General features: G+C 38.6%; 3 protein-coding genes across 4 annotated transcripts in view; all 3 read left to right on the top strand.

The window, feature by feature from the left end:
• Positions 1-7,060, top strand: part of KCNQ3 (potassium voltage-gated channel subfamily Q member 3) — a gene marked incomplete at both ends in the record, with an annotated part of 188,259 nt that extends 181,199 nt beyond the window's left edge. For both annotated transcript variants that reach the window (XM_079533740.1, XM_079533741.1), the window contains 4 exons: positions 2,006-2,137; positions 3,347-3,445; positions 5,330-5,414; positions 6,323-7,060. In XM_079533740.1, the coding sequence (XP_079389866.1) occupies positions 2,006-2,137; positions 3,347-3,445; positions 5,330-5,414; positions 6,323-7,060 (1,054 nt within the window). The remainder of the gene's footprint in view (positions 1-2,005; positions 2,138-3,346; positions 3,446-5,329; positions 5,415-6,322) is intronic.
• Positions 7,061-21,968: 14,908 nt separating this feature from the next.
• HHLA1 (HHLA1 neighbor of OC90) lies at positions 21,969-34,582 on the top strand (the record flags this gene model as incomplete). Its single annotated transcript, XM_079533769.1, has 15 exons — positions 21,969-22,047; positions 23,139-23,207; positions 24,247-24,327; positions 24,784-24,867; positions 24,948-25,031; positions 25,227-25,310; positions 25,888-25,944; positions 26,050-26,136; positions 26,926-27,018; positions 27,634-27,831; positions 28,365-28,436; positions 28,670-28,741; positions 33,579-33,735; positions 34,268-34,350; positions 34,539-34,582. 15 exons carry the CDS (start codon positions 21,969-21,971, stop codon positions 34,580-34,582), a joined length of 1,344 nt encoding a protein of 447 aa, XP_079389895.1.
• Positions 34,583-37,976: 3,394 nt separating this feature from the next.
• Positions 37,977-58,974, top strand: OC90 (otoconin 90; the record flags this gene model as incomplete). The annotated part of the gene is made up of 14 exons (XM_079533996.1): positions 37,977-38,022; positions 41,993-42,061; positions 42,266-42,325; positions 42,570-42,744; positions 46,693-46,805; positions 48,099-48,227; positions 49,942-49,983; positions 50,766-50,822; positions 53,126-53,227; positions 55,429-55,578; positions 55,970-56,068; positions 56,900-57,074; positions 58,094-58,200; positions 58,673-58,974. 14 exons carry the CDS (start codon positions 37,977-37,979, stop codon positions 58,972-58,974), a joined length of 1,626 nt encoding a protein of 541 aa, XP_079390122.1.
• Between the last annotated feature and the right edge of the window lie 4,292 nt (positions 58,975-63,266).

Below are 63,266 nucleotides of genomic sequence, written 5' to 3' on the forward strand. Positions count from 1 at the left end.
CTGGAGTGCCCCAATTACTATGTTCTTTAGAAATATTCAAAGAAGATGATTATATACTCTAAATCTAAAAGGGCTCATAAATCAATTTCAGGTGTATGGGATAGATGTCCCATTGTTACTGATTATGATTGCATGTATTCCCGGTTCATGCCAAAGCTCTCAGTGAGTCCACAATCGTTCCGTTACAGTGTGGTTTCCATGTAGAACAACTTCCAGTCAATTACTAAGTGATGAAAGATCTTACTTCACATTTTCAGTTGATGGTATCACAGAGTAAGACCTGCATTACTAGAGAACATTCATTTACAGTATCTTAATTAATGACTTCAGAAAAGGTTTTGTTTTTTTTTTTAACTTATGGATGCTATAACAACTTGTGTTGGTAGATTATAGCTAAAGACCTGCAGGATTAATCTTTTTCACCTCCACAATGAACTTTATTTTTAATAACCAGGCAATGGCTGAGAAAGGAAAATAGTGTACAGATGGTATTTCTTTCACAAAATGCAATTGTCTGTAAGTCCAATTTATTCTCATCAGAACTTCCATAACAAGTTAGTGCTCTGAATTCAATACTTTATTTTCTTCTGTATGAGCATGATGTCTGTTTTCGTTTTATCATTTTTATCAATAACCCAAAACTGATTTGTCTGAACTAATATATACAAATAAAATAAAAATTAATACTGCTTCCATCCTGCTGGAAGCTTCTCCATTCTTGCTCCCTCTATAATTTCCCCCTTTTTTTCCTCCTGATACCTGCTTGGTTTCAAATGCAGGCTTTACATCTGCCCTATTTTGTACACTTCCATAAGGAATGTCATTATTATTTTTGCAAAACTTCCTCTCCCATATCTCGTGCAAATCTAATTGATTTCATGTAATTTTCCTTTAAACTCAATCATAAGCCAAGATTTTTTTCCTCCCTTTTTTTTTTTTCCTCTTATACAGTTTATCCAGACCTTGAAGGATAATAGAAGGCAATTCATTCAGACAAGACCTCTTAATGGGTTTCCAGAGTCATAATCAGGAATTTAAACTGAAATCACTAGCAGTGCATTTCCTATTTTAAATGCAGTTTGGGTGTTATCATACATATTTTGGCTATAATAATCACGTTTCAAGTTTTGAAAACTCAAACACTGAAAGATTTACAAGTAACAGAGTTGAATAGTTAGATTTCAAGCCTAAGAAGATAATTAATTAAGAAATTAAATGATATTTCATTCTTACGTTTATTACCTGTTTGTTTAACCTTCCAAGATACAAGTGTGAACAGATAAATAAACAGGAAAGTATTTTAGAAAAGTATGTCAAGCAGTTTTCAAGGTGTCTTGTCAGCATGGATCCATATTACATCTATGATTCTATTGTTACTAGGATATTTAATACTACTACTACCAGTAGTAATGATAATAATAATGATGCCACATAATAATAACAATGCCACAGCGATAACAATAATGTTACACTGATAATTTTTCAAGGACACTTTAGATATTTCTAACACTTTCTCCTTTTATCTACAAATTCAGTTGCTGACTACTGAACTTCCACATTCCTAATGAATTAGCATTTCCTCTCCAGAACTCTCCCAGATGCAAAATGAAAACCAAGTTGATAATGATTCAGCACTGTATATTCCATAAACTAGTTTCATATTAAGTTGAACCATGCCTTCAGCTTCAATATCTCCTGTTATTTGTGATCTTTGATTTCCCCATCTGAACGTATTGCTTTGAACCATTTCTAGTTACTAAGATAATACTGAAAAAGACGTCTGTATGTAAATATTTTAAGGAAAATCTATTCTATTAGTTATGAAAAGCCAACTGTTTTCACACATGGTATGACATTAGGGATTCTCTGCTTATTATTGCCTTGTATGTAAATAACATGATCGATTTCCCAACATCCAGAGTCTTTACCAAATATTCAATGAAGATGCAAATGATCATTTTGGAATTTATACAGAAGTTTAGTAATGTTTTCCTTTATTATACAGAATACTACAGTTTCGTCTCTATAAAAAAAAATTCAAGGAGACTTTGAGGCCTTACGATGTAAAGGATGTGATAGAGCAATACTCAGCAGGGCATCTTGATATGCTTTCCAGAATAAAGTATCTTCAGGCAAGGTAAGAATCCTCTGGGAAGTGGAGAAAATGTAGATCTGTGCTGGAAAAAGTTTAGTTGGTCTGTATGTGTACAAGGCCACCCAGACATTCTCTGATCAGTGTAGCTGATCTATCAGAAAGCCTCTTCCCCAAAAAGTAAAGGTGAGTGAGCAGCTAGCTGGGGTAGCTGCAGCAGAAGTGAGCACTGGCTCATATGTAGAATGCAGTAATCAAAAATTTTCTTGACTGCTGGCTCACTTGATTATAGTGAAATTTTCCCCTTCTCCCCTTTTTGCAGATGATCAATAAAAGCTGTAGTTGCACTACACAGAGTTTTCCTTTGGGCTGGTTTACCTCTTGAACTGTGCAGTGAAATATCTAATACAAGCGCAAAAACACATTAGCACAAAAGGTTTTAAATCTCTTCAAGTGTAAATTAATGTACATGAAAATATTTTTTGAGCTCAGAAAGTTGAGGAGAGCTCATGACCTCAGAAATCTGTGTCTGCAGCATGGTCTGTAAGCCCTGTGCTGGAGGTCATTCCACTAACTTAGACTGAGCTGTTGCATGATTTTCAGCAGCAGGGGATCTCTCCCAGATGCTTAACTGCTGGAATTTGCAGAGGTGCTGATGTGATTATGCCTGTCTCGCATAGTATTTATGGCAGTGCTGTGTGGGGTGAAGACTCATCCTGGGTGAGCCCAGGCAAAAATCACAGCATAGCCTCAGCTCTGTGATGTTCAGCTCAGCACTGTAAAGAGACACCACTTGTGGAGTTCACGTCTTGTGAGATTCCTCTCTTAGTTAATGGAGAGCTAGTCAATGTAAACAACGGTGTTTGTGACACAGCTCATTCCTCCTTAAACCAGATTTGGTCAGATGAATATTCCTTACTCTCTCCAAAATTTTCACCTCTGAGTTGAGTCTCCATTCGCTATTTCCAGACAAAACTGGGTGAGTACAGCTTATTGTGTCTAAGAATAATTAGATGCCAAAGGAGTCTGTTGGGGTATTAACGGATAGTCCAGCAGTACTTTAGTGCCTAGGAAACATCTAGTTTGCTTTTTCAAGATTTGTCTTGACTTTTTTAAGTTCTATTTTCAAAACCCCTTTTTGAGTCTTTGCTACTGTGTCTGGCAGAGATGCATAGTAGTTTCTTTCATGTTCTAACATGCTATGTTAGCGTTTAGAGGTGTTCTTATGCAGTTGCACTTCTCTTTTTTTTTCAGAGTAGATATGATTTTTACACCTGGACCTCCATCTACTCCCAAGCATAAGAAATCCCAAAAGGGAGGAGCTTTTTCTTACCCTTCACAACAGTCTCCCAGGTGAAATTATTCTTAGTATTTTGCACAGACCTAAACAAGAATATAATGTTCACTCATACCAAAAAGCATGCATTTCATTCATACAGCTAGAACAATGTTATATTAACAATATTATATTAAAGATATGTTGCTACAAGATACTTTAGTGTGAATGTTGAACAAGACTAGCTTCCCTTAGGACAATGTATAATGGAAATCTAATCTTATTGGCTTCTTAATTACGTTGGTCAGCTTCTCTGTGTTTTGTAAATATGATTTTATATGAAATATGAACATGCAATTGCTGAATTTACTGAATTGCTGAAAATACTGAATTTTTAGCATTCAATGAATACAATGAATTCTTAAAAACTTTTAAGAAATTGCCAACAGCTTTAAGTAAGCCAGTTATCAACTTGAAGTGAAAAAAAAGTTTTATCACAATCCCCACCAAAAGGCAAGCACAGAATTTCAACAATTCTGCTTTAAAATCAATGATTAGAAGGAGTTACTGAAAATGAATTGCAAGAACAGGTTTCTGGGTGTGAAAATTACACATTGTATTGTATTGCAGCAATCCTGGTAGCAATAATTCTATAATAAATGACACTTTTCTGTTACTTGCATCTATCAATCTGTCACTAAATACCCATGAAGAACCACACAAAAGTATCAACAATCTGTCCCCAAAGCTGTTACAGTTTCTCAGGACAAAAGTAATCTTACAGAAAATAAATTAACTTGGCTTTATCTGGTTAATCCCACACAGAAAAAATCTGAAAATATGTAAATACAAAGACAGAGCCCTACACATATGGAAGAAACAATAATCATTTGGGAAACTAAGCAGATTGTAAAATTTGCATAAGCCCTGTCCATAGTAACCCAACCTACAAAATTTGGCATGTTTTGGTTATTGCTTCTGCTTTAAGATATTATTCACAGCTGTGAATTTCATCAGAAAGGGAGGACAAGGGCTGAATCTGTTAAAACAAAAGTTTCAGGGAATATCTTTTCCAAGTTCTTTAGATTTTGCCATAGATTATAGAAAGACATAGGTTTCTTTGAAGTTTATTTGGAACTCTTTAGGTAAAGATTTATCTTAACAATGACTGTTTCAGATCTTACAGTGTTGTAAATCAGGGTTCCTTATTTGAGCAGTGATCATCTTCTTACCACCTTATTCTATGTGATGTGTGAGCAATAGGAAATTACATGGAATCACAAATTGTAAGATTGGAAGGGACCTCTGGAGATCAAGTCCAACCTCCCTGCTAAAGCAGGTTCGCTACAGTAGGTTGCAAAGGTCTCACTCTTAATACACTCTGAATAAAGCCTAGGGACTTATTGCATAGCAGAAAATTTATTCAGAAATCTATTTTAAATCTCCAGGCCATGTTGTCTCTGCTTTTCCACTCTCTGCCATTTTCTATTTGTGTTAATGGAATGGAGAAAAAAAAACACTCAACCATGAAATTTGTATTCAAAGTCTTTAAACACAATAATTGGAAAGAATTAGACTTCAAAATAGTGCTGTATGACATCTGTAGCCTTGTTATATATTACTTCAACATTTTTCACAAATCTAAAATTGTTCCACCAAGTTTGAAACTAATTTCATTTCCATTTTGAGGTTTTTTCGTTTACATTTGTTTTGCCTTGATCTCTATCTTGATATTGAAAACAATATAATTTTAATCTCAAGATCAGAAGTTCATTCTTTAGAAATGTATTGAACTTGTATACAGTGATCTTTTTATCCTGTTTGTCCAATCGTTTCTTCAGTGGGGCTCCAAGAAGCTATATTGATATACCAGCAAGATGACATTTAAGTTTTCTTATATAAAATACTTACTGTGATGCAAAGAAAAATTAAATGCTAACAAAGATATTAATTCTTTATAGAAATGATCCATATGTAGCCAAAGCATCTACGGTAGATACTGAAGACCAAAGTATGATGGGCAAATTTGTTAAAGTTGAACGACAGGTATGTAATTTCACAACCACGATGGAGAATAAGTTGATATGAATTCCATGTGATTCTTTGTCTGACCTATGTAGATTTGTACTGTTGAAGATCAAGACTCATACAGGTCTTGCACTAATGATCACAGAATTATGTGATCAGTTTTCTGTTAAATAATTTAATTACTTGGGAAGTATGCATTTTGAGACCTGTTTAATGAATATAATTATGTATGGTTGCAGACCGTAACCATATGGTTTAGGCGAGACTTTTTCATACCTTTAAACTCCAATCTATACATGGTATTTTACCATGAGTACACCGTTCTTTTGAAGGGTTTGACACTGAAAAGGATTGCTCACTCAGGTATTTTGAGCCCTCTTTATGAATACTAGCCTCTTGCTTAATGACACTCTTATTTTTAAAATAACTAAGACGGAGCCGAGTGGCACTGACTCATTTCAATTCCTATCATGGAATGCAAACAGTCAGGCACAACATACTTTCAAAGACAAAGGAAAGTAGTACTGGTATATAACCCTGATGCTGTGGGACTGTTAAGAGTTAGTAGATTTGTATGCAAAGGTAACTTCATCTGTCACATTTTGGTAATGTCTTTTTACTATATGCTATCAAGACTTTGGTCATAATGCTGTAAGCTGTCATTGAATAGTGGATTGCCAAATATGCAGCAATGCTAAAAATGATATTTGACACAGGTCATAGTGATTGATCTTAATTTGAGGCAATTAGTGGATGACCTGGCATCCACTGCAGTCCAGCTTCCAAGGCAAAGTCATGATTATTGTATAGTTGCCTTCATGACCAATAAAGGTGACAACACAAAGGGGGCAGTGCACCTATGGAAGCATTGGCTGTTTCATCGAAGAGCTGACTTGAAATGATATAATAAAACTGGTATTTTTCAGGTAAATGACATGGGGAAGAAATTGGATTTTCTTGTTGATATGCATATGCATCATATGGAACAGTTGCAAATACAAGTTGCTGAGATAAGTCCACTGAAAGAAATTGCTTCTCCTGCAAAAGAAAAGAGAGAAGAAAACAAGTATTCCGAATTAAAAACAGTAATCTACAAATACACTGATCAGTGTACTCATGAAACTCCTTACAACTTCCAGCAAGTTCCAGTCAACAAAGTCAGTCCGTATGGTTTCTCAGCACATGGTCACATGACTCATTCACAGCCTCTTTCAACAGGTGGACAAAACTCTGGCAAACTGCAAGCCACACCTTCCTCAACATCATATGCAGAAAGGCCAACAGTTCTGCCAATATTTACATTAATGGACTCCCAGGTTAGCTACCATTCCCAAGGAGACATGCAAAGCCCTTACTCAGATAAAGTGTCTCCAAGGCAGAGAAGGAGCTTGACAAGAGACAGCGATACCCCATTGTCCCTTCTCTCCGTCAACCATGAGGAACTTGAGCGCTCCCCAAGTGGCTTCAGTATCTCCCAAGACAGAGATGATTTCCCATTTGGCCCCAATGGGGGATCTGCGTGGATGAGAGAGAAACGCTACCTAGCAGAGGGGGAAACAGACACAGACACCGACCCTTTTACACCAAGTGGCTCCATGCCTTTGTCTTCAACAGGGGATGGAATTTCAGATTCAATATGGACCCCTTCAAATAAGCCAGTTTAGAAGTGCGTGGGGGGGGTAGTCACTGGCTGACTTCTCCGTGTAATGTAAGCATACTTTGTATATCTCACTTACTCTGCACCCAAAGCTTACTAGTTCAAAACACCAATGGCTGCATAAGATGCATGTGATATTAGTGGTAGTCATTCTGCACCATTTCATACAATTTACTAATGCAGTTTTTTTCATGCTACCAAAACTAAGGAGCTTAGTTTTGAGCATGGTTTGCATGACTTTACCCTATATAAATGGTACAGCTGATTTCTTCTGTGATACATATCTATCTGATATTCTTCAATACAACCAACAATGGTGGATTGGTAACAGCCAAGATATGGTCCTTGCTACACTTTGTAAACAGAGCAGCAAAGTCAAATCAGTTTCAGGAGCACTGTCCTTTTGTGGAAATAAAAAATCTGAATCCATTATCCAATATAAGTAACACAATTTCTCTCCTATCTAGCCAAAAGCATGTAATATTCAAGCAGGGAAAAAGCTGTCAAAGCAAATGACCTTACTGAAATAGTGTAGTAAACTAAATGTTTCTCATGTGATCTATTATATAACTACCTATGAAATACAATGCTAAATTGAAATTGGGGGTAGAATTAAAAATGATGAAAGCCACCAACTGACATCAGTTTTGGATATGTAATTACTGCATAAATTCCACAAGCTACTTTGAAAATTACCACTAGTGATTATAAAATTGCTGGAAACATGATTACAATCCTATTTTGTAGAAAAAATTTTGCTAAGTCTATTTCTTTCTTATGGGGCCAAGGTTTCTCTCTGTTCCAAAAAGAAAAAAAGAAAAAAAAAGTTGTTCATTGCAGAGAAGCTCAGGTTTCCACTCTTTTACTGAGTTATATAGTGTATGTAGTGTTAAGTTCCATAATACAAATGTTCTTCGGTTTGCCCGTGTGTTTATTTGGAGTTGTAGTTACATAAATACAAGTTGTGAGGCTCAATTCACTATTGTTTGTGAAGTGCTTTAAGCTTCTCAGATCTGCAGAGCAACACTTTTCTGTTCCCTGGGAGCTCCACAGTGCAGGAAGATGTGTGTCTAGCTTACAATTTCTTTTCGAAATGGACAGCTGCAAATCCATGTATGACAGTCATATTTAACTTCAATGTATGAATAAATAAATACCATTATTTTGTCCTGTCCCTGAGCAGCAGAGGTAAAAGATTACACCTTATGCCTCAGCTAAACAATTCCTGTGCAAATTGGAAACTTTGTAGAGAAAGCAGGAAACCAATACAATCCACTGGGCACAAGGCAGAAATAAATCTGAGATCTCACCACCACAGTGCGAATGCAGTTTCTATACAGCTAGTGAAACACAGCCTATCCAAATATCCTATGCAGAATCTCGATCCAAGTGTCCATGAAATAGCATCCATTTGATGTCAATTTCAATTGCTATGCACTCTTTACAGCAGGTGAAAAACTAATCTGCACAGTCAGTGAGCACAGGGTACAAGAAACATGTCACAGACACCCACCGTCAGTGGATGAAGATCTCACCTCCACTGCATCATCCAAGGTGCAGCTTCTGCCATAGCTCCTGTTCCACCTCCTGCTAAGAATGACTTCTGCCTCTCCAGACGTCATGTCTCTACTACCAAAGAAGGCATAAGGATATGGCTAGGGAGGATGTTAGAAAGTGAATTTTCTGTACAGCTAAGCATTGTTGGCACATGCAATTAGAGGACAAGAAGAGATACCCTACAGGTATTCCTGTGTATCTCTGTAACTGGGAATTGCACAGGCCTGGTGGAAGGATACCTTGTTGGGTTTTGCCCACTTTGTCAGCAGCTCTATGTTTGTTGATTCTTCAGAGTTGTTGACATCTCATGATAATCATTCCATCTGGGGAACTTCTATTCTGTTCCAGATATTGTCAGGCATTGTCTTCATCTTCATTGTTTACTTAAGAGCTATCTAAAAAGAAATAGGATCTTCTTACTCTAATATTTCATCTGCTTCATCAGCTAAAATCATGATACAGCCTTCTTGGCCAGATCTTCAGGGAGAAGAAATTCTTGTAATTAGTTGTGTAAATAAATCACACCAATTACAGCCTTCGAAGACTGAGCTGAGTCCATGAAGCTGATCTGAGGCCAATAATGAGATACAATTTTAATAGTTACTTATTTGACAAAGTAGCTGTTCATCTGAAAGACAGCCTCTGTTGCAGTTTCATGGCTAAAATCAATGAGAATAAAACTAGCTGCAAAATTGTAATTCATTGTAATTTGGCATGTTGAGAAAAATTATTTGACTATCAATGATTCTTGGAAGAACCTATATGTAGCTACTGCAGCTTTTTCGGTACAGGAGTATTTATCAGTGACCTCCTGAGATGAATGAAAAGGAATGAAAACTTATCTTAATATTGCTAGACTTCTTCCGATGTTGCTTCATTTTTCTAGTGCATCAAGTGCTGGGCATTCCTACTGATTTCAGTGAAGATTGGAACTTGTTAAAATGTTTTATAGATCTGAGCAATCAAAAATCAAGGCAGTCCACAAGCAAGGGCAATCTGAGATTTTTTTTTTTTTTTTTTTGTGAATGTCTTTGTTATGCAGTTGTGCATAAATATGCTGTTACATACTTCTCTGCCCAATTTGCCTCCAATTCTTCAGTTCAGGTTTCTAATCTCTCTCATGCCAAGTCATACAAAGGTAATCTTTTCTCAGTATTAAGTCTGGCTGAAAATCCATAAATCAACTCATTGTAAAGGTATATTAATTCCAAGAGAAAATCCAAGGAGTGGCAGATGCTTGGATCAATCTTATCTGCATACTAAAGTGCAGCCAAGGAAAGGAGGATTTGGGCTATGCTACATTCTGTGTGCATAGCAGCTGAACACTTGTAAGTTAGCATTTTCTGTGGGTTGTAAGCACCAGTTTATCATATGTAGATTAAAAACACAGGGTCAGGTGTCTGTAGTTACATCATGAAATATTTAATGGCATATTAAGTTGCAGTTAAGGCCTTTTAGAAGGTAATGGCAAGTTCAGCAATGCCCTATGCAGCAGACATCTCTGAATTCTCTAGAAGAAATATGGGGTGAGTGCCAAGGAGGGTCTGAAAAACTTATTATTTTTTACCCAGTGAATTAATTTCCATTGAGATCAGCCACTGGTCACTTCAGAAGGGTGTTCTGCTCAGCAGCTCTGTCCTCCTGCATCATCTGGATTAAAAATAGGGTGAGCATTCATTCTGCTCTCAGTGTTGACAATGTAAATGTATCCAGATGTCACCAACAAGGTGAAACCTGGTGATCATCTCAGATTTGGAATGTGCAGAAGATCTTCATCAGAACTGCACTTCAGTTTGAGTCCAGAAAGTGCATCAACCAAGGCACGCCATTTGTGTGTCTGCCAGAGACAGTGGGCACTGTATAATAAAGTATCTGTGATGTGATCTAAAAGGTCAGGGCCTCTATTTTGAAGTAGGTTTACCACAAAAAAAGGAAACATTCACAATTTCAGATGAGAGTGGCCTCTGAGTTTATGCTGCTTTTCGTATTAAAATGAATGTGAACAAATAACAGATTTATTCTATCATAAAATCATAGAATCACAAGATTGGAAAGGACCTACAAGATCATCTAGTCCAACCATCCTCCCGTTACCATTGCTACCATTATCTTTCATTAATATGTGGCATTTCAGTTTAACAGCTATTAGTCTTCTTAGACTCATATCTTTCCATTGTCTTTCCATATAGTTAGGATTAAAGACTATTTATTGGAATTTGCTCTTTGCTGACTCTTATTTCCTGCAAGTAATCAAGAATCCATTTCAGGGCTTGAAATGTTTTTATTAATTAGGAAGTGTGGGCCTTTCCTCTGCTCTCCTTGAAGTCACTAAGAAACCTGCTCACACTGATGCACTAGGTCAGCATAAGGTCCTAATCTGCCTTTATTTATGAATTTCCTTGGAAAAACACTGATTGGAAAATAGTTTTTTTACCTGTTTTTTTTTACACTGATTTTTCTGTCACTATAAAGTGACTATATTCACACTATAAAGTGACTATATATATAAATCTGTAAGTTTTTGAAGAAGTACATATGTTTATATTGAGTATCTCTCTTTGTTGCATTATCATCCATCAATCTTCCTCAGTTTAAATTCAAACCAAGAACTTTAATTATTGCAGAAATGAATGCCTAGTCTAAGTACACAGTTGTATAAGTATTTTATGCTCCATTTAGGAAATAAATACTTTCAGAAAAAATCTGGTCAGGTAATGGTTGCTGTCCTTGCTTTTCCCTGCACTGGATTAATTGATTTGGCTCTGTCAGAACATATAGGAATTAAGCACATGGAGAGATCGATAGGATCTGTTCCTAAACTGACTTTGGATATATTTGTTCTATTCTTATCTCTAACTTTGCTGCATTGTTACAGTTCAGAGTGGAAACAGTTTTATATTTTTCTGCTTCAAATTGTGGCCCAGGAAGGCTGCAAAATAATCACTGATCCACACATCGTGGGGCTGCTGACTCATGGCCTTCAGGCAAGCATCACAACCCAATCAGTTTGCAGAATCAGATTAGGGAGCAAATTCAGCCCTGCTGGAAGTCCAGGCATTTCAGGAGCTGGGTTTGTCCCACTCAGAACAAAACATGTAAGAAAAGCTGGATTATAATTCCTTGCACCCCACAGCCTCCTCCATTAAGCTTGAGGTGCCAAGAGCAAACCTAAATTTTCTGCAGTGTCTCACGAATTTGGAATAGTACCACTTTCTGAGATACTCAACTGAATGTGGGTGTTGCCTTTTGAAGACCGTTTTCAGGGGTGCAGGAAGAGAAAGGGGCCGTTCTCAAGTGTCTGCAGTTGGGCACTATGGGAATTGAGACCCTGGATATCACTATTGCTTATGATTATTTAGGCTGTAAGATTTGATCCTTCCCAATTCAGCTTTTAGCAGCTTCTTTCTGAAGTGAAGTGAAGCAAAATCCTGGAAGCGGGATCCTATCTCCATCCTAAGATTATGCTGAGACTGAAGGTTACAGAGCCAACTGCATTTTGTTTTCTAGTTATGGCATCTTATTATTACTAGTATTTGTGCCTTGCTCACTGAATTTTTCTCCATGCTACAAAGATGCTTTTCAGATTCTGGCTGACAAGGGAACACAACTTTTATACAAGTGGCCTTTAGTGCTCTTTATAATATTATTTATTGTAATTTTTAAACTGTATGTGTAATTTATATTCTGGCACTGTCCAATATTTGAACAACTTTAATATGTTTATTTCAATATATTATGCAAACAATACTTCTTAACTGATTTTTTATGTTCTGTCTTTAAAACTGCACCACTTATTAATAAATAGAAATTTCAATTATGATGCAGAGTATTTTTTTTTCCTTTTATTTAAAATACCCATTCAGTGAACACTGTGTCAAATGTTCACTCAGATAAGACACTGGCATAAGACCTTCCATGCACAACTGCATGGAAAAGCAAAAAAAATACACTTTATTTTTTTTCCACACTTAGTCCTGTTGTAATACACAGCACAGTAGATCACATGAAGTGTGACTTCTTTGGTTTAGTGGCTGTGCAACTTGTATGCACATGTTCATAGATATGTGGGAAAATGAAAACTTAGTCCATCCTGTTACAAGTGATCCTGACTTCCTCTCTCAGATGTGATATCTTTCTTAGCTACAGAGTTCAAAATGACCAACTAGACAAACACATGACTTTCAGATTGCTAAGAAAGGTGAGATTAATCACATCCTATCAGGCTAGAGAGAGGCTGAAGTCCCAAATGTCTTAAACAAGACAGAGCACATGAAACAACATGAAACAACATGAAACAACAAAGAGGCTGGGGCTGTTCAGGCTGAAGAAAAGGCTCTGGGGAGACCAGCTAGCAACCTTTCAGTATCTAAAGGAGGGGACAGACATTTAAGCAAGATTTGTTGTAATGGGAAAAGAGGAAATGGTTTCAAACCGAATGAGGGGAGATTGAGGTTGGCTATAAGAAAACAGTTTTTTTTTTTAATGATAAGTGGTGAAGCACTGAAGTTTCTTCAGCATCATGGTTTTCTGCTTAAATTTGAAGTGCAACCTAAAAATATTTCTTTAATTTTTTGTGGTATGTAAAAATACATTCAGCATTTAATTCCATTTCTTGTCTAACTTCTATATCCTTGAAAACTGGGTAAAACTCATAAAATCCTGAAATACCACAGCATCCAATTGTTTCTGTTTTATTTTGTTCAGCTTTTTTGGTTTGTTTCCTTTTAAAAAAGATTAATTTAAATAGTATCAGTGCCAGTCTCTCACGGACAAATTCTATCAAATTTTCTGAAGATTGAAAGAATTTTTTTTTTTTTAAATGAACCTACTAGAGGTGTTGTGAAACTCTTCAGCTATCCACAGTGAAAAAGTACAAGACTAGCTTTTTCTTTATTCTATGCATTTCTCTCAAGGAAAATAAAGAGGTATTTCAAGTGTATTCACATCCCTTTATAGCCTGTACTGCCATGCATTAACATTACTTAGCAATGAAAGATTCAGTTTGAACTGAATGCAGGAGAACAAAGCAGCAACAACAATTACATGTAAATGGGTATTTAATAGACTTAAAAGGAGCACCACTCATCTTTTATTCACCTGAACAAACACACTGCAATAAAATTTCGCGTTGGCAGTCACCCAAATGCACAAGCTTGCCAAATCACTGGATTTTGCTTACACCTTAGTACTGATTTTATAAAAAATGAGAGCAAAATATGATATCCATCTTCTGACAGAGCCCTGTTTATATCCAGAGAGCTTTCTACTTCTGCAGGCTCTGATTATATATACATTGGAATACTGTGATTATGTATAATTGTCCTATGGCTGGGCATAGTGAGGCCAAGACTCCTTAATGATTTAGAAAGGGTAAGTACTGATGAATCCAGCACAGTCCAAGTAGTGGTGTCAGGAAAGGTGGTTTCTCCACTTCTCCAAGTGCATCCTGCTCTGAGAGCATCCTTCCCTTTCTTCTCAGGACACTTACCAGGGAGCTTATATTTCAGCACTCTTTCCACATACTTGAAAACTAGCTCATTAAAAAATATCTCTTGGGTGACCCTGAGCATCCTATTGGACCACAGAGAAGGGAAGGAGAAATGGCAATCAAGTCTCATGGCACTGGCCAACAAGAGAGATAGACTGCCATTGATGAAGTTGCTCTCCAATAAAATTTTCAGACAGGGGGCCCTGGGAGCTGGTAGTCCGCTGGAATCAGGACAGCTCCACAGCTTCTCTTCCTTGTGTCAAACATCATTAGCAGAACACAGACCAAGGCTTACGAAAAATAAGGCAAGGTAAGATGTGCAGTGAATGTTTTGGCAGGCTTGCAGGGACCAGCTGTGTGTCTGACACATATCAGAAATAACACAGGGTAAATGAGACTATTCTAAGTCCTGGACTGCTGTAAAATCTCAACGCCTTAGGAGTCTAGATGTTTACAAATATAAAGTGTTCATTGTGTTCCTTGGAAGCCCCAGAGGAGCTGTGCAAGGCAGTGTGTGGGTCATTAACAATCTCATGGGATATATGTACCATGCAAAGAAAGAAGCAAAACCATCAGTGCCCACCAGAAATGAACTGTTTTGAGATTCAGCATATTCCCTGTAGCTCCCATTTTTCTTTACGAGCTGGAGCTGTGAATTTTGTGCAGCAGTGATTGTGCTCACTGCTTTTCTGGAGAAACATTTATGCTGGAACATTTGCTTTGCAGAAAAATGACTGCAATATCTTTGTTCTTTTCATGACTATGCAATGAGTGTATCACAGTAAATAAGTTTTGCTGTATTCACTCAGGCAGCTCATCTGCCTCTGCTTTGTTCTTTTCTTGTCACAACAGGTCAGTGACTTTGCTGAAGAATGGAGTATTGCCCAGCTCCTAGGTTCCTATTAATTCTTCTTCTGTGGGACAAGTGATAGCTGTCTGCAGCGGATGCAATTCTGGATGTCCCTGGTGTAGGCAAACCTTAACTTTCTCAACCAAGTGAATGTCAGACACTTAAAATAAAATAAAAATAATTAAAATTTATTAAATTTTAAAATTTATTTTAAAGTTTATTAAATTTTATTAAAATAAAATAAAAAAGTGTTAGCTACTTTGAACATAAATATATAAAACATTTTTACTGGAATAATTTAAGTTGAATGATTGCAGAGTTTGATTATCATTCTTTTCAGGTGTTTTTGAGGTGCTGGTACCAACTTTAGCAAAACCTCAATGAAAAACATTAAAGAAATGCTGTCACAAAGAAAAGAATTCACTTGCAATTCTAAGTAAATTAAACGGGAAAGGTGTTTTAGTGACAGGAATAAATAAGTGGTAGCTTCAGATGAAAAGAAATGCTGTAGAGCTTTGTTCAAAAAAAAAAAAAATTGCAAGAAAGTAGTGGTGCATTGCCTTCACACTGCATTCTCGACCCATGGGGAGATAAAGCACCAACACAGCTTTTTCCCTCCTTCCCAGTCTTCTCTCTTACAGGTAAATCACAGGCTTTATTCACAGCATATATTTAACTTGTGTTAACTCCTGCATAGCCTTCAGTAAACTAATGCATTTACATGGCAACTGCCATGAATGATGTATCTTCACTGTGTTGCTGAGAACGCACTAAAAATGACTTATTTTCTCATTCTGGATTTTGAGATACTTGTTATGGACACAGTTCTGTCACACAAAGAGACACAGGAGAAAGAAGACATGTAAAGACTATACTCCTGAGAAAGCTGCTTGCTCCAAGTGATGCTCTGAGTGAGAACACGGCATTGTCCCGAAGAGTCCAGGCTGGGGCTGAACAATGTCCCTGCCCAGACACCTGAGTATTGCTCTGCAGCTGAGCAAAGTTAAAATTACAGGGTCCCAGGGTAAAACACAGCATGAGGTACAACCTGTTGAAAGTCAAATTATCCTCATAGCCAAACATCAAACAGTTGGAACAGATCCCAGTGCACACATTTTCTTGGCTATACCTGTTTTTGTCAGCTGTTACAGAGAGGACTTTCATTCCAGTTTTGCTAATGAGATATTGAGCAACTGGTAATTAAGTCAGTAAAAACAAGGTGAGTCTAGTCAATGAAAAAAGGTTTCCAAATTCCTCAGTTAGTCATGATTCACACAAAAAAGAATCAGATAATTCTAGACACAATAACATCCCACTGGTTACAGTACAGTACACGTTTTCTTGTATTATAGAATCATAGATTCATTAAGGTTGGAAAAGACTTCTAAGATCATCTAAGTCCAACCATCAACCCATCACCATCAGCCAATTAAACCATGTCCCTCAGTGCCACATTTACCCTTTTCTTGAATGCCTCCAGAGATGGTGACTCCACCATCAATCTGAGCAGCCTATTCCAATACTTCACTCTTCTTTCTCAGAAGAAATTTTTCTTGAACTCTCCCCTGCACAAAATAAGGTAAAAGTGAAAGGCAAAGTGCAAGAAGATAAAGGTAAGACTGAGCATGTGTGTGTGTGCACCGTCAGCTTCATACTTACCAGCTACAATTCTGTTAAACATTGCCTTCCAGGTTCCGAAGTTCTTGATGAAGTGCAGGTGAAAGCAACACTCTACTACACACGTAACGTGACCTATAATTTAATATTCTATGGGAAGACAGGAACCCCTCAAAATAAGATTGAAATCTGAAAGTCATATCTAACATACCAGGAAATTACAGTGATTTTGTTGGACAATAGCATTCTTGCTTCAGCTGGTAGAAGTGCAAGGCTGAGGCAATACAATTTAATGAAGAAAGCTAACAAAAGGAAAACAAAATAAGGAACATACACAATAATCAATTAAGTACTGCTGGGGAGCATAGTCCATCCCTTCAACCCAATTGTCAGTACTATTTGTAGGGCCATGACACTGAGAGTACAGTCCCAGTGCACTTCTGAACTGGGCCAACCAGCAGCCCCAACATTCCCCAAGGTGTGTTTGGGAACTGAGGAAAGTCCAGGGACCATTCCTAACATCCTCTTTACACGAATCATGTCTGCCAAGTCTTCTTTATCCTGTTACCTTTATAACAGGGATCAGGAATATTTTGCTTTTGAGGTTTTAAGCTGGTCCTTAGGGCGCCTTTTATTCCATAGACTAGCTAGTTGTCAATTCATTTTGTTTTTCCCTCTTTCCTCTGATTGCTGTAAGGGTTTGAATGACAGCAGTACTCACATGTTTTAGTTGATTGTAGCTTACAGAAAAGCTATTGAATGGATGATTATCTACTTTTAATCAAGTTGGGTTTAAATCCACTGATTTCAGAGAAATTATTTCCAGAGTAAATGGGAGCAAAATTTCAGTAATAGCTTCCAATGATGATAATCTCTTAGCTTACATAATTATCATTCAGCACCACTGAAATTGCCTTATATCACTGTAACCAGCTCTTTCTTCCTTCCCCATCACTTCACCCCAATGCCAGGCAGTTTTCTGCTTAATTGCTTGTTTTCTTCCTTTTTATTTTCTACAGTTAATACACACGTCAGGTGTCTTCACAATTTGCTGAGCATCACCTCTTGTTAAATTGCTAACCCAAGCATGATAAAGCTTTTTGAAAGTGTCTTCACCTGGCCAATCTCTCTCTTTCTCAGGTGGCCTATTTCAGTAACACAAGCTGTCCCTTTAAAAGGGGGAAAAAAAATCAACCATTCTTCTACTTTGCAGTTCAAGTTATCACTGCCAAAAGAATCTTCCAGCCCTGACCTGGCTTGCTATAGAGTCATTCCATCAGGGATTCAACGGGCACTTTGTTTGCTTATGATTGTGTTACCTTCAGTTGGTCCTTCTGGGATTAGGATGACAATTTTTACAAGATTTTAAAGCAAGATTATCAAGTCTGTCTACTCCAAGTCTTTCATTAAGTGATTATTAAGACCTGGCAATAGCCTCTTGTTTTATATAGGCTCTGGAGATAATCACCTTTGTCAAGAGAAGTTGGGTAAGTTGATATCAGCTATTCCAAATCTCAGTAGTTTCAAATGTATTTGGAAGGAATCATGTTGCCTGTGCTACTATTGTTGAGTGAGAATGTAAAAAATGAAATGTATTTTGATTACAATCATCTAACTCTCATACAAATAAACCTAAGCTTAAAAAGTGGTTATAGCAATTTAACGAAGTGTGTAATTCTAACAGAGGCATATTTTCATATTAGTGGATTGTGGAGCATTTCTTTAAACTTGGTGTATCGTGGTTGTGCTTAAAATGAGAGGTGACCTTTAGATGGTGAGACTGAACATAGGTAAGGAAATTAATAATCAAGAAATTTCCTTTAAAAAAAAAATATCAAAAAACAAACAAACAAACAAAAAAAACAACCCAATTCTTTGGTCTCTTAAATTCCATTTTGCTCTGTTTAATGTGAAGGTATGGGAAAACTACTTTATATCTGTTTGCACTCTATTTGTACAGAAAAAAAGGAAATCATGATTGCCTACTGCATTAAAATGAGTTCAAATGAAGCATAGCTCATAACCATGTTGTTTTAAAATTACTGCTAATCTAGAATAGCACAGAGGTATTTAATAAAAGGTCTTCATGAGCATATAAGTGGAATCTGAAGTGGATTAAGCTTTATGGTTCAGCCATCCAAAGAGCTATGGATCAAAATCCTGAGTAAAATGTATTCTAGTATTGTTCAGCTTAAAATCAACACAAAAAGTGGTTTACTGCATTCAGTACGGGTTAAGGAGAATTACAGCCTGTATCAGATAAATGTTTGAAAGGCAAACATTAACTGAAAGTTAGTTTATGGAATTTTTCTGCTTGCTCATGGTTGTGTGACACCTCCTTCAATGCCTGTGGATTTTGCCATCGTTTTTGTGGAACTTGTGAGTGATTTTGAACTGGAGTACGGGAAAGTTTTCCTGTTTATAATCCAGAACATATTTCAGTCATCACAGTAGTGTTGCTTGTATTGGCAAACAAAAAAAGATGCAGCTTCAAAGTAGTTAAGTCCTGTCCTGATAGATTAAAATTTTTAAATGAGATAAGCACAGTAACACAAACATGGCATCTGTCCAAGAGCTAATATTACTATTAAACACAGTGCTGGGAGGTAAGATGGCTCATGCAGAAGTTCCAGGAGTATTTCTCACAGATGTCTTTAAATTTTAATTGAACAGCACAAATGTGTTAATGCTTGAAAAGACCTTGGAAAGCAGTGAAAACCTAATGCTTCAAATTTAAACTGGTCTTTTATCTGTTGAGAAGTAGTGGCAGTCTTCCCAATGCACTGTTCTTAGTAATAAAGTTTCTCTACAATTTCTTCTTAAGCACTTATGATGATCAGGGGATACCACAGAGATAAACCTGGAAATCAGTCAGAACATTCTCCTATGAAAGGAGAATTTTCCATTGATTCCATAGCAATTTTACTTAATGTTTCTATTCTAGAACAGAATTCGGTTTATGATCCATCCTTCCAGGTTTGAATGATATTCGAATCACTAGATATTTTTTCTTGGTGGAGTCTGTAGCATGTAATGACATTCCAGTTAAATTTGCATGAAATGGTCACGCTAATGCCTGGTCTGAATTTGTGCTGCAAAGCAGTGCTGTGCGTGGAGAAGATTCTGTGTGCTGCTAATGTGGAGGAGCATCTCAGTGGGGTGGGCAGCAGAGAGCTGCAAACTCAGATGAGTTTGATGAGCAGATGAGCAAAAAAGCATTTCTCAGTGTCTGTCAGATGCTTCTGAGCACAACTCTATGCTGCTTCTCTTTTTTTTTTTTTTTCTTCTTTTTTTCTCTTTTTCAATAGTCCCTTTTTTCCTCTCTCCCAGTGTGTTTTGTTAAGACAGTTCTTTCATTTGTCAGACTGCTCCTCCCTGCTCTGCCCGTTGGAAACATGCTCTCTCTAGCTCTGCGTTAGCACACTGCACCAAATCCATTGCTAAACAATTTTCCTACCACCACAGACAGCAATGGGGCATAAATAAAGCACTAGTGAAATCTGATCCACTTCATCAAAAACACTGATCGATGTCTCCAGGGGGAGGTAAGTGGGGCAGGGGCTGTTCTCCTCTCCCACCTCCTGTACTTGAGATTCTCTCTTGCCGCACAGCCAAAATCTCCACGAAAGGCAGAAGTTTGGGCTCTTCTGCCAGTCTGAGCAGCAAAGACCCTCCAGCCAAGGCCAGCCTTATGTTGCAGGGGCGATACAGTGGCATCAGTGGTGTTAGCTGTGTTTTTGTCCCTTGAGTCAGCACTCACAGAGATAGCATGGGCAGTGCTGCCTGGTCATACTCTGTGTGCAGGAAGAGGTCACAAGAAACATGTAGGCTGAGGTCCATGGTCCTCAAACACAAAATTGTCATTGCAAAATAGATCTCACAGAGCTAAAGTGACCTCAGTCACACAGTCCAATAATCCTCTCAACCCACTTCCTCTGACTGAGTGTATCAGCCACTATAGCCCTTCTGCTCCAAAATGGATGTAGTTACAAACCTCCCCTGAGGTTGACTGCCTTGCTCTCCATTCCATTCTTGGCTGTGAAATCTTGGGAATGAGATTTGGACAAGGCTTTCTCTCATCCTCAGCCCATAGCCTGCACATGCTATGAGGAAAACTGTGGATCAATAGGATTAGACAAATGAACTTAATAGCTAAGTGGTACCTAGAAACTATGCAGAGCTTTCAAATTTACAATGCTAGTGTTTGAACACTTCTGATACACAAGCAAGCAAACACAGATGTTTCAAATACAGAATAGTTTGGTATCGTTTCATCATTCCATGGAAGGATTTCTTTTTAGAAATGCTAAGTATAAGTTAACTATTTTAACTGTGTTAATTCTCTAGTGAATTAAATATGGGTAAGATGTTAAACATGATGGTTACTGTTAATCAAACAGTGTTACCTTCAAGATAATGGTTCACTGTATACATGTAGGATTAACTACTAAGAGAAGAGCTAGCTGATATGAAAAAAGAATTGGACCTCTTTCTGCTAACTCTCATACTCTTATTTTCTGATAGATGCATAGTTGTTTGGCGTTTTTCATTATCGAAAAAAAAAAAGTGGGAGGGGTGAAGGGCCACACTGGGCACATTCCTCCTTATTTTCTAGCCCCCACTAAGGCAGCACAGGATGTATCTTGGTTGGACTAATTAAATGTAGAAATAGAAAATTGGAACAGGTTGCCCAAGGAGGTTGTGGATGCTCCATCCCTGAATGCATTCAAGGCCAGGCTTGATGTGGTTCTGGGCAACCTGATGTAGTGGCTGGCAACCCTGCCCATGGCAGGGGGTCTGAAGCCAGATGAACTTTGAGGTTCTTTTCTACCCAGGCCATTTTGTGATTCTGTGATAAGATTAAGGATGACTGGGCAAGCAACAGTTCTGCAAAAAAGAGCTCATCTTACAACTGGTCTGAAGTTGAATCTAAGTAAATTTTATCTTGATTCACCAAAGAAGACTTGGGAACCTAATGTCTCAGTGTGCTGTGGGTACAGTTTATCCAGGAAGAGAACTGTGTAGGCAACCTCACTGAGTATTGGCCTTACGTTGCTCCAGGGGCAGTTCAAGTTAGATATTAGAAAAACTTTATTCTCTAAAAGAGTGGTGAGGCATTGAAGCAGGCTGCCCAAGGAGGTGGTGAAGTCACCATCCCTAGAGCTGTTAAGAAACATGGAGATGTGGTACTGAGGGATGTGGTTTAATGGGCATGGCGGTGATGGGCTGATGGTTGGACCAGATGATCTTTGTGGTCTTTTCCAACCCGAGTGATTCTATGATTCTTTGAGTCCCAGTAAAGCGCAGCAAGGATTGGAGCAAATCACATACTACAAGCAGTAACAATACCAAAACAGTATTTCTTTCTCCTAGAGCAGCCAAAACCACTGGAAATTGGAATCCATGATGCGGTGGCTCTATTGGCATGTGCCTGCAAAGTTGAGCCTGGGAATTCTGTGTCTCTTTCTGGTTTGGAACATAGGTAAGGATGATGATTTGGTGCTCCCTGGGGAACAAAAACGGTATCTTTTTTTTTTTTTTTTTTTTTTTTTTCAACTTCTCCCATGGCCTGAGAGATTTCTCCATTCTTGCATCTAGGGCAGGCCCGGTACTCTGTTCTCTTACATTGCACAGGCAAATGTGATGGGCTGGACCGATCAGCTAGATTGTCAGTCTGAATTTAGCACATACTAAGTGAGATGTTAATGCACCTGATTAGAACTGCATGGGGAGCCATGACTTAAGGACCTTGTACCATGGATTATGCACAGGTTATTTTTCACTTCTGCTTTTTCTGGTCCTCCAGCCTTCCTGTTGCTGAAGAGGAAACTGGACCCAGGCTTCCTACTGTCTGGTGGGAGCTCTGAGTTGTAGGGCTGATAGGAGTACCACCACTGAAGCAAACCCTGCTCAGCACCAGCTCCATGGGAGTTTAACATAGCAAGTGTTGGCTCTCTTGGGTAGCCTTCCCTCTGGAGGCTCTCAGCTCTCCACTGATGGGGTAGGGAGCTTAAGCTAAGTCCTGCACTACAACCTGTCTGTAATGTCTGTATCACTACTTTGCATCTTGCCCTTGTTCATTATCAAGCGAATTCCAGAAAGGAGCCTTAACTGCTGAGCCCCACTCCAGACTGTTCCCCCCAAAACATCCCTGAACATCTGCTCTTCATAACAAACTTACATGTAGATCTCTTTTGAGTTAGCCTCATTTCACTTCATCCCTGTCAGTCAGTGTTGAGTACAAGCCCAGATCAATCTGTGAAAACAATTTTCTACTAATTTTTAATCTTGATTCTTGATTTAAGGGGGTGACCTCTCATAATTAATTCATTTTCCCCATTTAGCTGGCATTTAATGGGCCAGGAAGGTCTTTTGGGAAATGCTTATTGCTAGGCACTTAATCTCCTGCTGTTATGGATACTTAGTGTGCTGCTTTGCAGTGCTTGTGTCCATTGGTTTCTGTGCCATAATGAATAAGAGCAGCAAAGTAACCCCAGCAGAGAGCTGCACTGAGAAACACTTGGTAGTTCAACAGGGATTTTTTTTTTCTCAGACTCTTTCTTTGCTTCGCAGCTTCATGCATAAGAAGAGAAAACTTCATGCATAAGAGAGAGAAGCAAGCAGCAGTGCTGGCTACTGCAGGTAACATCAGCACATCAGGAACCTTTGACCCTGTTCGTGGGCACTGGTGAAAGAGGGCTGCATGAAAATGAGTTTGCATTTACCCTGTGGAGTCCATATACCAAAGCCACCTCTGCTACAAGGACTCTTTGTCCCAGCATGTGCAGATCCTTGGCCAACATAACCTCTCTCTTTCTGGGAATGTGAAGAGGTGGTGCCTCTTTTTAGTTACTCTCCCTCCAGAGCCCTTCAACCAAAGGTGTGTTCCTCTGTTATCTCTGGGGGTGTGAGTCTCTCAGTGCTCTGCTCTGTCATTGCCACTTCCATTTGTTCCGACACAGCTTCACACAATCTTTGTTTAGATCTGGTTAAAAATTATACTGATGTCATTGGAAAATTGTATTTCTTTCCAAATTTTATTTTGCTCTCATTCTGGGTTTCTTTGCTTCTTTTTCCATCCTGCTCTGTTTTTCCTCTCTGTCATGCATTCACAGACGACCTTGCACACACACAGGCACCATGACACTCTGCTTCTTCATCACTTCATGGTAGGGAATAAAAAGAACATCTTTGAGATCCAGACCTGGGAAGAGCAGGCAAGCAACATCAAGGGAAAGGAAACATCTTTTAAATAAAAAGCATCATTCAGCAGCTTTAATTTTATCTGCAGTATTAGTATATTAGTCAAGGTAACTGAAAAGAAAAAAAAATTCATGTAGCTCTGTGGAAAGGGAGGAGGATTTCCCAGGTATTTTCTCCTCCGTTTGTGTGCTGTTTTTGCCTTGGAAGGAAGCATGCATCACCAGCACAGGAGGGCACCAGGATGCTGCTCCCTTCCGCCACCTCCCAAGGTGTAAGCTGGCACAGAGCACTGCCTAAATTCTGGGTACTATTGCACTCCTCACTCTATCTTGTGATTTTTCCAAACTTCTCTCTGCTCTCCTGGCATATTCATTTCCTCAACACATAAACTGCTCATTTTGTTGTCTCACTGTGGAAGCTTTTTGCCTTGTACAAGCAAGTGATTAGCAGCCATTTCCAGAGACTCTTTGTTTTCCAGAGTTGCCTGCAAAGTCCGTGGATCTGGCTGCTGTTAACCTGACTGAGCTGGTGAATGGGATGCTGAGCACAACACTCAGAGGTGACGTTCAGTAGCCGGGGAGGTGACAAGCTGCCAGTGGCAGTGAGGGAGATAAAGAACTGGTGGTGGTCGCAGGAGAAGCCACAAATGCATGCTGTCTGTGTCCAAAATTAATTCTCAGAGCAAGTTACACTTGCACATCTTAATGCAGACATCTGCCTACCCCAAAGAATTTATAAATTAGTGTGTTCATAGATAGGCACAGCATAATTACTTATGGGATGCCTTTAAAAAGCACTATATAATCCAGTGAAGGTTTGCTTGCTTGCTTGATTTATTTTAAGAAAGTAGTGCTGATGAACCATCCCTCAGTGGTAACGAGAAGGAATTGAGTCTCAGGCATCTGCATCATATCAGTATCTCAGGAGTCTTTTTGAAATCAAATGAGCAGAGCCAAAACATTCTGTTTGCATAATTAGTTCTAACTCCTAATCACATGGGCACGTGTTTCTGCAGGTACCAAAAAGCTCTTCTCTTTGCTGAGTGTCACGTCCCACAGCTCATTTGCCTTCCACAAAGTGTCAGTCACCATTTATAACAGTGAGTGCATTTGCCTGGTGCGGGAGCTGTCCCTGTCATGTGGCTGCACATCCAGACACCCATTTTCTGTTTTTTTACAGTTTCTAGCTTGAAAAATGTTGACTCTGGCAAGTTCCCTATGCATTACTGCTACTGTTTAAACAACGTGACAAATGACTTAACAGGTTGGTATGCAAGAGAGGCTGGCAATCAAATAAGTATACCAATGGCCTCTTAAGTCTACTCCTATTCAGCAGAAAAGTTCTGAACTTTTAAGTGTTTCAAACATTTTCATGTTCAAGCATATTATCATGTTAATTTTTGCCAATGTAAATTTGGAATATGTGTTTCAGTTATAATTTTTCTATTTTGTTGTCTAGATTTCACTGCTTTACTTGTTGATATTATTGGAAACTCAACAAGTTATCTCACAGAAATTTTCAAATCTACTTCTATTCTCTCAGGTTTGCGTTTCTTCTTCAGTATTTATTGTTGCCTTATTTGCATTATTTAGTCCTGGCATGGAAACAAGCATAGAAATGTATATAAAATCCTATTGCTCTAATTCAGCATCATTTATCTAGCAAAGCATAACCAGTGGTTGTAAAAATAAATAAATAATTAATTAATTAAAAAAAAAAATACAGTTTGTATATATAATACAGACACATAGGAGCAATATGACTTTCTAATATGATTTTCTATGAGTATCTTTTCTTTCTTTCCTGAATTTTCAGTACATTATAATTGAGTGCTGGTATCTAGGGAAATTTTGATCCCCAAGAAATTATAATGACAATATTTTCTGAGATTTATTTTATTTGTAAACGTATGAGTAATTCAAAATTTTAATTATATAGAAACATTTATCCACGAAATACTGATATTTTGATTTCTTTGTCAAAATGAAATCTGAAAAAAATTTTCGTTCACTTGTAGTAGCCACATACCATTTCAGTTTTACATTTTCAACTACTTAAGATGGTATCATGTAATGAAAGCTAGTAACAATTATCTATTCTGCATTTCTTTGTCTTTCAGTGCGTCAAAGCAATGATTCAGACTGTATCTACATCTGTGTGATGACAGGTCAAACAGGTAAATTCAAAAACCATTCCATCTCAATTATTGCCTTATTTACTCACAGTGATGACACATGAGAAACAAGTACATCTTCATGTTTTTAATTCTTTATGTTTGCAGGGAGAAATCTGTCTGACTTTTGGGAAATACTAGAGAAATCTCCTGCTATTAATTACACATTTTCCAGTAACACATCTTCTGACCTGGGTAAGCACATCCTGGGAAATAAAAAGAAACAGCAACTACAATCAAAACCATGTCTAGGTAGCATTTGCAAAAACTAAGTAAAATCTACAGACATGTAAATATATGTAAATATCCAATGCAAGGAACAAAAAAAAAAACCAAAAAACAAAAAAACAAAAAACAACCTGGGCTGGTGAAGCTGTGTGATACTTCTGGTCCAAATGAGTATCCAGGTTGCCCATCCCTGTCAGGCTGGACAGGACTCTGAGCAACCTGTTCTAGCTGTAGATGACCCTGTTCAGTACAGGGAAGTTGTGTCCCCTGTCCCTGGAGACTTTCAAGGCAAGGCTGGACCAGGCCCTGGGCTGCCCACTCTAGCTGTTGATGTCCCTGCTCAGTGCAGTCGAGTTGGACTAGATGATTTCTAAAGGTTCCTTCCAACTCAAATGATTCTATGATTCTATAATCTGCCTTAGCTCTCAGAATGAAAAATCTGCTTTTATGTGAGTAACCTTCAGAAAGGAATCAAATATACTCATCCATTGCGCTGTCTGGATACTCCACCTATCACTGACAGGAAGCCTTTGGAATCAGTGGCAAGTTTACCTGTGCTGAAAGCTGCAGGATGTTTCTCACCTGCTATAAAAAAAACGTAAAACTAAAAGATCAAAGGTACTTTACTAAAAAATAACTTTCTTTTAAAAGGAGAACAGTTGTTTCTTTTATATTATAACCTGATGTATTTCCTTTTTATCATGCAATTTGCCACTGATACTGACTGTACTAACCCTATCTTCTCACGCCACAAAGATCTAGATTCTGTTTTTTCAAGTTTCATGAAATCACAGGAAGACTCAAACAGAACTGTGGATCCATCAGCAGAACATCCACGGACATTTAAAAGTGAGTAAATATTGTCAGACTTAAATTTATATTATCCTTTGTTAATGTCTTGACAAGTGGCAGCATATCTTTGCTGCAAACCACTGTGATGTTAAACTATAGATAAAAGTTTGTCTTAACAAGTAGATCAGGCCTGTAATTCCCTCAGTAGAAAGGACCATTAATCACAGAATCATAGAATGACTCAAGTTGGAGGGAACATTAAAGATCATTTAGTTCTAAGCCCCTGCTGCAGGCAGGGCTGCCAACCACCATCTTGGGCTGCTCAGGGTCCCACCCAACCTGACCTTGAGTCCCTCCAGGGATGGGACCTCCTCAGCTTCTCTGGGTAGCCTGTGCCAGTGTCTCACCACCCTCAGAGTAAAGAATTTTCCCCTGAAATATAATCAAACCTCCTTTTTTTTTTTTTTTTAGTTTAAAACTATTCCCACTTGTCCTATCACTACCTAGCCAAGTGAAAAATCAAATCTGACTTGCTAGTGGAAGAACTCGAAGAGTAGGTGGGATTTCCTGTGTATGTTTTTGATTTTATTGGATTTTCTGTGTGTATTTTGGGATTTATTGTCTCCCGGGATGTTATTCTTGCTGGTGCCCTCCATCTTTCTGCTTTTTCAGGTACCAGCACTCCTCTTGCCCTGAAAGGAGAGGACAGTCCCAACACGTGGCCCCCACCATGGACAAAGATGATTAGTACAAAGGCATCGGGGTTTCCATCACTGCATGTAGACACTTCAAGACCACAAGGCACAGCTGGAGTCCCTCCTACTTCTGAGGGGACCTTAGTCGCATCACCAGCCTTGCAGCCCAGCCCTGGTGAGTTCAGCATGGAGGACCAATACCAGCTGTACTCCATTAGCTCTGGAGTTTGTCCAAAAGTGCATCCCAAAACACCTTTCAGAGATGGAGGTTGGGATGACCTTCAGGGTGATTTGCTCTGGTCACTAGTAAGGAGATACCTGTATCACAGAAATGCTAAAAGAACTTAGAGGGACTGTCCTGTAGGTTCTTAGTTCTTCTGGGGAATACCAAGTCCTGCCAACCAATTCTTTGCTCACATTTTGCTCCAAACCTAGTGAACAGACCTATAAAAAAAGCAGTACAGAACTGCTTCTCTGGGTCTCCAGTACATTAACCATCTTTAAATCCTATCTTTTCTTGGCCAATATATTTTCCAAGATCTAGCGAATACGTATGTTGTCCTTCCTTTTTCATCTTGAAATCCTTATATGTCTCTGGAAATATGGGGTAAGGACCTGACTGTTCAGCAATCTTATTCCTGACTTCTGAGTAAACAGATAAAAAACAAAGTTTCTGAATGAAATGAAACACTTATTTCTCTTCTGTAGCTGATGTGAACATGCTTTGGGTACAGACTGTGCCTCCTCAAGATGCCAACAGTCAGATACAAACAGAGCAAGGTGAGATTGATTTGGGAAAATAACAAAGTGTGTAAGTTGGCATGTTTCTGAAATAGAAAATAGCATCTAGTAAAATAGGTGACTGTGAATGCAGAATGTGAGTTCTACAGAAGTTTGTATTACTGGTTTGTGAATTCAGCTTTTTTTTTTTTTTTTCCCACTTACTCTTGATTTTATTTTATTTTTTTCCTGTTAATACATCAAAGCCTCTTAAATTCTTCTCCATCCTATAGATTTGCCTTCTTCAGTTCTGTCTACTCCACCCTACCGACCTGGCCTGATACTGAAACTTCATTCGGCTGCTCGTAAGTGACTGCACATCATGCAGCAAAAATAGTAGCCTGAGTTTTCAACAGTATGCAATTTTTCATCCAGAAAAAAATGTGCATCTTTAATATATATTATAGTACATTTTATACATGTAAAACATCCCAAAGACCAAAGAGATTGCTTCCATATTTCTGAATCCTGCAGAATTTCGCACTGAACAAATTTTGCTATGCTGACAGAGTTAACTTGCATATTCTGTATGTTCTCCATTTTAACATGGAGGGGCTACTGAAGAATCATAACATTCATTTGTTCCAAAAGAAATGGGCAAGCTTCAAATTTACTTGTTGGTAGAAATAAAATGGTTAAGTCAATCCTCGTCATATGAAATATACAGAATTTCCCTGAGTTTTCAATGCTGAAAACTCCCTCTTGGACTAACAAGGGATCATTATCAGCTCAATTTTCAGGAGAGTTCAGTTCTTCCATTTATATGCCTAATCAATTAGAATATGAGAGCTTAAAGTAGTACATGTATGATGATGTGCCACTCTATTTATAAATATAGTCTAGTCATGTGATCAGTAAAATTATATTTCTATAAGTACTTAAAAGGAGGTTACATCCTTTCAAAATCAGGACTTGATCCAAAGTCAGAGAGGGTGTCTGCACTCCGGGAGAGCCCTCCCTGATTTTGGTTGCTGAGCATGTGAGTCTAAGTCCAATCTATCCACTTAAACATTGCATCCTGCAGACTTCCAGGGCCGCTGGCATCCCCTCCTCCCAATGATCACACTGGAAACCAAATCATGTGGCATTGGTTGCGTGAAGAAAATGAACCAACATGTTGTTCAAATCAACAATTTGGTTTCTTTTCACTCTTGACGGTGTGAGGGGAAGAATTTAAGATAAATACAGTCTTCTATTTTGATGGGGATCAGAGGAATATGATAGTTCTGGTTCATCAAGAAATAATTCTTCAAAAACAACAAACTTCTCTGTGTTGTTTGTTTGCCTTGGATGAGTTTGGTTTGAGGACTAAATAATGACCACCTAACTGGAAGTTGCTGGAGTCTGGTCAGTGCACATCACATGTCCACTCACAGATTTTGTTCATCTGCTGTTTGCTACCTAGTGGACAACCCTATAAGCCCAGATAAATCTATGAGTGGGAATCCATCCTTTTTGGATGGAAAAAAGCCTGGAAAACACAGATTTCAATGACAGCAAAGATTGGAATGCCTCTCTATCAGAAACCATGGCAGATGCTGTCCACCTGCACATAGCAGTTGTGGCATTTTGAGAAAAAAATCAGGTAGTAGGATCACAAAGCAATGAATAACATCCACAATACCCTGAAGATCAAGAGATTACTCGAGGAAGCCATTTCTTAAATCACAGAAGTGGATTTATTTATCTATTTACTTGTTCATTTTCATTCTGACTAATAAAATCTGAGAGCATGTTATACCATGAAGAGGGGGATATTTTAAGCCTGTGTTATTCACAGTAGCCACAATACTGCTTTTCACTGACAGCAAAATTTAACCTCAGTCGGAGAAAGCTGATATTGTCTTCCTAGTGGAAAGGGCTCATCACTGCAAAGGCTGGTCACTTACCTGCCTGTAACAGCAGTGCAGTAATTTCAGAAGGACAAAACCAAAGCTCTGCACAGACAGCTGCGGTTTCTCCTATCTATTGCTTGTTTTGAGCAAGTCAATTTCTTAAAAACAAAAAATCTTAGAAAATGGCGTATTAAATTTCTAGTTGAAAATGTCTTTGTATCAATTTGAATTTTTAGGAATTTATGAATTGAATCAATAAAATAAATCTCTTTACAAAGAGATGTAAGAAATTACTATGAAATACTGAAAATTCTGATTGCAACAATGTAACATAAATATACTATCCAATCCAAATAATATTAAATCAGTCTTTACTTGAAAGAGAATTTCAGCATTATATACAGTTATATGTAAATATAGCATTAATTTAAAATGAAATTCTTATTAGAAATGAATATCAGAGCAATTTGCTTAACTTTCAACTTTTTATTTACTTTTCTTTTCTACATAAATGAATCCATGTTGAAATTGCTGTCACTTGATTTACATTTAGATAGAACAGAATTTCTGCTGGCGAAACACACAGCTTGAGTAAAGCACTAACAATACCTACTAGATGGGCTGGTGAACACCCACTTTGGTGGAGACATTAAAACACATTGGAGGGTGACTATTAGCAATTTTAATTACTCCCAGCAACACTTAACATACTTCTTACTGTACATCTATACTGAAATCTCATTGCCACATGCTCTGATGTTCAGTTATTAACACAAAGAGTGCTTTATTAAAGCAAGACATCAGTCATTTTTAATTGCCATAAGGGGTATCAATTGCTGGTGATGTTCGTGCAAAAGTAGTGTAGCCAGCAGGAGCAGGGAGGTAGGTGATCGTCCCTCTGTACTCAACACTAGTGAGACTGCATTTTGAGTACTGTTTTCAGCTTTGGGCCTCTCATTATAAGAAAGATATTGAGGCCCTGGGTGTTGGATATTAGGAAAATATATTTTCATAAATAGTGGTGAGGTATTGGAACAGGCTGCCAGGGAGGTGGTGGAGTTACCATCCCTGGAGGTGTTAAAGGAACGTGTAGAAGTGGAATTTAGGGATGTGGACTAGCGGGCATGGTGGTGACAAGTTAATGGCTGGACTAGATGATATTTGTGGTCTTTTACAACCTTGATGGTTGTATGATTTTAAGTAAGATGCTAAGATGAAGAGAAATGGGACTCCCGCCTAATGCTGACTGATTTCGGCTGAGAACTGTGCACTCTGTGACACTGAGACAATAGCCATTTTTCAGAGGCAACCAGGACTACAGTAGCTGCAAGGCCTACCTATTTCTCCTTCAGGATTCCTGCTACTTTGAGCAAGCTCTGGTCAAAGGCAAATTGTTTCATATCAGATCTCTTTGAGCTTGGCTGTGCCTTTATTTTCTTCCTGCCCATGAATGCCATTTTATATTAAACTTCTTGTCAGCACTAGACAACTGAATCTCATTTCAACAGAACTTCATTAGTCTAAATTTGACCCCAGTAGCCTCCCCTATCATGTAACATAAGATAGCCCAAAGCTATAAAGCATGTGAGATGTGAACCTGGAAATGCAATTATACTGTCTAAAGGGATTATACTCTGCACATACAGCAGTTTATCTGAACACGTGGCCAAAGCCTGCTACTGATTTCACAAATGGAATAGCCAGCCAGCATCCCCACTGCTGCTGCTTCTGCTCCCCTCATTCGCTCTCCCCTACCCCAGTGGGTGAAAGGCAAAAGCATGAAAGCACAGTGTGCTCCTCCAACATCACTTATTCAGAGCAGTGTTATTCAATTCACAAAGCAGTGACAATCACACATGAACTGTAGCTGTGCCCAGCCGCCTTTTAGCACATTTTACATGTTGCATTTCTTTTTCTGTCAAGTCCTTTGATTTTTACTGACTCTAACACAACTGTTAAGTAAAGGCAAAAGACATAATAACTCTGTTATGTGTAACAGAGTACGGTTTCAGGAAGACAAGATTATGGTTAATGTATGGTTCTTTCTTCATATGAAACAGAAAAACACTGGAAAAAAAAATTGAAAGCAGGATCAATATTGCCTTACCTTTTCTCATTTTCCCTCATTTTCATCTTTTCTGTGACAGAAAGGGAGTCTGAAAGGCGATTGTATTTCACACTGAAAAACCACATAGAAATTCTTACAAGCTGCCATCACCTATTCTCTTGTATTAATCCATCTGCAGCCTGGCACAGCTGCGTTTCCTGGTGGGATGAAGTGTTTTGTGTGCAAATGTTTACCTCTCACTGCTGACTGCAGAAAGTTCAGTGAACAGAACAAACCAGATATTTTCCTCTCAGTTGTCACTGGAGAGGGAAGAAACAGTCCATAACTCAATAAACTATTTTCCTGCAATTTTTTAAAGTTCAAGCAATACAGTGGTTGTCACTTGAAATTAAAAAAAAAAATGATTAACCAGCTGGCAGCTGACAAATAAGAGTAAAATGGAGAATTTTTTCCTACCTTCCTCTTAGTGCAGGCTAAAAATGACCTTTATTTCTTTCAGATTCTTGGCAGTTTTATAACTTCTAGGAAAGTATTTACTCAGAGGATTTCTTTTCTAAAATCATGGCTGAAATTAGCTGATTTTTCAAGGCAGTAGAAGCAAAAGTGGAAAATGCAAGATAACTAGAGAGATGGACAGTGAGAAAGCCACAGCCCCTGCATAAATTGTGTTTGTTTTGTTGATGGGGATAAGAAAAGGAGATTAAAAGAACAGGATGAGTGATTGTTATTAGGTCTGTTGTTTTAAGTCCAAGATTCAGATATAGAGAGTGGGTGTGGGAAACTGTGGAACTGGAAATGACTCCTGCATTAGCTTTTGTATATAGAAAAGATCAAATGTAATAAGTGTGTTGTACTCTTCTTCATCTCACTGCTTTCTGCTGTGGAAAACTGACGCTACAGTGGCAAATGAACCTCAATCTGAAAAGGGAACAATAAATAAATTACATCTTTAGAGTTGTCCCTTGTATTTGTAATAAGTAAAAGCAACAGTGATTTCAATAACTTACCAGAAGTGATAAATAATAATGAATTGATAATCACATTTTACTTTCACTCAAGCAAGTGCCAGTCCGTGTGTTCACTCTTTCTCAGTTATCTGCCTCAATCAGACTTGACTTTAACTTACCTGTTAACCTGTGTGTTTCTGTTTGCCCAGAAAAGTCATTGCACATGTTATGAATGTTGTGAGTTAGTTATGGGTCAGTTTTTAGAACTAGTTCATGGTTCTTTTTCTCCTAGGATGCCCACAGGCAATCCTCAAAGACCCATACGTGACCTCACCTCCTGTTACCATCACGCTGCAGAAGATCAATCCCTGTTTGATGGAGCTCTGCAGGTTTTTTCAGTTGTGCCTCTGCGTTGGCCAAAGAAGACATTCCATAAAGGATGCCATGAGGTAAAATCTAGCAGCAGTTTCACTTGCTTCTGTATTCTTAAAATACTCCATGGTACATTTTCCAGTGACAGCTTTCAGTCATCAGTGATGTGAGTCCCTAGAATCATAGAATCTTTAGGGTTAGAAAAGACCACAAAAAATCATCTAGTGCAACCACCAACCCATCCCCACCAGGCTCACTAAACCACGTCCCTCTTTGCCACATCTACACATTTCTTGAACATCTCCAGGGATGGTAACTCCACCACTTCCCTGGGCAGCCTGCTCCAATGCCTCATCACTCCTTCCAAGGAGAAATTTTTCCATGGCTACTCGCTGAGTCCCACATGGAGCCTCAGGGCATTGATCTGGTTTTCACCAGTCAGTGAATAGAGCTTAACTGAATCCTCCCAAGCATTTAATGGCATAGGTTAGAGGTTAGAATATAGATTTTTATTTCTATATTCAAAGAGCAATATTACCAGCATGATGTACATAGAGCTATGTTTATGAAAGACAACTAAACAGCACTCTTCTAATTTTACTACTTTAGGTACTGTGTTGAATACTATTCCTGGTTTTTGAAAAATGCGAGTTATGTCTGTGAAAGAGTCAAAAGAGTTGCTTACTCCCACAGTAAGTATAACAAAAAGTCTTAGACACCCACAGAGTATTTGATTGCTCTTCAAAGTGTTATCTGATGAAGATTTTTAAGATAACTAAAAGAAAAAAAAAAACAAAACAACAGACTTATATAACCATGTACGTTTTTTATATTCTCCTTGTAAAACCTGTTCTGATTGCGTTATTCTTTTTTCTTCCAGCATTAAAACAGAAATGCCTTAAAAACATCTGTAAATCAATCTAGCGCACTGAGGAATTTTACTGCAGTTTGGGGAACAGTGGCAGTTTTAGTAGTTTTTTCACTTTTCTTTTTCACACTTTTTCACAGTTTTAGTAGTCTTTTTCACTTCAGTGTAAGATCAGATTGACGTAGGTTATTTGCAAATATGTGTAACAAGACAAGTTATTAACCAGATATTAACATAGAAATCTGTCTTCCTCCAAAGCAATGTGAAAATGGTGTGTAAAAACAGATGCATTTTATACATGTTGTACCTGCAATAAAAAAAAATAAAAAAAAAATAAAAAAAAATTGGAAGGCTTTATAAAATTGATTTTTATAAGGATTTTTATATGATGCATGTAGTATCTTTTGCTACAATAGTACCCAATTAACATAATGTAATCAAAGTGAACAAATACGGAAAATTGAAAAGCTACCTGAAGTACTGAAATATTTCTGGAAGTCCTGATTCCAAATCAAGTGTCTCCCATTACTTTAGTAACTCATTTAGTGCAGAGCTCTACTAAGGAGATATTCACATCCCACTCTGTGACACATCTATGTGAGCTTATATGTATCTTACTTATATGTACCTCCGTTGAACTAGAAGACAATTCTAAAAAATGAAGCAACAATCAAACAAATTGCACAATCCTATATTCTGCTACACTGCAGCAACACGATTCAGTCAACTCTAAGTAAATGATCAAGCCATTAAAACTTCCAACAAAAGAAGAGTATTTGCAGTGCAGATGCTATGCATTGGTGTTTCAATGAAGTATCTGTGTGTTCGAAGTATGAGCGTGTTATTTGTTACAATCATTCTTAGCATTACATTTTTGGGAACTGAAGAAGGACGTGCAAAGATGAACATAAGGAAGGAGGGAGAAAATTATTTTGACTTCCTGTTTTCAGGTTTTTATTGAAAGAATGTATCAAAAGAAAAATATTTTCATAAAAAGCCTCCCTTCGGAAAAGTTTTTTTTCTATTTTTACATGTTTGGCTTGTATTTGTTCTCCATGCTATTGGAGGCTTTTGCATCTGTAAGAAATAATTAGCTTCTTCTTCTCCTGAAGAAATGTGAGTCCTGGGACAGTGTCAACTTCCGTAGTATGCTAAACCTGAATAATGTCTGACAATGTGTGTAGGTCACAGCTATCTCCATTTTAAGGTCCTGGAAAGGATTGAGAACTAATACGTTGTGTTCATGGGGAGAGAATTGGCAGGTGCCACTTAGCAGTGTGTGTCTTGTGAAAAGAGCTAATATCACATATCCTGAAGGACAACTTTCTTGTCACAATTGTTCAAGACTTACTGCTTGATTTGCCCACTAGGAAAATAAAAAATAAAGGAAAAACAAACAAGCAAACAAACAAAAAACACTAAATAAAACAAAGAATAAAAACCAAGGCTTAATGAAAAAAAAGAGAGGAAGGAAGGAAGGAAGGAAGGAAGGAAGGAAGGAAGGAAGGAAGGAAGGAAGGAAGGAAGGAAGGAAGGAAGGAAGGAAGGAAGGAAGGAAGGAAGGAAGGAAGGAAGGAAGGAAGGAAGGAAGGAAGGAAGGAAGGAAGGAAGGAAGGAAGGAGCGATCACATTAGGAACTCTTAGGAAAAAATAATTTAAAAAAATCCATATAATCAGACCTTCAGTGCTACAAAGCCTCAGTGCATAGCTTTGACAGAAATCTATGCATTATGGTGACATGTGGATAAATCACCATCCACACTGACTGGGACCTGTTCTGTCATCAGTTTCTGCCTCTGCCTTCTGCTGACATTCAGGACAGATGAACTGACCTTCACCAAAATCACATATCTGAGACAAACAATTCAGCTTCACTGATGGCATCCTTGAAAGGCATGTGTGTCTGAACTTGGCAGAAAGCACATCTACCTGAGGAAGGAAAGCCTGCTCCAAAGATCATGGACTCACCCTTACCCTGTATTTCGTTCAGCTTTGGATCGGAGCCACTGTGGATAGACAAGAGCAGACTTCTCAACCCAAAGGAATGTCAGTGTTTAGAGCTGTATAAATTTTCACTCATCTTTCATCACTGAACACCACCTCTTACCAAGCTATTAAAGCCATATTCACAAGCCCCAGAGATTTTGTGATTAATAACAGTGAAATGATTGTTATTTAATTACAGCCACAGAGTATTAGGGCAAGTTACTATACGGTGAGTGCACCTGCAGAAAAGACCTCTCAGTATAGATCCTTTACATGACTGGAGCTATATTACTCTTCTGGCATTATTAATCTCAGGAACTTCACGGAAGGATTAATTAATAAATGTTGAAGTGGGTTTGATAAGGGGACTGATCACATGGGTGAGGTATATACTCAGTGGGTATAAATCACTTAGTACTAACTTTGCTGAAATCCATTTGTTTTACATGCAACTGCTTCCGAATAATATCCCTCAAGGTAAGTTTTTCTAGATGTACTCTATAATACGGGAATAAGGAAGAAAATGTAGAGAAAAGTTATTCAGGATAGCAGAGTGGTAGACTGAAGTACAAGTATGAAGTTTCAGATAATAGAGTATAAATATTTATGGCTGTTATATTTCTAACTTCAGTTTTTGATGAAATATTACAAGATTTTTAAATGACCTTACACCTGAGGAAGAAAATAATCAACAGTAGGTACGTGTTTGAAAGTTGATAAATAAAGGCTTATTTTTTTAGCTGTAGAAAACAAATTCTGTGCTTGATTTAGGAAATTGTTTTAAATTAGGATAAACTGTAATGGCGGTTCAAAATCTCTCTGAATATTAGCACTGAGCTTTGGCTTCAGAATAATTCCTTACACACATTTTTATAATGTCAAATGCATCCAAAATTTGAAGATTTCCATGCAGCACAGTATTTGATTGGGAAAATATATGATGCTTTAGATCAGTATCAAGACCTATCAGAGTAAATGTGTGACTACAAAGTGATTTATATGATGTGAAGTTAACTAAGACATGCAACTGTAGACTAGCTGGATTCAGTAGAAGTAATTCCAGAATGTTAGCTAGTTTATAACAACTGTTAGATCAAGTAAGCCATGAAAATTGCAAAATAAAAAACTTTCATTGTTAAATGGACTTGCCCTGTCTATGGCAATTCGAGGAGCCTATTGACCTAAATCAATACTGAAGTAAATATTTTTAATATTTTTAATCAGGCTCATAGAGGAGTTTGATAATGTGTGGAGCATATATAAGACCAATTTTTGATGTATTATGTGCACTTGCAAGAGAAAAAAACTGTGCTGCATTAGGCACATGTATGGCCAGGCTAGAAGAGAAGGATTTTCTAACTTAATGGCATCCTACACTCATAACATTTTGCCCAATATTTTACTTAACTCACCAGGCACACCAGTCTGCTGTGTGAATTTTTCTTACACTTGATCAAATAAAAAATGATTGGAATTCTTCTGATGTCTATGTTCATGGTCTTGCACAGTGGTAAGTCATCATTTATTTTTATGATTATTTTGCATTTATGACAAATACTGTTTTAAGTAGATGCACTTGAAAATATAACTCTGGAAATGCACACCTACCCCTTCCTTGTTGTTCAGCACTCAAATGTATCAGAATAATTAACAATGGAGCAGTTATAAAACATTTTTTTTCCTCAGGACATGTAGTGAAGGAAGAAGCATTTAGTGGGGCTAATAAATATAAACAAACAAACAAAAAAAGCATCTTAACTTCTGCTTGCATTTGGTCATCACCTGAGCTCCTTAGAATCCCAAAAATTGCAAAAATATATTCTACTCATGAAAGAAGTGTATTATATAAATTCTCCAAACCATTAAGTAGGTCCTTGCATTCAGCTAAAGTTTTCTTTGAATTTTTATTTAGAATATATTCTTTTTTTTATTTTTTTTTCTGCATGTAACTGTTTACATTTAGTTGTCCTATGATGAATGAGCTTTCAATGATCCAGTGACAGGGGCAGGCAACATTTCAGATTTCCCTACACTGTGCGTGGAAGTCATAATGAGTAACGATGTGCCATTGAAGGGAAGTATTTTTAGAGCATTCCTGGTTGTTCCATGAGGTTATTTTTGAAATGAAAAGAAAGCTGAACATCTTGGCATACACAAAATTCTGCACTGACCTACTCCATGCCATTTCATCTCTTATAAAGGATCACATGCATTGCTAGTCAGTAAATAGTCTAATACAAGATACATTTGGAAATTATATTAATGAAACTGAGCATTGAATCTCCTAACATATGGACAGAAATCAGTAAGGATATCAGCATATTCCCACTTCACTGATAGGGAATGCCAAGGCAGCAATATATATTGATAATAACCAGTATACTCAGAAATATCTGTATACTCAGAGATTTTTTTTGATATAGCAAAGACATTTTCTCCCAAAGCTTTTTGGATACACCACAGTTTTTTTATTGCTTTCCTCCATCTGAGCACAGTCAAAGCATAAAGATTTTAAATGCTGCCCAAGGCCAGCTGGGGCTTCGGGAAGCATTATTGATTTAGACTTATGTGGGAACCACTTTGCTCATCTTTACTTTGAGACTGAAACAAACAGTAGCACGCAAACAACTATCTACATGAGGAGTTAATGGGATTTCCCTTGAAGATATCAAATAGGTTGGATTTGCTCTGACATTTCCTGAGACAATCAATGTTTGTGCTCCCCAGATATTATAATTACTGCATTCATGCCCTATATAATGGCATTTTAATTAGACATGACTGCAAAAACGATCAGAGACGTGGTGATTTTTTTTATGAGCTTTGTTGGGATAACACTTATGAAAAACATTCTCAGCGTAGCAACATTGCAGACACAGCCCTTGCATCTAAATAATGAAAAAATTCTGACACAGCTGGAAATCCCAAGGGCCGATGTACCACACAAGTCTCCTCAGGACTCATGCCAAGGAATTTAGCAGGTTGTAGAGAAAGGTGAGTGAAGCTGACTCTCAGGGTGTTCTGCAATTTAAAAGGCTGATTTTTGTAGCACAGTCTTTTACTGACTAGGCAGGGAATGAGGCAGGAACATTAGGCCCCAGAAAGCGTGATAGAAAAATAATAAGAAAGAATTATTGATTCAGAAAGTATTTTCTTACTGTCCCTACATCAAAATTTAAATAAATTAAGCAATCTTGTTAGTAAATACTGGTCGTTGATGTTGACTCTCTGACAACTAGAAATACCATTTTTAGCAATGAAAGCTTTAGAAAAGCTAAATGCTTTTTGAACAGTTGTCCCTGTGGTAGAGATGTTTCTCAAGGGGAGCTTCAGATATCTGAGTAATTGAGTGTGTGCAAATTAAGTTTGCTGAGAACTACATGCAAATGAAGGGTACTAGAAGAATCACATCTCCCAGCATCTCTGTAACATGACTTTATAAACTTTTTTCTCTGTTTCATTCAAGTTGACAGAATTTTCATGCTTTCCAAAACACTGCTGAAACGGCCTAATGATCAACAGATAGACATCAGCAGACACTCCGTTTGAGGCATGGAAGTGTGCAGTGTTTCAAAATCCAACTCTACACACACTAAATGGAACATGACTTCAGGATAAGATGTTTGTCACTGTAGAGGAAATGCTGGCTTTAAGTCAAAAAACAAAGGGAAGCTTTTCTTTAGTAAGCATGACTTAATGCGTATATAAATATACAGTATTAAATGCTATTCATTTGTTCAGCACTTTATTCTTCTTGAGTTTGAATTCCTTCTGCCTGTCAAGCTTTCAATAGACTTGTTCCAGTTCTGTGATGCCAGGAGGCCTTTTCTGTTCTGAGGAAAACAGTGTCTTCCTCTCTGTCTCTTCCATTTTGTTGGAATGAGGGACGTTTTTTGCTGGTTTTCTTTTCATCTGAAAGATTTTAATTGAGGCAAAGACATTCGGGGAGACCATAACATTAAGGGGAAGTACCTTTTCCTACCTCCTACAACCCCATACTTACATTTTGCCACCAAACTTAATAAATGCATTTCTGGAAGCATGGTGACTATGTCCAAGGATACTTTGTTCATTCCAAAATAGTTGTGATAAACTCCTGAGAAGGTCGTGTAATAAAATCTTAGAAAAATCTTCCCAAATTCTTTGCTAAGCATCACATTAAGTCTTACATCTAAAATATCTTCCCTCTCCTACAGCTCTGTTTATTGCAGAAAATTCAGCAGATTAGCAAGATAACTGTCAGATCTTCCCCAGAGTCTTTTGCAGAAAATGCCTGTTATTCTGAGAGATAAGCTGTGCCATGATTTCAAATTTACTTGTTTTCTTCAATCTTTAGATCCTTGAGACAGCAAAAACCCTTGACAGTATCTGTAATAAAATGTCTAGTGGAAATAAATTGAAAATAACACATTTTCTCCTAAAAATGTGTAGAAGATACGAAGAAGGAAAGTATGCAGGATGGACAAGAACAAGCACTAAATCAGGATGTGACAAACAGAAAAAAAAGTGTGGAAATGGTGAAGTGGCACCTTCAAAAGGAAAAAAAAAAAAAAGATTGCTAACTTTAGGGAAAAATAGCCATAGGAAGAGAGCATAGGCAATGAGAACTCAGCTAAACTAATCTGAGGCTTCACCTCTTATGATCATGGCTGTCTTTTCTATGTTTAGCAAACATCATTTTGGGGGGATAGATTATCAGCCCAACCTGTTGACTAACTGAACAGCAAAGGTTTGAAAAAGGTGGAGGCGAAACTAAGCTGTGAATCCTGATGTGTCCTGTTGAAACAGCAAAGGGAAACGTATCTAACACAGAAGCTATCTCACTATCTATAGAGTAACATTCTGGGAGATGTATTTAATGCTACAGAGAAGTGAAATCAGCTGCTGACCTCTCCACAATGGACGTGAATCAAGCTGAGCCCCATTCACCAAACCTCGAGGGCTTCCCCTGAATTTGAATGCTGGGGTCACAGCTGGAAGGAGTTGTGTATGGATGTGCACAGAGAAAATGACAGAGGAACTGAAGAGGTCAGCTTTCAGGGGGACAGCAAGCAGGTGCAGAGAGGTTTGCACAAATGTCTTGACTTCCAACAACTGAAAAGCAAAGGGCTACAGAGTAGAAAAGAAACATCTGGGGTGGTGAAGTTGTTTGTAACAGTATTTTTACATGATTCTAATAATTTATCCCAGTGTGTGGTTTTGTTCAGAAGAGCAAAGGAATGTGAGGATTAATATATCCTCACCAGCAGTTAAACAGAGACTGATTATTAAGTTGAAATCAATGAGACTTATCAGAATATTTCTGGATGTGAATTTCTGGGTGTGGATGGAAATAAGTAAGTGTTTCATTTCTTTGCTAAATCAGCTTGCTAATGCAGGAAGGTGTTCAATACGCATGCAGTGTAAGCATCATAATGAAGTATATGTTATTTTGTTCTCAATTTTAAAATCTCTTTTCTTCTCAAATCTGTTTGCTGAAGTAGGTGGCCAAGATTTGGAGCCACCAGCATTTCTGCCAGAGCTTCTTAACACACCTGAAAGAATCTTGAGTAAGAACACTTTAAGCTTTACTTTCTATAGTATACCATTGCAGTGTTGAATGACTCATACTCCGAAACATTGCAGGGAAGCATGCAGTTAGAAAATATCATGTAATTTTCATCACCAAGGGTCTTGACAACAGAAGCAAGACAAGCAGGGAGCCATTCTTGTCACCTACTTTTTCAAAACATATTTTTGTTTTGTTCATCTAGACAATGCCACGTTCTTCAATGGAGTCTTTCAAAATGTGGAAAGCGTTGCATTATTTTTTGGTAAGTATGTGCTTCACTTGTACTTCAGCTGTGGAATGTGCTTTTACACATACTGAAATGGCACAGGAATTGTTGAGACTGCTGGTTTCTCAAAGACTGCTACAATGCTAAATATTGCTTAGTGCTGAGCACTGTTCAGTGCCCCTGTGTTACTGTACTGCCTGGTTTAGGCTTTGCTTTCACACTGACATCACCCACTTGTGACCCATGCTTGGCTAACCTTTGCTCACTGTTCTCTTTGCAGATTGTCTGGGTTCTCACTTCACCTGGCTACAGTCCATCTTCACAAACTTCCCTGCCTTGCTCAACTTTGTGAACAAAATGAAGTGTGTCAGTGGCTTTTGTCCCAGAGATTTTGAAGACTATGGCTGTTCTTGTCGGTTTGAAATGGAAGGGCTCCCTGTGGATGAAGCTGATGAGTAAGTCTTTTCCATGAGATTATCCATGACATGGTTTAGTGGGCCTGGAGATGATGAGCTGATGGTTAGACTAGATGATCTTAGTGATCTTCTCTAACATTTATGATTCTACTCTGTGATCTTCTGTCTGCCTCAGCTGGCTGGTAGAGCCTTAATGCTCTGATGACCTGAAGCATAACACTTGCCTATACGATTTAAGGACAATTCTACAATTATAGAAGATTTATTTAGAGGGCAAGTCCCTCATCACTGAGCTCTGTCTAATCATCACTCATTTGCAACCCAAATGTCTGACATGACCTACAAAAAACATCTCCATCTATAGTTTGTTGGCCTTGCCCTGTGCTGAGCTAATGAGCATAGTCTTTTTGTTGGGCTGCCACCCAGCACCAGTCACCACCCTTACAACAAGTACTGGAAAAAGATGAAGTTGAAATGGTCATAACCCACAGCATGTGATCATCTAGTGGTTTCTTTTTTCCCATGATCATAGTCTCCCGCACCTGCCTGTGATTCCAACAGTGCAATCGTAGTAGCACAGCTGGCTTAAACTGGTTGTGAAGAATGATCAGTAATGCAATAGAGTAATTAAACGCCATACTCATCTCCTTGGCACTGCTTACTGGAGGTCTCTAAATTCTAAATAGAATTCATGAACAAAACCTCATTCATTTTTATTTCTTCTGGGGAACTATTCAGCCCAAAATTTTACTCCTGTGCTAAAAGTTTGAGGATCTGTTAGTAAGATAGACAGGAGAATGTCAACCCGAGCTTCTCCATGGATTTACAGCCTTATCAAATGCTAGTATTGGGAATCTGAGTAATACACCAGCAAGATAGGCACATAGTGGATGCTAATGGAAATGTTGGCATCTGAGCTGATTTAAGCATCAAAAGAATCAGGCTACATCTAAGTATGACTTCTAATGGTGGTTATAGAGTTAGGTAAATTTTACTGTGAATGTCTACGTACATGAGATGATAACTGGAGCATCGGGGTACAGAGGAGATCAGTGTAGCTCAGTGGCTCTTTCAACTACCATGCACTGGGAACAGAAATATCCAAAGTTCAACCTGGGCTTCAGAGAGATTCTGCTCCAGATTCTGACTGGGCTAGTGAAAAAATATTTAGCAGCAAGACAGGGCAAGCAAATGGCTATTCATGCTATTCACATTTGCCACTAGGAGGTGGGAAAAGAAATTCAAAGACAATCAAGACACACGCATGTCATAATTAGAAAAAAAAATACTTTCCAACAACACAGTGAGAGAATTCTTTTAATGAAGGCAGAAATGGCTCAGAAAGGGCTGGCGCCTATAGCTAGACAGAAGTTAATCCATCCACTTTCCAGTATAGGATGCCTAAGAAAATAAAGATCTAACTCTACTGCTGAAAAAAAAGCCATGGGAATTCTCATGAGTAGTTTTCTGAATGAACACGATGACATTCTGAAATGAGAGCTCTAGGCAGTTGAGTGCACTGGTACCCAAAGAGCTGAGCATCTAGGCTTTTGCTTCACTCATCTTCATCTTAATGCAGGGCAGCGCAAACACAGAAAGAGCACAGAGGTGTTAGCAGTCCCATAGTGAAACTTCCCTATGAGAATGGCAACACCACTGGAGTTTGCAGTAGATGCTGACTGATTGCCTTGCCACTGACACAGGTATCGTCTTCATTCAAGAGATCATCCAAAAAGGAGGCTATTACATGCCTTTCTGAGAGTTGGTTCTCACAGCTTTGCATTTTTTCCCCCACTAATTTCCATTCTTAGAAACCAGTTTTGTAAATCATGGATTTGACACTGCAATTGCCATTCAATGAAAAGGGATTAACATCTCATTATAGGTATTTCTTTAGGATATTAGATTTTGCCCACAAATCAAACCTTTCTTGATTTCCCAAAGTATCTAACTTGCACATCCACATTAAAAGTGTTCTGCCTTCTTGATCCATGGGGAGAGAGAAACGTATTTAGTGGACAAGCCATGTCTTACAATGCCCTGTCTGCAAAGGGGGCATTATTTTCTGATTAAGTTGCCTTAAGAGTTGAGTGGCAATGATACTCTAATAAAAAAGGAACTTTACATCATTTGTATTAGATTAATTTTCCAACTGGAGGAGTTTCCAGGTGCTTGTAGTGAAATAAACCTCAGGCATTATTGATGTGGGACTTGACATCTTTCATCAGTTACACATTTAAAATTGTTTTCCTGTAGTTACAAACTTCAGCCTCACCTCTGGAAAAAGCACTGGTAGCACTGAGAAACCATCAGGGCCTGTCTCTTGGATGCTGTTTGCTCCCACCTTTGTTTGGTACCCTTCTGCAGTCACCTCAACCAAGTTACAACAGGGAGCAAGACCGCAAAGAGATACTGAAATCCAAGAAAATGGGCTTTGAGATATTATCAGAATATGAATTTCTTGGATTATTTTTTTTTTTAATGTTTCCTGGGAAATCAAACACACAAAGAGAAACATAAAATGAAAGCCACCTGTGTCTCTATCTAAAAAGAAGGAGGCCCATCTATCAGCTGTCCACCTCACACAGCACCTTCCCACATTTAAACACTGCCTGTGGGGATGATGCTATTTACGAGTTCTTATCTGCTGCTTGCTGCCTGAGCAAACCTCATCACTGATGTTTTTCACTGAGTCAGAAGTTCAATCGTGGTTAGGCCTTGGACTTCTTCCTTAATTGTTAGGAAAATCAAATATTTTAGCAATTAAATATTAATGTATTAAGTGATTAAATATTAAATACTTGCTAAATTTAGGAAGTGAGAAAGTGACTGCATAGCCTAGGAGTGAGCCTGCAGTGCATATGCAGGACTGTGGCTGATGTATAAAACATGTTTATTACATTCTTAACAAAAAATCCTCCAGTAAGCTCCTCACATCATGAGTCACAAGTTAACCCGTTCTGGCAACACACTGTTTGTTGGATGGTAATGTTTTCTTTGCATTTGACAGAGACAAGACTGCTATCAGTGCAATAACAGACCCATGTTGTGAGTCCATTTTACCAACATGACAATGTTTCAATCTAAATCTAACAGCAAACTCTTGCTTACTTTATGTGACAGTTTTACACACAGTAAATGGTGATTGAATGTCTTACTGGTGTTTCATTTACATCTGCTGGTGCACACAGATTCTGCTACAATACGGAAACAGACAGCTTGCTCAAAAGAAGAGGGAATTGATGAATACGTTATTTCATTTGAATTTTCATTGCTGCCGACATCTGAAGCAGCCATACAGATGTTTGGGGTTTGCATGACAACAGGACAATGCAAGGTTTCTAACTGCCTGAGTAGCGTTGTGGCACAAGAACACTGCTTTACTCAGGCTTGAGAAACACATTATGTCCCCTTTCCATTCTGGTTGCTGCATTGAGGAGGAAGAACAAGTATCATTTACTGTGATTCTATGGTAACACCACATATATTTATAGAGTCCCAGTGAGACACAGCGGTTCACAAGATACTGCAGAAACATTTACTGTCTAAGAGTGCTGGGTGCAGCACAGTTTAACACAGTTGTATTGGGTCAGTTTATATCGGGGCTGAATCTAAGAACTGATCTGTGGGGCTTGGTTTGGCAGTGATCTGTGGGTGATGTTCAGGCAGTGGGAGTGCATTTCTTATTGAAATTGCCTGTAAGGTCCTTGCCCCTCAGGTTCTGCAGCAGGGGTGGAATGCAAGCATGATCTCCCATGACTTGAAGACCTGCTGTCATCACTGAGCTTTGCATCCAAGTGTAATTATTCCACCAGACTAATTCAGAGAAAAGTGATGCTCAGCCTTTCTTTTGTCTGTGGACTACACAAGGATCCTTTTTCTCCTTTGGCACCTTTTCATTCTTGTATAGGAATAAGCATTGCAGTCTGATCTTGAACAGAAAGGAAGACATACTGTCTGAACTTTGTGCTATTTCATGCTTTAAAGATGCTGTTTTCAGCACCGCAAATGCTATGAGGAAGCAATGGAGATGGAGTGCACATGGGACCCATCAAAAATTTCTACAGATGTCACCTGCTCTGCAGAAAACCTGACCTGTGGTAAGATTAACCTGTCACAAGAACAGAATTCTGGAGTTCTTAGTGGCCTACCTACCTTAAGTCATATATAAGTTAAGGAGAAAGCACCTCCACATGTGGATTCTCGAGGAATTAAATATTCCACTCAAGGATGAATGTGAATAAGAATGCACAGAGGTATGAAGGTCCAGCTTGGCAGGAGAATGGAAGTCCTATAGTTAGAAACTTGTCAGGGCTCCTCTAACAGGCAGCCTCCTGATGCGGTTTCCAGACTTCTGTGACTTTGCAGGACCACTGAGTATTGCCTGAAATATCTCCATGTGAATGGAATGGAGATGATGCTGGGGAATTACTTGAAAAGTAATGTACTTTCTGAAGCTCCAAGGCTTGATTTTCGTGTAATTTGAGGGATTCGATTCTGTGTTTTCAGGGTCCCATACATTCAGGTAGAACTGTATCACTAGCAGGCAGAAACCTTGCTGTTGTAACAGGAGCTTAGCGAGTGTGGAGTGCCCCCAGTCAATTTTAATGTCACTTTTCACCCAGTGTTGGCTTCCAGGAAATACTATACTTGAGAACATAACTTGGGGTTGCCAGCAAAGAAGAGCAGCATCCCCAAACCAAGAACTTCATAGCTTGATTTAGTACAGGACTGACCCAATTTCCACTTCTTGTTTCAAATGGAAGCCAGTTTTTCTTTCTGGGTCAGTCTATAAAGATTCAAGCACATCTGAACCTGAATAGTGTTTCTTTAGCTCTTTCCATACTTAATCAGAAAATGTCTTGTTCAAACTGAAATAAGAGAGGAAAGCAAAATGAATAGATATTGAATGTTGAATATGGAAAAACTGTGTAAGAACTCTGAAAGATCAATATTTTTGAAAGCTCTGAAAGGTAAACGGATTTGAAGTGGGAAAAGAGTATTTTTGTAGAGAAACTCATTCCTTTTATAAAATGCAAAACATATCCTCTGAAAGACTTGGCTTGTGGACTGTGACTTCCTGGGGATAGGTGGAATATTTTACACTCAATATCAGATGGCGTAAGTTTTCCATGGAAAAATCAGACGCAGCAAAGCTCTGCTCTGAGATTCTCACTGCTCTATAGAAAGAACCAGGCTCTAGCAGCCCATTGCCAGCTCTGTCAAATTACAAACTCTGTGGGATTACAAAACTGGAATGAATTCAACCTGAAAAATCAGGGTTTAAGCATGCATGCACTAATGAAGACATAAATCTTACAGGGAGGAAAAGTGAAGTAGGGGAAAAAAGATATTTCAATAGCACCTTGTTTGGATTTTTGTTTAATTTGCAGAAAATGGGGATCCCTGTGAACAGTTCCTCTGCACCTGTGACAAAGATGCCATTGAGTGTTTTGGGAATGCTCATATTAACTCTTCCCTGAATGGCCTGGATGTCTCCTCCTGTCCATCTCTGGTTACAGGTAACAATCCAGATCTGACTGACTGCCCCTCCGGCCAGGTTTTCCTTTGGCATTGAGTTTGATTTAAGATGAATGGAGCAGTAGCTGAGTAGCTTCCTGCACTAAATCTGGCAGTCTGTCCTATTCTCCACTTACTCCTACTCAAATGAAAACCAAGATAGAAGAAGGCAGGCTAATTGCTGTCCTGGAGCATGGCCAGGAGAAGTTACTGAGCTGGTGAGGAGCTGGAGCACCTGCTGAAAGAGGTGTCTCACTGTTCTCCTCTTCTTTGTGGAGTTGTGCAGAGATGAAGAAGCCAGACTCCTTTTGGAGGGGCATGGGAACAGGACAAGGGGCAAGAGATGTAGCTGCAACAGGGAAAGTCCAGTTAGACATGGGGATTTATTTGTTTTTGTTTGTTTGTTTGTTTTTCAGGAGGCACCTGAGTGACTGGGTGCTGCGTAGGATAATTAGCAACTTACTGAGGTCACTCATAGTGTGCTCTGGTGGCCAAGAAGGCCAATGGTGTCTTGGAGTGTATTAAAGGTTTGTGGCCAGCAGGTTAAGGGAGGTGATCCTCCCCCTCTACTCTGCCCTGGTGAGGCCACATCTGGTGTACTGTGTCCGTTTATGGGCTCCTCAGTTTAAAACTGGCAGAGAACAGAGAAAGCCCACAGAGATGATAAGGGGTCTGGAGCATTTATCTTCTGAGTATAACTGGGAGACCTGGGTCTGTTCATCGTGGAGAAGAGGAGGCTGAAAGGGGATCTTATCAACACTCATATATATCTAAAAGATAGGTTTCAAATGGATGAGGCCAGGCTCTTTTCAGTGGACAGGATAAGGGGCAATGGGCACAGAGCACTGGCACAGGCTGCCCAGAGAGGTGGTGGAATCTCCTTCTCTGTAGATATTCGGAAGCCACCCGGACACTTTTGTGTGCATCGTGCCCTAGGGAACCTGCTGTAGTAGGGGGTTGGACTTGATGACTTTCAGAGGTCCTTTCCAGCTCCTACAATTCTCTCTGTTTCTATGACTCAAACTCCAAAGCTGGAATGTGAAAAAGCACTGCTAGTTTTTCTGATCCCTTCACTGATATTGGCACACCTCAGTGCTAAGAACAGATACATGAATTCAGAGCTCTGCACGTGTATATCCCTTCATAAAGAGGCCAAGAGAGAAGAAATCACCTTAGCAAAATTTGTGTCAGTGCCAGCAAAATGTTTTGTGTAAGCCAGTAATCTTTCACTGGGATCAGGTGGGTCTAATACAGATATGGCAGCTCCAACACATTACAAATAAAGGGGAAATTGTTATGTGCTAACAGGAAAATCATGCTGCTTTTACCTCAGCTGATAAAGAGAGATTCCACCATAGCTCACTGAATACCTCCACCAAATTAGGCTCCTGGTAATACTTATTTCAGGAAAATATTGAAATCCTTTGAATGAATCATTTTTATTTATCATTTGCTCAGGTAATTACCTTTCTGTGTAGCTGTTCTGTCCAGTTCAAGCTGTAGAAAAAAAGCAAAAAACATAACAAAGATGTCAGATAAATTTCTAGGAAAAGTAATTTGGCAGATGCTTTATTACAGAGAGAATTTGAATATTTTCCTAAACCTTTGCCTTAATAGGAATAAATGCAATGAACTCTTGATTTGTTGTACTATCGAGTTTAAATGTTGACTTTAATCTACAGACTTCAGTGTGTAAGAGAGATTTCTCCTTTTCAGAAACAACCAGCAAGAGAGAGCTGACAACACTCCACACAGGGGGTATGTCCTTACCTCTTTGATTTTTTGACTGAAATATATTGAATCAAGAAGAATGTCTGCATTGAGAAAAATAACATGAGCATTTTGTAAGATACGAATTTCTTTTTTTTTAGAAGCAAAGGCAATTTTTAGCAAGATATCAAAATATGAAAGGAAGAGAAAGAACTAATAACCCAAAGTACTGCTTTTGTGACCAGCCATTACTGAGAAGCTCAGGATAATTTCAGCCAAATGACTCATTTTTCAAAGGAATTGAAAAGAGAAACTGAATCTGAGTTAGAAATAATGCAAGAAGAAACAAACTGAAAGCATTTTAAAAATATTTTCAGATCAGTCCTTTGCTATTTGCATGGACATTTTGAGCTCAGCTTCAGCAAAGTGCTTAGGCTGAAACATTTGAGTTTACTTCTAAACATTAATTCTTATCCTTAAGGAATACTTACAGAATGCTTATTGTTGATCAGTTTTCTAGTTTAGATTGAAACAATGATAGAGACTGAGGGCTTTTTATTAATTACAGTATACATTGCTGAGTAGGATTTGGTATTTGTGGTCAGTAAGTGCTAAGGAAGAATTCTAATATTTAAATTAACTACCTATAATTAGGTTAATATTTACTACATTTTATTATATTTATATAAAAACCCAATGAAAAGTACAATAGTGATAATATTTGGAAATAAGTTTTGTTCTGCTGCTCTGGCCATGTTACACCAAGCTCCTATCTACGAGCATCCTAAGCCATGACTCTCTTTGGAGCAAAAATGCTTTTCTTTTTGCAGAGTTCTTTCATCATGGGATTGAGAAAACAGAGGCTGTGACAGCATCTGTGGAAGAAGGTTTGTAACTTACAGTGCAAGAAGTGCTGTTTTCAGCTCCCAAAAGCTGGAAGAATAAAATACAAGAACAAGCTGTTTGCTTACAGCCCTTCTAAGAAAACTGCTATAAAAGTAGATATGTTTTGGTGATCCAATTCAAGACCAAATGAGAATGTGCTTCAGCTTGCATGCTCCGTGTGCTTAACCACTGTTTATTCAAAATTTCCCAAGGACTGAGACTAAGAACTCTGGAACAAAACCTTTTTTCACCAAAACAGACCTTCTAGGAAAGAGAAGTTGTGGCAGGGGAGTCCGGCAGCCCATTGAACATTTGTTGTTTTCAAAGAGATATTTAATTATTTGAGATGAAGCTGTAGTTGTGTGCAGTATTTACATACCTGTATTAATCTTCTACATCCCCCAAAACAGTTACTTGTGCCCTCTGAACAGAAACAGTTTATTATAATGCTCAAAATATGTCTGTGGATAAAAGTCACAGAATCACAGAATCACAGAATTGTAGGGGTTGGAAGGGACCTCCAGAGATCATCAAGTCCAACCCCCCTGCCAAAGCAGGTTCTCTACAGCAGGTCGCACAGGTAGGCATCCAGGCAGGTCTTGAACATCTCCAGAGAAGGAGACTCCACCACCTCCCTGGGCAGCCTGTTCCAGTGCTCCGCCACCTCACTGTAAAGAAGTTCTTGCGCACGTTTGTGCGGAACTTCCTATGCTGCAGTTTCCAGCCGTTTTCCCTTGTCCTGTCTCCACTCACCACTGAAAACAGTCTGGCCTCGCCATTCTGCCCCCCACACCTTAGATATTTATAGACCTGGATCAGGTCCCCTCTCAGTCTTCTCTTCCCAAGGCTGAACAGACCCAGTTCACTCAGCCTTTCCTCATAGGAGAGATGCTCCAGGCCCTTCACCATCTTCGTGGCCCTCCGCTGGACTCTTTCCAAGAGATTCTTGTCTTTTTTGTACTGGGGAGCCCAGAACTCGACGCAGTACTCCAGATGAGGCCTCACCAGGGCAGAGTAGAGGGGGAGGATCACCTCCCTCGACCTGCTGGCCATGCTCTTTTTAATGCACCCCAGTAAGCCATTGGCCTTTTTGGCTACAAGGGCACACTGCTGGCTCATGGCCAACCTGTCGTCCACCAGGACACCCAGGTCCCTTTCCGCAGAGCTCCCCTCCAGCAGCTCATCCCCCAACCTGTACCGGTGCATGCAATTATTCTTCCCCAGATGCAAGACTCTACACTTGCTTTTGTTAAACCTCATCAGGTTTTTTTCTGCCCAGCTCTCCAGCCTATCCAGGTCTTGCTGAATGGCAACACAGCCTTCAGGCGTGTCAGCCAATCCTCCCAACTTCGTATCATCAGCAAAGTCAGTATACAAAATTTTAGAAAGATGAAATTGCAACACAGATAACTTATCCAGATAAACTGTGAAGGTGGTGGAGTTATCGTCCCTGAAGAAGTTCAAGAAATGTGTAGATGTAGCACTGAGGGACGTGGTTTAGTGGGCCTGGTGGTGATGGGTTGATGTTTGGACCAGATGATCCTAGTGGTCTTTTCCAACCTTAATGATTCCATGAAATCTTTGGAGAACCACTTCAATTGAATTAGTTGTCTCCCCATTTATACCCCAAGAGCTTCACCACTGGCTGCTGTGAGAACATATTAAGCCAAAACATGACACTACTCCAAAATTCATTTGACAGCACAAAAATTCTTTCTTGTATCACACCATCCTAACAATACACAAAAAGATGCAGAGATGAATTTTGGGATCGTCTGATCACTCTGCTAATGAAAATGCTTCTGATAAATGAATATCAGTGCATGAAGTAAAGCAATAAATTAGAGATTAAGGAAGGATTCAGTTGGTAACTTCCCATTCATTTTTTACTTTCAACACAGTCAAACACATGTTTTTGTAAGGAATATGGCATCTATTCTGTGCACAATAGTAAGATTTTACACCTAGTTCTCTTCACTGTAGTCTGTCAAGTGGACAGACTATTTATGTTTCTTCTTTATAGCACCTCATCTGAATGTAGTAATGAGGATAGTTTTTGAGCATCACTGTCTGTAACAATTAATGTTGTGCATAGAAAATCAGGAAAATCTGCAGACATGGGTCTTTCCTCCTCTGCTCAATAAGCTATTCTCTTGGCTTCGAGTTAAGTGACTGAGAGGTCTTGGAGTTGATCTTGGTGGTCCTTATGGGTCCCTTCCAACTTGGGGTATTCTATCAGTCTGTAACTTCTCATAAGATCCTGTGCTGCCAACTTGTCTGAGTTTACATTTTCTGTCTTAAACAGCGACTTCCTCTGAGCCCAGTGAGTTGGCCCTGGGGACTTCCAGTGCTGGAGGTAAGAGCCCAGATGTACTTTTGCTGGTGAATCAGACCCTCCTGACTCCGGGTGATAGCAGGTTTTAGTTTATTAAGCTTTATTGCTGGGATTTCTGGGTAATACCTGTAGTTCTGCTGACCTGCACATCCTTGAGCAACCACTTTCTTTCTCCTAATTACCCTCTTCAAAAAGCAAGGCTAATAGTGATGTTTGGTTAAGCTTTATAATGCTCTCCATAAAAGCCACTCCAGACATGCACTGCAGAAATGCAGAAGATACTTCACTGCCAGATGATCTGCTTTCTGTCCAGCAGTCACAAGGGACCAATGAGGTATGACTTGGTCTTCTCCCACTCTGTCAGTGAAAGGTCAGTGGTTCTGGGCTTTTCGTTGCCTTTGGCACAACAATTCTTTATCTAAAAGCATCACAGTTAAGATTCTGTGCATGGTGATGACTGGGCTGCTGTGGAATTGGAGCTAGATAGGAGTCAGATCACAGATATTATTTGAGGATTATTTGCTATTCATTGCCTCCAGCCACTCATTTTGCACGCCTTATGCAAGTATGTGAGAAAACCTCTTCCCATCAGGTTTTCTGATACGATGGTTGATCCTTTAAATTACTTTCATAGGATTTGTTGCCCAAAGGGTTCATTTTTATTTTACTTCCTCCTTTAATATACAGAATTTCATGGAACTCTTTCCCAGGCTAAAAGTTATTTCACATTTTTGCCATTACCATTTCTATGAGAACATTCACATCAGTAGCTACAGCTAAAAGCAAGTGGAGTACCATAGCAGACTTGAAATTACCAATGACACCTTTATGTGAAAATGATCATTTACGAAGAATTAAATGCATCAAAAAATGTGAAGCGAGTCTGAATATGGAGAGAAGGAAGGAGCCATTTTTTGACTCAGATCACAGTTTGGGTAACATTCATGTTTTCCACCTCAATCCAGAAATAAGGCATTGCTATGATAAACTCTGCTCAGAAATCTTCTCCTCCACTAACTTGAATGTATCAGAAAATGTGCATGTTGTGTTGGAGGTCTGCATGATTGCTAGAAGATTATCTGTGATATCTGTTCTTAGCAAACTGCAGAATATTCCAAACTCCAGTTATATTATCTGCACCTGGCAAGAATCACTTTCATTTCAATACATCACTGCCAAACAGAGTGACATAAAACATGCACCTTGCTGAGCTGTGAGACTGGCATGTTGCTATTCATCCTGCAGCCTTTCATGGTCTTACTTCTGTTTTTAGCAGTGCTTTCATTCTTTTTATCCATTCTCTTATGCTAAGACAGGTTATTACCAATGCATGCCAAAAACAGAACTTCAGAGGATTGAACTTAATGAATTTGAGTGGAATCTAATTAATTAGTTCACTCCAGAAATTTGAAAGGATAGGCTCTCAAAACATGGAAACTATGCACACAGTCCCTTTGAAAATGAAGCATTTTATTTCTTAAATGCAATATCCTTTGCATTGATATTTAAAAAAAAAGAAGCCATTTGAAAACACTGTTTTCATTTTCAAGTTAGCTTATATGAAAAGAGAAAGGCAGAAAAAAGAAAAAAAAAAAAAAAAGAAAAGCAATATCCAAATTAATCAAACATTCCCAGCCAATGATGAAGTTTCAGATAACGAAAAAAAAAAAGGGAAAAAAAAGAAAAAAATTAGTTTCTAGGATGAAGAACTTCTTTAAAATGGCGCATTTTTCAACTCATTTTCCCCTTGATATTTCCTTGTGTCTGTAAAGAAGTAAATCCCATAGTTGCCCAGCTCTGCATCATTCAAGCAATATCCCTACTGTTGCTGTTATTTTTGGTACGCTTTCGTAAACTGACACTGTGTTTTTTAGCAGTTTACTCAGATGATGACATCTTATCCTTCTTATCCTTCCTCTCTCAGTCTGGCCAACTAATCAGCACCCAGCCTTATTTTTAGTACTTGGCACAGCTTTGTACCTTGGTACGTGACATATAAATTTAAGGACAAACAAACAAAATGAGCAAAACACCTACCAGTTACATTGGTCGTATTTAACTAGCTCCATTTTCTTCTAAAAGACAAGATATGTGAACAAATGACCAGTGCGGATGCTCTTTGCTTTCCTAATCCTCATCTTGAATGGCTTTTCTCTATGACCATCAATTCACAGCAGTTCTGCCCCCAGATATTACTCTGACCTACTATCTGAAATGAAAATCTTGATATTTACTGCTCCATATCTTCTGCTTTCCTCTTTCTGCTGATTCAGAGAAGGACAGATTTAGAGGAGCTGATGTCCCAGCAGGAGAGATATCCACCTCTCCAGGCTCCTTCCAGGCAGATATTAACTCGGCAGAAGTCAGAATTATCCCCACTGAGTTTATTCCTGCGGACACATCTGCAAGGACAAAAGAGAAAGGCAAGTACAGCCTGCACTAACTCCACTGTAATTTGTAGTGCTCCCTCTTGCTGTTCGTGGCTGTTGGGATTCAGTGCTTCTCACCAACATGCAGAACAGCAAATTTTCCTCCCTAAATCTGGCTAAATTGTGGCTAAATCTGGCTAAATCTGGCTAGGATGCAGAGTGTTCAGTACCAGCAGTGGGAGTTCAGTTTCAAATATTGCCTAGGGAAGTTGAATTTACCACTAATGAACAGACTTCCAATCATTATCTAAACAGATGTTGGAAGACTGCGAGAAGATTGGTTTTGGTTCAGAGTATGCCCTCTGGGACACATTACTGATAGAGTTTATCCTATGTTTGCAAGTCTAATCTTTACAAGTCTGATCTGTGCATGTGTAATCTCCAGAGGCAATTCCTACAAGAGGTGGCCTAGGCACACCTTCCCCCAGACCAACTCTGGAGCTGTCACTGTCTGTTAGGGGATCCAAAGGACCTGCAGAAAAAGGTAATTTTTAAAAATTTTCTTGTGATATGTAATTAGTGAAGTACTGGAACAGGTTGCCCAGAGAGGCAGTAGATATCCCCATCCCTGGAGACACTCAAGGTCAGGCTGGAGAGGGCTCTGAGCAACCTGCTCTAGCTGTAGGTGTCCCTGTTGGACTAGAGGATCTCTAAAGGTCTCTTCCAACTCAAACATTCTATGATTTTATGATTTCATGAAAATTTCAACTTTCCAGTCTGAGAGAGTGACAGACAGGACTCCAGAATCCAGAATCTTTCCTTTGAGGAAAGCAGAACTGTTACTGATTGGTCTGTCATGGCAGCCAAGCTCTATTAGAACTATTTTGTGAATAAACCATGAATAAATCATGTACATGCCTTAGTCTGAGCACAACTTATTGCTCGGTGGAAGATATATCAAACTAAACATTTGAAAGCTTGTAAAAAACTTTTTGTTGTTTCACACTTAATCATTGTCCAGTGTGTAAGAACAAGAGGTTTGGGCTGTATCTTCTGAGTTAGCTAAGAGAGAAGCTGCTGACTTCCTATTTCTTCTCTCAGCTAGGTTTGAACATTCTTGAAAAAAATATTTAAATATGAAAGGTTAAAGGGGGTTGCAATATACGGTCTGCAATCCTATTTGACTTGCATTTTAGATCTTCATAGGGATTTCTCTCTTTATTCAGTATCTTCTCCCACTTCTCTTGCTGTCTTCCTTAGTGCTATAATAAAAAGTCGGAGGTCAGTGGCTGGGGCAATGACTTAGAAATAATGAGAGTCTTCAACTGTTGAGAACATGGTATGTCAAACAGTTGTTTTATTTTTTACTTTATAGTATGTGAACGATTAACATTTCTACAAGAGAGAGGAAATGGAAGAGAGAAGAGAGAGCTGCCCCAGCTGGGAGAAATGTTGTTCTGTTTAACCGAGAGATGTCCAGAGGAATTTGAGTCTTACGGTTGCTACTGTGGCAAGGAAGGAAGAGGGCATCCTATTGATGCTCTGGACAGGTGTGGGCTCTTCTGTAATCTGCCATTAGTTGTAGGTAGTAAGAGTACTTACAACCAGCCAAGCCTGGTGTTTGCTTCTTAGTTGTCCTTAATGATCTTAAGGGCCTTTTCCAACCAAAAGTATTTCATGATTCTATGGTATTCATAGTCAGACCATGCTTAATATAATCCAATTAATTATATAAAATGTGAAATACTCAAAAGTCACTAGACATGATCTCTTGCATCAGTATTTTGGAGAGGACTTTTCAAATAAGAAAGAAGCCAGTAGAGTAGAAAAAACTGCATATCAAAAGAGATGAGGATAAGGGTTGCAGTAAATCTTGGCTAAGAGGTGGTTTGGAAGGTGGTTTATAAAAACAAGAATACTAACTTTTGTGTCAGACTGTCATTCAGAAGGAGTCCATATGGAGTGCAGTGCACCCAACCTGGAGCCCAGAGACCTGCAACTGTGGGCCATCAGGGCACGGCTGGTAAAGAGGTGGTGGGGCATGCTTACCCAGAGTGAGGCAGAGAATTCACCCAAACCAAGGAAATCTCCCTGAAAGCATTTCATTTTCAAACAAAATTGTTCCTTGAGTGGAAATCATTACAGCTGGAGCCATATTGAGTCCAAGCATGGCTCTGAGTACACAGCACACAGCATTTTCCTGCACTTTTGCACAAGTAAGACTGCCCGTGCAAGATAAAAACAGACATTGAAGCTAGTCAGTGCACTGGGTAATGATGTGTGGTTTTCAGATTCTCAGCCAACAATATCTGAACACTTCAAGCTACTGCTAAAGGAGGGTTTGTTCACAGATCTTGAAGAAATGAACAAGGAATTAGGAAAGGACTGCAAAAGTAAATACAGGTGTTTTTTGCTATTTTTGACTTTACGGAAAAGATTTTTCCACGAAATAAAAGCAATATTTTCGGTTGTAATAGATACTGAAAAAGAAACGGATAAAATAAATTGTGAATATTGTGTGATGTAGGAAAACGAAATACTTTTCAGTTAGCCCTGCTCTTTATTTTAGGTGCTGCTTCTCTCACCACTGCTGTGTGGAACAAGTTAAGAAACTTGGATGTCCTGCAGAAAGAAGCTCACAATCTGAAGTTGTGTGCTTTGATCATACTCCAAAATGTAGGTTTGAGTTATAGACATTACTCATCTTTTCATACTCAGCATATGAAATTATTACATGCTGAATACGACCATGTCTATAGCATGCTACAGAGTGGAGACAGAATTTGATTGCAAAATGTCCTCAATAGCTACGCCTAAACCGGGTTTTTGTCCTAGCTGAGATCACGGTTATTACGTCACTGTGCTTGATGTGATCGTGTCAGGATAAGAATTGCATTCGGACATTTTTGACAGGAGACAAAGAACAGCTGTTGTTGTTTTTATTTACACAAATCCACCTAACGCCAGCCACAGCTCCAGGCACTCAACACCTTGGCAGCAGTTATATTTAAGTGGTTAAAGGTGAATTTGGAAGCTAAAATTCAAGGAAAAATTGGTAATTTTAGTGAAGATCTCATCTAGCACTGACAAATTACACATCACTAGCTGTAACTGCTCTTAAATATTCATTTTAAAATTTCTCTTTAAGGTATTGGTTGGAGCTTGTGTGAAAAACTCCTATGTGCTTGTGACCAGACAGCAGCCGAGTGCATGGCCTCTGCTTTCTTCAATGAAAGCCTTAAGTTTCCACATGCTCAAGCATGCCAAGAGGAGAAAACCTCGTGTCGAGGTGACCCTTATGAATGGCCTTCAGTCAGCACAGAACCAGGGGCCGGGACCTCCAGCTCTGAGGAGAGCAGCGAGGAGGAAGATTCCCTGCGGAGAAGAGCATGGAGAGAGACGCGCCGTCCTCCTGGGAAGCCCAGGGGCGGGCAGCACAGGGGCAGATAGTTAGCTATGGCCACCTGTGTGAGAAATGGCACTGGGAATTTCACAGCCAGCCTCGTGTACCTTACTCCTTTCTGTCACTCTGCAATTGCAACTGCCTTACTTTTCCAGCGATAGACTAGATAGTGAATGTTAAGATGCATAACTTCCTTTCATAGAGAAGTCACTGCAGACCGCCTACGCAGGCCAGCTATTACCTGAAATAACTGACAGCACTCTGCACAACTTCATTTGATTTCTGATCAAAACTCTGATTTTTGTTCTGATCAAAGATTGATTTTTGTTAATCATGTAATTGGTTCAGACCAGATCTTGCTAATGGTGACTACGTATTTCAGCTTTTTAATTAAATCAATCTGCAATTACTCCAACTCGTTCAGCACATTCTTCCTTTATAGAGCAAAGCAGGAAACACCCAGAAGAAAAGCTACAGTAGTTACATGGAAATGCGTTCCTTCTTCCCTAACTGAAAGTTTCAACCCAGCGTTTCTGCTGGTCAGACAGGTCAGGGTAGAAAAAAAGAGTATTTTGTGTCCCAAAGTTATGTATTATGTAGTTATCTCCAGTTCTCAGAGATTTAAGGATTATAGAATCATAGAATTGTTTGAGCTGGAAGGGAAGGGACCCTTAAAGGTAATCTGTTTCAACTCCCCTGCACTGAACAGGGAGGGACACCTACAGCTAGAGTAGGTTGCTTAGTGCCCTGTCCAGCCTCACCTTGAAAATCTCCAGGGTGGATGCAGCATCCACCACCTCTCTGGGATCAACTAAAACTAATGCACAGTACCTAATACAGAGCTAGAATAACGTTGGGATATTTTTCTTCCCCTTATTCCTGCTTTCAACTACAGTTTTGCTTCAAGGACTTTCTTGGCCAAATTCACCACTCAAAATATTCTCTCATGTCATGAGTGATAGGACCAGAGGGAACGGCTTCAAGCTACGGCAGGGGAGATTCAGGCTGGACATTAGGAAGTATTACTTTTCAGAAAGGGTGGTCAGGCACTGGAATGGACTGCCAAGGGAGGTGGTGGAGTCACCGAGCCTGGGGCTGTTCAAGGAAAGGCTGGATGTTGTGTTGAGGGACATGGTTTAGTGGGAGCTATTGGGAACAGGTGAACGGTTGGACTGGATGATCTTTTAGGTCTTTTCCAACCTTGGTGATTGTATGATTTACCAGTTACCAGACAACAACAGTATAAAGGGAAAGGGAAGCATGCATTTTCTTTTTTACTTGATAAGGTACTTGATAAGACATTGCTTCAATCATAGCGTATTGCCACAAGGACTAAAATAGTTAAAATTTAACTATATCAACAGAGCTAGGAAACCACTGAATAAAAACAACCACGTTCAAAATCGCTAGCAGCCTTATTACCTGTGTATGAAAGACTTACACAAAAGTACTATCAAGCTTTCCCATTGGATTTTAGCCCCACCCTGGAAGCATTCAAGACCAGGTTGGATGGGGCCCTGTGCAGTCTGATCTGGTGGGAGGCAGCCCTGACAGGGGGTTGGGGCTGGGTGGGCTCTGAGGTCCCTTCCAACCCAAGCCATTTTATGATTCTATGAAATCATGTTTGATTGTTTGCTCCCACACACCCAGAAACAAATCAATTATTTATTTGAGAACCAAATTGTACCTGTGTCACCTTGTCCTGGAACTAGGGAGGCTTCTAAAAATTCTTACACTTAATGCTCCAGTCTTCTCAGCATAAGCAGACTTTATTAATGGAAAATATATGCAAGAGCAAAATGAAAATTCTATAAAACATTTTTACGGAGATTAAATGTTTTCCAAATTTCCTCCCTTTACAACCTCCCAATGGAACAAAAAATGTTCGCTAACATTTCTTTGAACAAAAAGAATTGCTATAAACTGTCTCACTGATTTGGTTGTCCCTAGAAGTCTAAATTTCTTCTTTATAATCCTGCTTTAAAGAGTTTAACTTTGTCATAAAAGTATTCATTACAGATTCATGACTGCAACCTAATGCTGGATATAGAAGTTCTACCTATATCCCTCCATTTCATGAAGTACTTAACTGGACCATTTAACTTGGATGCCATGCAAACTGACACAATGGCAACAGCAGATTAAAACATAAAGGAATGTTCTTGGACATTAACACAATTAGAAGTAATCAGCACATTAAACCTGTGGTTTGTGATATTCCCCCCTCAAAACTTCCCTGTTTTCCCTGGGAAACGTACAAAGGATGAAAGCAGTGCTCATCCATTGCCCAGTGCTGAGGATGGATTTGCTTTAAGCTGACACAGTTACTTATTCCAGAGCTGGAACTGTTCAGGTATAGGTTGCTATTATTACAGTGGTAGGAGACTACTCTGTACTTTACAGCAGTTAGAAATAAAAATGATAACGAAAAGATCAGATAGCTAATTAGTCGAAGTAAGACAATATGGCCTTTAAACAAGTGAATGAAGTGCATCACTGCTTAATAAAAGCACAACTCATCTCTCTGATTAATGAAAGCAGTGCTGCTGCTTTGAATCTTGCATTTAAAATACACATGAGAAAGAAAACACAACAATTGTTTCTTCTGTTAGAAGATAGTATTACAGTCACGGTAATGCATCAACACAAGCATATATTTGCTCAGAAAAGTGTATATTCATTCACATACTCTAATTTCAGATATAAAAATGGATCATTTGAGTCATAGAATGGTTTTGGCAGGAAGGGACCTTAAAGATCATTGAGCTCCAATCCCCCTATTGTGGGCAAGGTTGCCAGCCACTAGATCAGGCTGCCCAGGGTCCCATTCAACCTGCCCACTAAGCTGCATTCATTCTCAGATATGAGCACTGAAATAAATAATAAAAAAAGATTAACAGAACAAAATGAGGGAGAAATCTATTGCAGCTTTTTTTTTTTTTCTCTTTTTTTTTTTTTCTTCCTTCCTTCTGATTGCTAGTCCAGGAGTATTTCCTACATCATTAGATACTGATCTATTTATTTCAATTTTCAAGCTTTTTTTTTTTTTTTTTTTGTATTATTACTTTCTCAAATTTTGGTGGACTTCACTGTAGTAATTGTTCAACAGTAACTAAAAATGGTTTAATAATGCCGCAAAACTTTATGTTTGCAAGAAAAAGGTGCATAAAATAAGGTTTAACTTAAATGTCAAAAAGTTACTGACATTTTAATTGAAAGCACTAAAAATCACATGACACCTTAGAGAATATTTTAAATTCTGATTTTATTGCTTAAATATAGATTGCACAGTGTGTTCTTACATTTACTGAACTGGTTCATTACATACAGTACAGAATATATGACCATCAGAACAAAAGACAAAACAGCCCTACTCTGATTTTGGACCATAGGCTATTTCTGTCTTTTGAAACATACAGGGATTGTACTTACTTTAAAAGTGACCTGCTACCAAAAAACCCTAAAAATGACATAATGGGAAAGAAAACACAAAGCAAAAGCTGGAATACATTTAAACAGCTGGATACAAGTGTATAAACATTGTGACAGCACTGGATGTATTGCAGATAACAGCCAGTACGCTTATGGAGCTTTGAAGTTCTGCAGCTTAAGAACATAAAGACACGAAATAAGCAATTTTAAACTGTAAAACAGTATCCTTAACTAATTTGGTTTCATTCATTATCTTCATATTACAACAATTACAAAACAATACATTTTACAGTGACTCTCATATTCCAGCTATCAAAAATGGCCAATGTGAACCAACTACAAACTCAGGGACTTGCCGGATTTCCAGATAGCAAGAAACTGAATATCGTGTGAACACAGTGTTAAAAACTCCTCAAACCCTTCACAACACCTGCACAACACTTGCATTTCCCATATAAAGCTAGTTGGAACTTCAAAAACATGGAAACCTACAGCATAAATGAAAAATATCATAAACAGAATAGAAAATGAAATGCTGAATTTACTTTTCACATGCAGCATTCATGCAACAGAATTCAGTCACTGAAACAATCCTGTATTTACAGCACAGTCTGCATACTGCAAGAGTGCAAACAGAAGTACATTCTTTATTTCTTATTCTTTAGACTCCTTATTTTCTTTTTGTACAAAAGTGCACAGTGTTATTCTTAAAAAAATGACAGTGGATAAGTGTTTTACATTTTATCCATAGGTTAGATAGATTACTCTTTAAAAAATTACACTCTTTATATAGGCCAAAAAACTACTGTCTTACATTTAAAAAAACCCCAACAAAACAAACAACGAAAACCAAAAAGTGAAAACTATAAGCTACAGTGGTAACGAAGTCTATTATGTGTAGACTGTG

The sequence above is a fragment of the Tetrao urogallus genome, assembly GCF_951394365.1.
Source record: "Tetrao urogallus genome assembly, chromosome: 3".
In the NCBI taxonomy this organism is placed as follows: Eukaryota; Metazoa; Chordata; class Aves; order Galliformes; family Phasianidae; genus Tetrao; species Tetrao urogallus.